At 38.2% G+C, this 70000-nt stretch overlaps 2 protein-coding genes across 3 annotated transcripts in view; one reads left to right on the top strand and one right to left on the bottom strand.

Moving 5' to 3' along the window:
* LOC121390567 (EGF-like domain-containing protein 1) overlaps positions 1-7327 on the top strand; it is a 68517-nt gene extending 61190 nt beyond the window's left edge. For both annotated transcript variants that reach the window (XM_041522410.1, XM_041522412.1), the window contains 3 exons: positions 319-487; positions 5389-5494; positions 6205-7327. In XM_041522410.1, the coding sequence (XP_041378344.1) occupies positions 319-487; positions 5389-5494; positions 6205-6389 (460 nt within the window). In that variant the 3' untranslated portion in view covers positions 6390-7327. The remainder of the gene's footprint in view (positions 1-318; positions 488-5388; positions 5495-6204) is intronic.
* A 12945-nt stretch (positions 7328-20272) lies between these two features.
* On the bottom strand, positions 20273-51044 carry LOC121389817 (proline-rich receptor-like protein kinase PERK2). The gene is made up of 3 exons (XM_041521466.1): positions 50467-51044; positions 24916-25092; positions 20273-20291 (listed from the first exon to the last, which is right to left on the bottom strand). Exons 1-3 carry the CDS (start codon positions 51042-51044, stop codon positions 20273-20275), a joined length of 774 nt encoding a protein of 257 aa, XP_041377400.1.
* Positions 51045-70000: the final 18956 nt, after the last annotated feature.

The raw sequence follows: 70000 nt of genomic DNA, 5'->3' as shown, positions 1-70000 counted from the left end.
TATCAGTGTGCTTTGATAATTCTAAAAAGTTTGTATTGTTTAACGACACCACTAGAACACATTGATTATGATTTATAAATCATCGGCTATTGAATGTCAAACATTTTTTCCATTAGTAGCAAGGGATCGTTTATATACACATCTCAAAGACATTATGTGTGCTTTAATGGTGCCAAAAATAAAACAAACTTGAACTGTGAAAACAGTTGTTAAATCTCTAATGGTATTAGCTCTATTGATGTCGTTTGTTTTGTTTTGTTTGTTTGTTTGTTTTGTTTTTGTCATTTAAAACATTCCTGTCCTTTGTTTTGTGTCCAGCTGTCCGTCGAGTGAGGCGGGAAAACTGATGGAAGAATCTCCAACTAAAGTGACTAACACCACAGTTACATTCAAACTGCACCCATTCAAGTTCAACAAAGTCAACGCAATCACAGTAACCTGCACGGTCAAAGTGTGCCCCACTGGAACTGCCGCGCAGTGTGATGCCGTATGTTCAGTAAAATACATATAAATGATCCCTTGCTACTAATATTTTGCCTCGCAGTGTGAAGCAGTAATTTCAGTAAAAGGAAAATAAAAGATCCCTTGCTGCTAATCTTTGGCTGCGAAGTGTGAAGCAGTAAGTTCAGTAAAGTGCATATAAATAGATGCTAACCTTTAAGATAGCTCATCACGTGCAGCTTTAGTTCAAGGTCCTATACAGCTCTGGTTGTTCTGCTTTTTGTCAAATAATTAATTATGGATAGACATAAAATTTGATTATTATTATTAATTTTTTTAAGTTTATTAACCCCAGAAACAAGTTTGGTACTGTCAAGGTTTGGGGCCATGATACCATTACTTTTCAATCATGTTATAGGCTAGAAATTGTACATAATGTATTTCAAGGATTGGGGCCATGATATCACTGCTTTTCAGTCATGTTATAGGCTAGAAATTGTACACAATGTATTTCAAGGTTTGGGGCCATGATATCACTGCATTTCAGTCATGTTATAGGCTAGAAATTGTACATAATGTATTTCAAGGTTTGGGGCCATGATATCACTGCTTTTCAGTCATGTTATAGGCTAGAAATTGTACATAATGTATTTCAAGGTTTGGGGCCATGATATCATTGCTTTTCAGTCACAGTTTTGGCTAGAACTTGTACATAATGTATTTCAAGGTTTGGGGCCATGATATCACTGCTTTTCAGTCACGTTTTTGGCTAGAAATTGTACATAATGTATAAACTGAAATAATGAATATTCGTAGATGAAAAATAAATGCATGCATTTCTGTGGTAAACAGAAAAGGAAGAAAGATAGATAGAAGGAACGAGATGTTGATTATAAACATTAAATTTCAAAACAGAGAATAGTACACTTTGTATTATGAGAATAATTATATTAAATACTATAATTTAACAATAGAAAAGGGGAATGAATTTGATGGTAAAAAACAGGAAGCTTTACTTTCTAAGAATCCATTTCCAAACAAGCTACTTGTTTCACAATTTTGTCTTTTTGTAATAAAAGTAGAATTGCCATATTTTAATTCAAATAAAAAAAGTCAAGTCCTGGATCCATTGTTTACTGAATGTTTCATAATTACAATTTTTAAAAGAATATATTTGTCAATATTAAATTTAGTTGTTAGCATATTTTTAAAGTTTTTTTAATATTACTTTTGTTGTAAAGATAATATTTGATATTAATATTTAACCAATTTACAAAGCTTTTTGTTATTAGACGTACCAAACCTGATAATATCTTAACTGAAGTACTGTTTTACATAATATCCATAATTTTACTTCTTTCCACAGATTACGAACTTGGTTAGACTTAAAAACTAAATGTTATAGTGTTTCTGGAAAAGTATCACAAAAGCTACAGACGTTAGAATCAATGTAATGGATCATATTAGTCGTCACGATTTTGTACAAAATTCTATACTAAAACCATGCTAAGGATGTATTAAAAAAATTTATAGTATAAAACGTTTTAAAAAAATTATATGTTGTATATGCATGTTTGCAACCACTTTTGTCTTTTAACAAAATGCTTAATTTAAATGGAAAGATAGGATTTTTAATGATGTAAAAATGTCAAATCTCAGGTTGTTTAGGCTATGTAAAAAACAAAAAACCTCTTACCAGTATTTATTAACGAAGCATACTGTAAAAATTATTTTAGCAATCTGATATTTTGTTATCAACTGGGCATATCTTGGTCATAAAAATGACACAAGTTTAAATTATGTATATATATAAATGTGTGTTTTTATCTGTACATACTTTACTATTGTACCAAATATTAATTGATAAAATGCCTTCTACATTTTGTGGGTGTAGCTTTTGTTGTATTTCTACTCAGCTATATAATATATCTCTTCAAAATGCATTTAGTATTTGTTCTAGTTTAAGGGTAATGAAATAGTCACCAGATATAACTAAATCTTTTGTAGATATGCCTGTCATAAATTTAAAAAGATTAGTCCACTTTGGGTTAATCATAAAGATAAGTCGAATCCATGCATTTATATAATTATTACGTTTATGATTATGATTTCGCCATCTTTTTCATTTTGATTTATTAAATTGCGTACTAATTTTTCAATACCACTTTTCCAAATAAATGTTTAAAATAAGTTTTTAAAATGTTTATAAGTGTTTCTCTTGCGTTAGGTACGGCTATTAATAAATGCGATATTTGGTGAATTATTATACGTTTTAGAACAGGTATTCTTTCTAAGTCATTTAGCTTTTTAATAGACCATATTTTCGTAATTGTTTTACATTCATAGTTCTGATCATTAATTCTGTCTAGTTTTACTGCAAAGTTGATACCAAGTAAAACTGTTCTGCACCCCATTCGAACTTCCACCTGATATGATGGTAAACTTTCTTGATTTTTTTTTTCTATCCAAATATCTTTTGATTTAGTATCATTTATTTTGAGGCCAGACACTTGCGCATAATAATATAAAATTAACAGTGTATTGTATACAAATTCTATCGAGACAATAAGAATACAACTTTATCATCTGCATATTGTGAAATTAAGTATTCTTCCCTATCTATAGTGATAGCTTTAATATTAAATTAATTTCTTACTATGATGCCGAAGATTTCAACACATAAATAAAATAAATATATAAGGAGACAGGGATCACCTTGCCTACAACCTCTTTCTAAGTTAAATCATTCAGAGAGTAATCCGTTTTGTATTACACTTGATCGGGAATTAATATATAATGTTTTAATCCAATTTTCAATAGACGTCTTAAAGTTAAAAATGTCTAGTGTTTCTTGTATAAAAGACCAGGATATTATATCAAAAGTTTTGCAAAGTCAACTAATAGTAGCAGACCTGGAATGTTTATTAATTTCAGTGTAAAAAAAAAATGACATCTTATATTATTCTAGTATTTTTCCTTATATATCTACCCTTAAAAAACCCAGTTTGGTATTTTTTTATAATTTTATCAAGAACCTTTTGTTTAATTCTATTTGCAATACAATCAGAAGCTAGTTTAGACGTACATTTTAGAAGGGTTATAGGTCGCCAATTTGTAAAGAATACTTTAGGTTTATTAGGTTTAGGAATACATGTTATAATACCCAACTTTTGTACATTAAATATTTCTTTAATACTATAACTATAATTCATAGAATGAATTACAAACTGTCCAATATCACACCAAATTTATTTGTAAAATTCAGCAGTGAAATCATCTGAGCCGGGACTCATATTTTCAATAACAGTTAAAACTTCTAAATTAGTGATAACATCCTTGTGATTTGGACTTGACGGTGCGGAATACAAACTTTCAAAACTAAATAAAAAGGTTTTTGTTTCTTTCAAAATATCATTTTGATCATTAATTTCTGTTCCATTTTCCAATTATAATTTTGATATAAATTTACTATAATAATGTTGCAAAATTGCAAAAGTACTTTGATAGTTTTTCACCTTCTTCAGTCCATTTAGATCTTATATAGTGACCTTTACGTTTTTCTTTCCTCAATTCTAATAAGTCTATTTTTTTACTTTCAAATGTTTCTAAGTCGGATACATTTTCATCTTGTCCTAATGTTTTAATTTCATCACATAGTCTTTGTTTTAATTCATTATGTTGTTTTACCCCATATTTCCATCAGTAATGTTTCTAAAACAAGTTGATTATTCATTGCAAATTGTAGTTCTTCGTGGTGAACTGTATGTATATTTTTAGAATTATAAACTGGTACTTTATTAATTACATATGTTATTACTTTTACATACTCTTGGTCCGTTAATAATGAATTATTAAACTTCCAAAGTCCTCTGCCTTTCTTTATTGGATTTAAAATTAACAATAAAACTACTCTTGATCTAATCTATAACTGTCTAATATTTGGTTTAATACTGAACTAAAATCTCCACATAGTATACAACTTTCGTTTTCAATTTTTTCAATATATTATATAATATTTTAAAAACAAATAGAATCATCTTCATTTGGTCCAATGAAATATTATTGTTTCATTTTTGTGTAATAGATGTTGGGGGACTAACAATTAATCTACCCTGCCACTCCTCCCCTCTCCATCCCTTTTTTAATTGTTGGAGGGGAATAAGCAAATATTGCCTTAATTTTCCCTATGTATGATGCATTCCATTAAAGTTGCGGCCCCTATTAAACATATTTTATATATATCATTCATAAATTTTTTCTCTGCAAGGCTCAATGGGTAGGTGTAAACCACTTGCACCGACCAGTGATCCATAACTGGTTCAACAAAGGCCATGGTTTGTGCTATCCTGCCTGTGGGAAGCGCAAATAAAAGATCCCATGCTGCTAATCGGAAAGAGTAGCTCATGTAGTGGCGACAGCGGGTTTCCTCTCAAAATCTGTATGGTTCTTAACCATATCTCTGACGCCATATAACCGTAAATAAAATGTGTTGAGTGCGTCGTTAAATAAAAAAATTCTTTCTTTTTTTCCATCATTTTTTTTAATGTGTTTAAAACAGGTCAACAGTTTTGTTCTTTTTCTACCTGTGTGTGTATGCGTGCGTGCGTGTGTCTGTAGGTGCAGTTTGTAATGTTTACACGTAATGGTATCGACTATATGTTGCGGCTATTGTTTGTTTTGTTTAAACCAGATGGTAAAGCTTACAATACTGTAGGCGTAGTTTTGTAATTTGTATACATAATGGTAAAGACTATATGCTGTGGCTATTGTTTGTTATCGTTACACCCCATGGTAAAATTATAATATTGTAGGCGTAGTTTTGTAATTTTTACACATAATGGTAAATACCATTTGTTGTGGCTATTGTTTGTTATTTAAACCTGATGGTAAACATTATAATGTAGGCGTAGTTTGTAATAATACTTTGCTCAAAACGTCTTGTTATAGCTTGACTGCAGTGGCCAGACTCGTCGGAAACGAAGATCGGCAGAAATCTCAGATGTAACCATTAGAAAGACTTTCATCATCCTGGATCCAAATCTCGAGTTGACAAGTGAGTTGTTTCTTCTTCTTTTTTAAATGTCTCGCAAGAAAACAGTAGGTGACATGAGTAGGTTGAAACGTGAGTAGTTTGATTTTCTTTCAGAATGTCTAAATGTTAGGTTTGATTTAGTAACTTGTCTGCGAGTGGCAAACGTCTTTGAGCTTTGCAGGAATGATGTATAGTCCAGTACATAATCTCCTCGGAAGTGGCTCTCATTCCATTATTTTACCCAAATGCCCATTTCAATTTGTCTTGTGTAGGGATATGGTTTCTGTCATGCATAACAGTCTTGTCGTTCAGATCTCTAAAAACAGAGGGAGTCTTGCGTAGGTTGGCAAGTGAGTGGTTTGCTTCTTTAGGAATAGCACGCAAGAAATTAGACGGTGGTAGGTAAATACGATATTCTGATATTTATTGTGTCTATCTTTAAGTAAGCGAGCAGGTGTACATTAGTGTAGCATGTTAATCTTGAAATAAGTGAGAAGATGTATATCAATTTATTTCTTTTGGTAATAAATAAATAAATAAATTAGCAAGTATTTTATATTAAGCAGTTTAAGCATGTTCCGCTAGAAGTAAGTTAGTATTAATATATTTCATCGTCTGTCTCTAGAAATAAGTAAGTACATCGATATTAATATTTCAGCGTATCACTAGAAACAAGTCAGTTGGTTCACATTAATCTATTTTAACACAACTTTTAAATATGTATTTTATAGGAACTCATGACTCTTCGAAGGAATCCTCTGTTTCTGTGGATGACATCACAACCCCGATTGTGGCTGGTGTTGCCATGGTGATCATTCTGCTGCTTGTCATCAGCATTGTGGTCTTGCTGGTTGTCAAGAAGAGAAGGACCAACCGGAAGTCACAGGAAGATGGCGTCAACAAGCAGAAGATTTAATCAACCAATCAGCTAACAGGCGAAACATGTCTGATTGTCGTAGAAGACAGCCGAGAGAACAGCGCTAGTTTAAACATATATAGACTGTATTTAGAGGACTTTCTTAAATATCTATTTGTTTTTCATTCGTTTCACCGTCTTTTGCTATCAAATCCTTGTAAGTCAAACTTAATTTAACGATGATAAAAAATATACTATATATATATGTTAAAAGATTTCAAGTAAGAATCAAATGACGATGCTTGAAAACATCAAAGTAAAAGCAACTACAGATATGAGCTGTTGAACCTTTTTCTGATATTAATATTGAAAATATTGTTTAAAAAAATTACGTTTAAAAACTACGTAAGACCTTTACTTTCATTTCTTTGAACGTTGATGGGTGGGGCATGTACATGGCACCGTTGACAGGGATGGCTACATTGTGTTTGGTTTAACACCACTAGAACACATTGATTTATTAATCATCAGTATTGGATGTTAAACATTTGATGATTCTGGTATTTAGTAATTCTGACATTTAGTCTTCAATGGAATCTTGCTACGTTTTTCAGTTAGCATCAAGGGCATTTTTATACGCACTTTCCCAGTCAGAATAACACTTAACACGGTCTTTGATATTACTTTCGAGGTTTTAATAAATAACTGACAGAAGGAGGTGGAGGGAGAGGTGGCACTGAGATTCCCTCCCAATCTGAAGATAATGCATTGTTCTACCCCATCCCACTTGAAAAATAAAAATAATATATCACTACCCATCACCAACCACAGTTATTGTCATCTTTCGACGCCTATGCCATGGACCTGATCAACTTAATTAATTTTCGATCGACAAAATTTTGACTTACAGGTTTTTCAAATAGCACCAATTTTATTTTATATAATCCAGAATTTATAACACTTTTTGTGTAACTCATTTCAATAAATAGTTCAGCTTTCGAAATTTGTGTTATTCTGTTCACTCTCAGTTATAAGGCACTTCACTTCCATTTAGCTCCGCTGTGACATTCGCCAATGGAGCTTTTCTGGTACCGATTTGTCCGTCGTCCACCCGTCCGTCAACGTTGCCTTTGAAGTCTGTTTTCTCCTAGAGTTTTCATCGCAATGTTCTCAAACTTGGTACAGTGATTCTTTGTGACGGTTTCTATAAACTAATAGAGTGGTATTGCGAAATATTGAATTTTTATTACATAAAAACTTAACATTGAGAATTTGAAGTTCCATCTTCTTCTAGAGTTTTGATTGGATTGTTTCGAATCTTGACACAATGATACCCCGGTAAAGTCTCTACAAACTGGTTTGTCCTGGATTGTCCCGAAACTCCGTACTGTCATTCTAAGATGTAGTCTTCATAAACTAATATACAGCGGGTTTCCTCTCTCAATATCTGTGTGGTCCTTAACCATATGTCTGATGCCATATAACCGTAAATAAAATGTGTTGAGTGCGTCGTTAAATAAAACATGTCTTTCTTTCTTTTATAAACTAACAGAGGGATATTTCATGAACTTTGATATTTTTATTAATTATTGAATTTTGAGAAAAAAGTATTGAAAATTTACAAGTCTACATTCCAGTACAGTTATTATCGCATAGTTATGAAACTTGGTATGAAACTTGGTACTGAGGCTGTCTGAAGAAACTAATAAATATTTTGGAAATTTTGAATTTCTGATTTTTTATTATATTTTTCAAGGACAGTCTTCAAAAACTGACCGTGTGTCACGAACTAAACATTATGAAAAAGATAGATCAACAAAAAGGAAAATATATATTTAATACAAAAAAAAGTTAAAGTTTGTTTTGTTTAACAACACCACTAGAGCGCAGTGATTAATTAACATCGGCTATAGGATGTCAAACATTTGACAATTTGACAGGTAGTCATCAGAGGAAATCCGCTACATTTTTCTTAATGCAGTAAGGGATTTTTACATGCATTTTTCCACAGACAGGAAAGCACACACCACGACCTCTGACCAGTTGTGGTGGACCCTGCGTGTGCTGTAACCTCACAGTGGTGCAGGGGTGTAACATTCTCTTTGAGAATGGCCAATACAGCACAAATTGAAGTTTAGAGTAAAAGTCAGTATCTTATCTGTGATATTTGTATTTGTATTTTTGCACAGTTCTTTACACTGTTTTTATTTATATCTTGAATTTTTCTGTTGATGTTGATCATCACCTTGTTTGTTTCCATTACCATAGTTTGACACCTAATAGCCGATGTATTTTTCGTGCTGGGGTGTCGTTAAATATTCATTCATTCATTCAGTTGTGGTGGACTGGTTTTAACAAGAAAAAAAAATAAGTTGAATGGATCCACCGAGATGGTTCGATTCCATGACGCAAGCACCTCAGGCGAGTGCTCAACCGACTGAGTTAAATCCCGCCCCCTCCACAGGCAATGGGTGGGGGGTTACTTTTTTTTGGTATAATATGCCACCGGCCCCGCTAAGCAACTCGGGCACTTCACCATAAGCTTAAACGGCCCCCACCCCGCAAAATTCTGGCTACGGGCCTGCCTCAAAAGCACGTCATTCAAGCAGATACATAATCGTCAAATTCGAAATATTCAACCTTTCCGGCACTTGTTTTTTTATAAATAAATAAATAATTTTTAATGTAAAATTGAAGATTGATAACCCACCCCGTACGCATTGGTATGGTTCGCTGTATTGCGGCCACTAAAATAGACTCGCCCGATATTTTTAGAATTTGTATGCTCCCAAATAACGTTATAAAAGGCGAAGTGTGATTGGTCAATATTTAAATTATTATTTACAGACGAAATCTTACCTGGACATTGGGGACTACGCAGTGTTGTTAGCAATCCGATTAAAATTAGTTCTACTGGTCTAAATAAGGCATTCATTATTCACATGAAACATATCGTATACCCTCAGGATAATTCGGAATGTTTTCAAATTATTTTTAAATCACTGGCAGGATTCTGCAACACTGCGTAGTCCCCAATGTCCAGGTAAGATTTCGTCTGTAAATAATAATTTAAATATTGACCAATCACACTTCGCCTTTTATAACGTTATTTGGGAGCATACAAATTCTAAAAATATCGGGCGAGTCTATTTTAGTGGCCGCAATACAGCGAACCATACCAATGCGTACGGGGTGGGTTATCAATCTTCAATTTTACATTAAACATTATTTATTTATTTATAAAAAAACAAAAAACTAAATCAGTCTTCAGTTTTACATTACAAATTATTTATTTTATAAAATAAAACATGTTTTAAGGCATTCGTAATTCACACGAAACATGTTTTCAAATTATTTTTAAATCACTGGCAGGATTCTGCAAGTAAGGTTTTGATTGGTGGACATGAGCTCCAACTGGCTGGTGTTAGATCCACATGTAATAGTGGAGCTAATTTTAATTAGATTGGGCACTTTATAACCGTAATTAAAATGTGCTGAGTGCGTCGTTAAATAAAACATTCATTCCTTCCTTTATGGAAATTCTTGTCAGTATTTTGAATTCTTACGATGCACCCACCAATCATCTTTAGCTAACGAACAATTCTCGTCTTGTGTACTGTTGGGCGTAGGATCGAATCCCCCTTTATGAAACCATTCTGTGTTTGTTTTGTTTTCAGACTTTTTAGATAAAAACGTATCTCTGCATAATGAAGAGTGCAATGAGAATTTGGCAATATAGTGGTTGATTCCATGTATCTCAATCTATGCGATAAACCAAAGACGCTACCACACAACACAAAGTTACCGAGATCGGCGTACTGCATGCTTGAAACGAGCTTGGACAATTGATGTTTAGACCGCTGGACATCCTGTGATGTAGGTCAAGATATGCGGGGTATCTGAGATAGTTATGTGTACACTACTGCTTCGGCCAAGTAAAGAAAAAATGTAAAGTTTGTATTACGATAACGCCAATATAGAATTATTAATTCGGTCATCTCGATACCGTACTATTTCACGTAGAGGTTCTAGAATTTGCTACATAGCAGACGGTGGTGGTGGTGGTGGTGGTGGTGGTGGTGGAGGGGGGGGGCGTAGCCCAGTGGTAAAGCAAAAGTAAAGTTTGTTTTATTTAACTATTTAACGACGGCACTAGAGCACATTGATATTTTATCTTATCATCGGCTATTGGACGTCAAACATATGGTCATTCTGACACTGTTTTTAGAGGAAACCTGCTGTCGCCACATAGGCTACTCTTTTACGACAGGCAGCAAGGGATCTTTTATTTGCGCTTCCTACAGGCAGGATAGCACAAACCATGGCCTTTGTTGAACCAGTTATGGATCACTGGTCGGTGCAAGTGGTTTACACCTACCCATTGAGCCTTGCGGAGCACCCACTCGGGGTTTTGAGTCGGTATCTGGATTAAAAATCCCATGCCTCGACTAGGATCCGAACCCAGTACCTACCGATGGCCTAACCACAACGCCACCGAGGCCGGTCAGTGGTAAAACGGTCGCCTGATGAGCGGTCGATCTAGGATCCATCCCCGCCGGTGGGCTCATTATGTTATTTCTCGTTCCAGCCAGTGCACCACGACTGGTATGTCAAAGGCCGTGGTATGTGCTATCCTACCTGTGGGATGGTGCATATAAAAGATCCCTTGCTACTGATAGAAAAATGTAGCGGGTTTTCTCTCTAAGAGGGGGCGGGAATTAGCTCAGTCGGTTGAGTACTCATTTGACATGCTTGCCCTTGGTTAAAGACCGTGGTATGTGCTTTCCTGTCAGTGTGAAAGTGCATATAAAAGATACCTAGCTGCATTAGGAAAAATGTAGCGGGTTTTCTCAGATGACTAGGAGTCACAACTGCCAAATATTTGACATCCAATAGCTGATGATTAATAAATCAATGTGCTCTAATGGTGTCGTTAAACAAAACAAACTTTCTTTACATGGGAGACCGTGGGAGAATCGAGAGGTATTTAGTAGTTCCCCAATGGTCCAACAGGAGATAGCTAAATGTTTCTTCTTCGTCCTTCTGTCCATCTGTCCGTCCGTCTGTCTGTCCGTCCGTCCGTCTGTCGCATTTTGTTTTCGCAATGCCACAATATATTAAAGGCATATTGTCACAGACCACTGACCTATTTAATGGTCTAATAAAGTATTACCTGAACAAAAATAATTTGATTTGTTCCTAAATGTACTTTGTTCAACCATCTTCACAACCACCATACTCTATTTATTAATGACATTACGGCAATGGCCCACAATTCAAAAACTAAAATTGCTGAGATGGTTGACATGGATTTCACTCCATCATGGTTCAGTTAAGGTGAATCGATAGCTAGATTTGGTTTCCAACAATTATTGTAATTTTTATTTATTATCCAGTTTTAGAGAAATAAGGTCCTTAAATCCGTGATAGTATGCCTTTCAGCTAAACTTTTGTATATAGCTTTATCATGTACTATTACAGATCAAATTTTTTTCTTTTTCTTCTCAGTTTTGTTTTATTTTGCTCGTAGTGGCGCAGTGGTTAAGCCATCGGGCTACAGGTTGGTAGGTACAGGGCTCGCAACGCGGTATCGGCTCCAACCCAAAGCGAGTTTTTAAGTGCACAGTGGGTAGGTGTAAGGCCGCCACACCCTCTTCTCTCTCACTAACTACTAACCAACTAACCGACTGTCCTGGACAGATAGCCCAGATAGCTGAGGTGTGTGTGCCCAGGACAGCGTGCTTGAACCTTAATTAGATCGAAAATATGTTGAAATGAAATGAAATGCTACACGTTTGTACCGTTACATAAATTACTTTGGTTTGTAACCAAACTACTATTAGTGTGTGGGTGGTGGGGTATATAATATAATGATCAGTTGGTCGAATTTGAAAGTGGGGTGGGGGAGCATTACCATTTCGATGGTGCAGGGGATGGAAATTTAATGACCGAATAGCCTAAACCTGTTGTGTGTTGGAGGGGGTGGGGGGGGGGTATGCTCTCCAAAGAAACCTTTATTTCCAGGTGTTCAAATACAACATTTTCAGACTACTAAGCACAATAACAAGGAAAGGTGGGTGCGTGGACCCCGCGGCCTCCCTGTTCCGTGGACCCTGAAGCACCCTACCCCTTGATCAGCACCTGGATATGAAGTTTAGTGATTGCGATGATTAGCTATACTCACATCTTTTCGGTGATCGATTCACGTCGGTTATTTCTCGCTCCAGCCAGTGCACCACGACTGGTATATCAAAGACCGTGGTATGTGCTATACTGTCTATGGGATAGTGCATATAAAAGATCCCTTGCTGCTAATCGAAAAGAGTAGCCCATAAAGTGGCGACAGCGGGTTTCCTCCCTCAATATCTGTGTGGTCCTTAACCATATGTCCGACGCCATATAACCATAAATAAAAGGTGTTGAGTGCGTCGTTAAATAAAACATTTCCTTCCTTCCAGTGGTGTTGTTACACAAAACAAATATTTTTCTTTTTCAAAAACGTTCTTGATAGAAATATTCTACAGTGACTGAGTTTCCAACTTGTTCAAGGTATGAACTTAACAATATTCTTTCTTTAAATTATTCGCTCAGGGTTGTGGAAGTAGGGGTGGAGTAAAATGAATTGACCAAGACTTTCTCCGGCTCGTTTTAACGGGTGCGCCACGACTGGTATATCAAAATCATAATCTTATTTTCGTGCTTATATCCAATTACGGTTCAAGCACGCTGTCCTTAGCTTTCTGACTTATCTGTCTAAGAGGTTTGTTTTGTTTAATGACACCACTAGAGCACATTGATTTATTCCATTAGTAGAAAGGGATCTTTTATATGCACCATCTCACAGACAGGATAGCACATATGACGGCCTTTGATATACCAGTCGTGGTGCACTGACTGGAACGAGAAATAACCCAATGGGCCCACCGACAGGGATCGATCCCAAACCACCCGCGCATCAAGCGAGCTATCCGTCTAGGACAGAGGGTTAGTGGTTAAATAATAGAGAAGTCGGTGTAGTGGCCTTGCACTAACCCATTGAGTCGTTAAACTCGCTCTAAGTGGTAACCGGTCCGACGACCTAACCATTAAACCACCGCGGCCGGTTTCAATAAATATGAAAACATCACGAATGACACGAAGTGTACATCACCAGACCTCGCTGATTAAGGGGAGCCGTCACTCTCGCTCTCAATTACTCCCTTAAGTCTCAGCTCAGTGGCGGATCCAGAAAATCATTTGGCGGTAATGACATGAGGCAGGATACCAACGGAACTTTGGGGAAAGTTTGGAGGGGGTCGTCCCCCTTCATTTGGCAAGAACAAAATTATAACTGTCGCAAAATGTAGGGGGGGGGCGGACCCCCCTCACTGATCCGCCTCCGAGTCTAGTACAAGGTGAGTAAGTTTTGGCCCTTTAGCATGTGGAACTGAACTGACGACCGAAATTGAACTGAAAGGATCAAATCGGAATTTTTAATACCAAACTATTGAATTTATATATTGTACTACCCCTGCGCGTGCTGTAACCTCACCGTGGTGCAGGGGTGTAACATTCTCTTTGAGAATGGACAATAAAGCACAAATAAATTTAGAGTAAAAGTCAGTATCTATCTGTGATATTTGTGTTTTTGCACGGTTCTTTACACTGTGTTTGAATTTTTATATTGATGTTGATCATCACTTTATTTGCATTACCATAGTTTGACACCCAATAGCCGATGTATTTTTCGTGCTGGGGTGTCGTTAAACATTCATTCATTCATTCATTACTCAATCTAGTGCCTCGTCTACAGGAAGACAGCCACTCCCGAGTAGATCTTTTATCCCTCCTGAACAGCTCAAAGTTCACAGGACACATTTCACTGAAAGAAATATAGCTGTGATCATGTGATGACGTACTCACGAATCACTGTTATAACAGTGATGATTTGCAGACAGTTTAAACTTTATTATTATTTCTATTATTATATAAATAAAATATGTCACAAACTTACTGACGCGTTAAACAAAACATTTATTTTCTTTCTTTCTATCATGTTATAGATACCCAATAGTCGTACTTCAAAATGTGCTTTCTTTTCAAAAGATACACATGTATCTTCTGGTTTACATTTATCCCTTGCAAATATATTTGAAACACTGGGTCTTCAATAATGCAATAATATATCAATGCAAGTGTGTGTGCAGAAACTTGTATACGGGCAGAGGGTATAGACTGAGTCAAACCATGCAATAGCCGGTATATACCATTTATCTTGCAATTCGTTGGATAAGGTTTGTTCTAAAGATAAATGGTATTCAAGTAGCATTCTCTATGTATTGAATAGTAAAATCAGCAATAAATTCATTTCATTCATTCCATTTCAACTTATTTTCGTGTTTATATCCAATTAATGTTCAAGCACGCTGTCCTGGGCACACACCTCAGCTATCTGTCCACGACAGTGGGTTAGTTGTTAGTGAGAAAGAAGAGGGTGTAGCGATCTTACACCTACCCACTGAGTCGTTAAAACTTGCTCTTGGTGGGAGCCGGTACCGGGTTGCGAACCCAGTATCTACCAACCTTATGGCCAATGGCTTAACAACGACACTACCCAGCCCAGTACCGAGCTGCGAACCCAGTCCCTACCAGCCTGATGCCCGATGGCTTAACCACGACACCACACAGGCCAGTACCGGGCTGCGAACCCAGTCCCTACCAGCCTGATGCCCGATGGTTTAACCACGACACCACCGAGGCCGGTATCAATAAATCCACATTAGGACCTGATATAAATATCGGATCTATAATGACATTACGAAGAAGTAGATTTTAAATTAATAAGATATTGTATATTTGAAATTTCCGCTGACATTAATAATAGAGAGAAGATTTGCAATCATTACTGACATTAATATGTGTCACAAACTTTACTGACATAAAAAGAGTTATATACTGGAAATCTACTGACTAATAAGAGGTTATATATTTGAAATTTGAAACGTTAACTGTATACATGTGTACCTCTTGAATTTTTATATTGATGTTGATCGTCATTTTATTTTTGCAGACAAACAGACATATATTATATTAAAGTCTCACCTTATGTACAGAATAATAAAATGCAATTTAAAAGTATAAAAGTACATACGCCATTCCTTATAGGGACTATGAGAGACTATCAATAAATAAAAATATAAAAATTAACGAACGTACACACACACACACACACACACACACACACACATACATGCATATATATATATATATATATATATAGATAGATAGATAGATAGATAGATAGATAGATAGATATACGTGTATATATATATATATACATGTACATACACCGGCCTCACGCGAGATCAAACTTTAGAGAGGGCGAAGTTTTTACCAGCAGGGAGACTTGAATTTTTAATCTAAAAAATAAAATACACAGAAAGAAGTTATTTTAATACAGGTGCAACTTTTACAGTCTGTATTTTATTTTATTTTAGTTATTCATTTTTTGTTTACCGTCTGTACTGCTAATTGATGGATATGTGCTCTATAGGTGTTTTTTTTAATCACCTTTCCACATGTCGCCTTCTTAGAAATAATGAAATGTAATTGAAAAGCATTAAGTTCCAGCACATTCGCCTGACAATACGCTCCAACAGTCAGTAGCAGGTTTAGGCCAACTATTAGTGCCAGACACGGGTGTACATACGCCATTCCTTACAGGAACTATGAGAGACTATCATTAGATAAAAATATAAAAATGAACGTACACACAAACACACACACACACACACACACACACACACACACACGCGCGCGCGCACACACACACATACATACATATCAGGGGTGGGGAAGACAAATTGCTAATCGGTCCCACCTATAACGTAATTAGTACCCCCCACCCCCATGGTTAAACAAAAAGTTTAAAACTTGTTTATACTTGATGAATATATGATAATAATCACCGATTTTAATGTATCATGATGTTATGATTGACGACTGCACGTACACCCCATCCCTCAACGTACATCAAAACACCTACTTATCTGTACATTAAATGATGTTTCTAACATAATAAGGAAGATATTAATCCATTTCATATTATGCATACATTACACATAATTACATGTAAGTTAACAATATACAGGTATTCGGCGACGTGTTAATATTAAAAATAGGGTTTTGGCAGTGTTAAAAACTACGTTTAATATACATTATAAAACTAAATTTTAGAACATTATTTAAAACCTCATATTATCTGTAAAAAAAAAACCTGCTAAACATGTTAAATTAAAACGTAAGTCAGTGTACACTGCACACTCGATTAAAACATGGACTTGATCTTCAACACTTTTATTATTGCACATAGGGAAGATTCCCTGCTCAGCAGGAAGGTTCTCATAACGTCCCGTTTCAATACATATTTGCATGTACCATGGTTTCACACCCAATAGTCGATGTATTTTTTCGCGCTTGGGTGTCGTTAAACATTCATTCATTCATTCATTCATTGACCCATTTATTCATTAAATATAATAAAGGGTTATAGATAAGAAATCTTCACTGACATTAATAAAAGTCATAATGACATAAAAGGGTTATATATTTGAAATCCTAACTGACATTAATAAGAGGTTATATATTTGAACATTAACTCATAAAAGGATTATATATTTGAAATCTGATGGAGATAGACTTTAATATATGATATCCAATTCAATTCAATTTATTTCCCAATACCAAACAATCTGGTGTCAGAAAACAGAGATAATTTTTAAAAGCATACAACATCAATAACAACAAAAACAAAAACAACAATTAATAACAACAATATGAATGTATTACTGAGACTAGAGCTGAAACTAGTCTTGAGTCTGGAGACTAATTGTACAATGTATGTCATATTACTAGTAATTTATAGAAAACCTCGTCTTGTGGGCAGGCTACGGTACCAACACTTCCCACTGACCTCTGACCTCGCTCTTGAAATTAATAAATCACTGAAGAAATTAATGGCGTTTACTCTAGAGTATATCTTTAAAATATACATTAAGAACCCGTGAATCTCATTTTGGTAGAGCGGAGGACTGTAGAGTTGTACATTGAAATCCTTAGGTCACTGGTTCGAATCCGGTTCGTGGGAATCCTTTTTACACGTTTAACAAAAGAGACAAGCCGCGCGTGCAAAAGGTGTGGAAGAGAGTTTTAAAAGAGACGAACGAGTGATTGTGCGAGTGTGGATAAGCATTAACAATGGCTTATTTAATGTACTTAGTTCCCGTTCCAATGCTGTTATTGTCTTTAAATGTAAATGGGTTGAGGGATGCTGATCAATTAAATTCAGTGTTTGCAACCATTAAACGTAGACATGGTTTTATTATTTGTCTACAGGAACGTTTGGGATGATAATTTTATTGAAATGTATAAACACTTATGGGATGGGAAAATATTTTATAATAACTGTCCTTATAAAAATAGAAGGGGTGTAGCAATATTGATATCGAAAGAATGTCCATATGATTTTACTTTTAATAGTAGTGACACTCAATCTAATTAAAATTAGCTCCACTATTACATGTGGATCTAACAGCAGCCAGTTGTAGCTCATGTCCACCAATCAAAACCTTACTTGCAGAATCATGCCAGTGATTTAAAAATAATTTGAAAACATTCAGAATTATCCTGAGGGTATACGACATGTTTCGTGTGAATTACGAATGCCTTAAAACATGTTTTATTTTATAAAATAAATAATTTGTAATGTAAAACTGAAGACTGATTTAGTTGTTGGGGGGGGTTTTATAAATAAATAAATAATTTTTAATGTAAAATTGAAGACTGATAACCCATCTCGTACGTATTGGTATGGTTCACTGTACTGCGGGTACTAAAATAGACTCGCCCGATATTTTTAGAATTTGTATGCTCCCAAATAACGTTATAAAAGGCGAAGTGTGATTGGTCAATATTTAAATTATTATTAACAGACGAAATGTTACCTGGACATTGGAGACTATGCAGTGTTGTTAGCAATCTGATTAAAATTAGTTCTACTGGTTTATTAGGCATTCGTAATTCACACGAAACATATCGTATACCCTCAGGATAATTCGGAATATTTTCAAATTATTTTCAAATCACTGGCATGATTCTGCAAGTAAGGTTTTGATTGGGGGACATGAGCTCCAACTGGCTGCAGTTAGATCCACATGTAATAGTGGAGCTACTTTTAATTAGATTGTAGTGACACTGAAGGCAGAATTTTAAAAATTAATGTAAACATTGATAATGATATACATGTATATAGTTTTATTAATGTGTATGCGCCAATTAATATTGAAGAAAAAGTAGTTTTTTCAAAGAATTAAGTAATTTTATAGATTCAAAAAATACTACAATGGCTGGAGACTTTAATGACATATTTGATCCTTCTTTAGATCTTGGAATTAATACTACTACTTTTAGTTTGAAAAGTAGTACTGTATTACAGTCTATTCTTTGTGATTTTAACCTTGTAGATATTTGGCGTTATAGAAATCCTGGAAAGAGAGAGTTTAGTAGGACACAAATTGTCGAAAATGTCCTAAAACAGTCTAGGATAGATTTCATTTTACTTTCTAGAAATATTTTACACTTTGTTGTCAATTCATATATATCTTACACCACCTTTAGTGATCATAATTTCGAGTCACTTAAGCTTTATTTTTCTCGTGTGAAGAGGGGTCAAGGTATCTGGATTTTTAATAACGAGTTATTGAATGATGAACTTTTTTGTAATGCGATTTTTGATGTTACAGATAATGCTTGTGGCAGTCCTTTGTTTCACACAGAGCCTCTTATATGGTGGGATAATTTAAAATTTCAAATGAAAAAAGTGCAACATATTTTGCTATAAATAAACGTAAATTAGAAAATGAAAAATATTATTTTATTCTAAAACACGATTTAACATATTTACACATTTTACAAGAGGATTTAAAGTTAATGGAACAATCTAAATGTAATGGTGCTATTTTAAGATATAAAATGCAATGGAATTTTGAGTCTGATAAAAATACAACGTTTTTTCTTAATTTAGAAAAATCAAAACAAAATCAAATTCAATTAAAGAACTTAATACAATTAATGGATTATCTAGGAAAACAGAAGATATACTTGCATGTGCACATGACTTTTATCCTAAATTATATACCAAAGAACATATAGATGTAGTTAAAGAAGAAGAAGTATGGATGGCCTTACTGTTGAGTTTTATCTTAAATTTTGGGAGAAATTAAAATCTTTCTTTCATAAAGTTGTTATGTCAATTCAAAATGAAAAACATTTATCAAGTAGTATGAAAAAAAGGAATTATCAGTCTTATTTATAAGAAAAAAAGGGATAAAACTAATCTTTAAAACTTTAAGCCATTAAGTCTTTTAAATGTTGATTATAAAATTATATCCAAAGTTCTCGCAAATCGTTTAAAATTAGTTACGTCATCTATTATTTCTCCTGAACAAACGTGTTGTGTTCCGGGTAGGGATATAGCTGATATTATGTCAGTCCGAGATGTTATTGAATTTGTAGATATGAATAACCGGGAAGGTTTTTTGATTAAAATAGATCAAGAGAAGACGTTTGATAGAGTATCGCATAGTTTTATAGTAAAAGTTTTGAATAAATTTAATTTTGGTAATAAATTTATTTCTTGGATTAAAGTACTATATAATGATATTAAAAGTAGTGTTAAAATTAATGGTCATTTAACGCCTTTCTTTCCTGTTACTGGAGGTGTTAGACAAGGATGTCCGATTTCGATGACGCTCTATGTAAGTGTTGCTGAACCTTTAAATAGCTTGTGAGAGGGGAGTTCAGTGTGCCAGTTGCTGAACGATCAAAGAAAGAAAAAAATGCATGTATTCGAAATTAAGTTATTCTATTCGAAATCATCTAACTGTTAAAGACAATGTTCTATTTTATCATGGCACGGCTGTAGTCCTGAAATCAAAAATAAGAAAGGTTATTAAGAAAGAGCACACTCGACTGAAAGGCTCTGGCGCTAGACAGATCTATAGCTCTTTAAGGCACAAGATATCTGGTATATCTGAAAGGTATATTCAAAAGATTTTAAACGAAGACTCATCGCACCAACAGTTAAATATACAATTTAAGGACAAAAATATTGCTAAACCCATTTTAGCTAACAGGGTGAATGAAAAACACCAGATAGATCTTATGGATATTGAGAAAAAATGCCACGATCCCTGAGGGGAGGGAGTACAGATACTGTCTAACAATAATTGTTGTTTTCAGTAGGTTTGTTTGGTTAGTACTTCTGCCAACAAAACATAGTTTGGGTGTAGCCAAAAGTTTGGAATGAATATATAATGTATTTGGGTATCCCGAGATCATTCAAAGTGATAATGGGACAGAATTTAAGGGTGCAGTCGAAGCATTTTGCATTAAACACAAAGTAAAGCAAATCAGGTCACGCCCATATCATCCGCAGTCACAGGGTAAAGTTAAAATGTTTCATAGGGCTCTTCGCAGAAAGATGAGATTTGATGAGTTAAAGGCAAAATCACGAGTTAACTGGATTGAAAATCTAGATAAATATCAATCAGCTCTAAATGATTGTCCAAGACGACCATTAGGCAACCAATTACCAAGTGATGTATATTTTGGCAGACATGTACTGAAAAGTGAAAAACGAGTTCGCAAGATCGCAAGGGATGCCACCAAAAATGGTATCAAAACACCATAGAGCGATCCAGTAAGAAAACAAAACGTTATTCTAAGACAGTGGTATGTGCTATCCTGTCTGTGGGATGGTGCATAAAAAAGATCCCTTACTACTAATGGAAACATGTAGCGGGTTTCGTCTCTAAGACTGTATGTCAAAATTACCAAATGTTTGACGTCCAATAGCCGATGATTAATAAATCAATGTGCTCAAGTGGTGTCGTTAAACAAAACAAATTTTAAATTTCTTTTTTTTCTTTTTTTGTTTGTTTAATAGTTGGTTCAATCACTGGTTATCAGATGTGAAGAATTTTTTTATATATATATTATATGTTAAATAAGTACTACGTAAAATTATACAGAACAAAGTCAGAATGGTTACCCTTCTCTATAAGCTTTTGCGTATGTACATGTTTGTTAGGGACCAGTGCAATAATTACGTGGTACTGGTTTCGTAAAAAAAATAACCCCGTGATCCCCATCAACCGAGTACCTGCCATCCATAAAACTAACAGCTTAACCATTACGTCAGCAGTACCAGCCTATATATCGTGCGCATAACCAACTCGGTGGCGCAGAGGTCTAAACCATAAAACTAACAGCTTAACCATTACGTCAGCAGTACCAGCCTATATATCGTGCGCATAACCAACTCAGGGGCGCAGAGGTCTAAACCATAAAACTAACAGCTTAACCATTACGTCAGCAGTACCAGCCTATATATCGTGCGCATAACCAACTCAGTGGCGCAGAGGTCTAAACCATCGGACTTAAAACTACATTCCCTGGAATATTTTTATTATTTAAGCATATAGAACAGAAAATCCAATTACGTTTCGTGCATATATGACGCCGCACTCCGCATTGCTTTCACTACGCTGGCTTATCCAGGTCAAAAACAAAGCCAGTATTTTGAAAGTGGGACATTTTTGACGGGCTCGTACTGATCTCGGTTTTCATTGGCTTATCACAAGTATAGAATTCCCCAACAAGAGATCACGTGAGATTTCGCAATTTTTGAACAAATTTAACTGTCTTAATTGAGGGGTCGTCTCATATCTCCAAAACATATTTATATCCATAGAGGTATGGTACAACGCCTGTCCAGGGGTCGGTGAGTGGGGGATTTGCCTTGACATTTTTACAGTGGCCAGCTGTTGGCATACGCGTTACATGTAAGGCGGTGTTACTAATTACGTGACGCTCTAGGGGTAGAGGAAGAGGGTACTGTGTTCGATTTATGTAACATTCGTCAAGACTATATGTTATTTTTATTCATTACCTAGACCTAAAAAGGTGTTTTTTTTAAATGCGCGGTCAGTCTAGGATCGATCCCCATCGGCGGGTATACAAAAAAACCATGGTATGTGATATCCTGTCTGTGGGGTGGTACATATAAACGATCCCTTGCTAAACAAAAAATGTAGCGGGTTTCCAAGGCGCGTGTGCAGGGATTTCAGCGGGGTTGGGGTTATAGACTGTGTTGAGCGAAGTTTATATGGGGCCATGCTCCCCAAAAGAATACATTTCAAATTTTTTTAAGCTTGGGCAAGTAAGGGTTTCGACCTCCAATACCCTCCCCCTGCACATACACCTGATTCCTCTCTAATATTATATGTCAAAATTACGAAATGTTAGACATCCAACAGCAGATGGAAGGATAGGATATGTTTTATTTAACGACGCACTCAACACATTTTATTTACGGTTGTATGGGGTCGGATGATTATTAAATCAATATGCTTTATTGTTCATGTCGTTAAACAACCCCCCCCCCCCCCCAAAACTTTACCCTTTCTAAACGAAATAATATTTATTTGAATTTGTCGATTTTAACACGTAAAATTAATAAGTGAAAACGTTCATTGTCTACTTTAGTAGATGTAAGGCCACTACACCTACCTGCTACCTTAGTACAGACGCTGATCTAAGAGGGGCACCACGGGCCCGCACCCCCCCCCCCCCCCCCCCTCCCCTAAATTTTGTGACAGTTATAATTTATTATATATTGTTAAAACAAAATTCATTGGAGAATCCAAGGAACAACTAATAAAAAGGTCTGGCCTTATGCATGACCGATGTCACACACCTAGAAGTCCTACCCCTCCATTCAAAGATGCAAATGAAACAATGTTTTTGGTCTCATGACATTGCCCCCCCCCCCCCCCCCCCCCCCCCCCCCCCCCCAAATGGATTTTCTGGATCCGCCACTGTAGTAGCACTCTTACTGAAAAACCTAACACTAACCACTGTGCTGGTATGTTCCCATGATAGCGTGCGTGAACCTTCATTGGATATAAGCACGAAAATAAAGTCGAAATGAATGAGATATCGTGCGTATGTATATTAAATCGGTGAAGGTTTACCATCAACCAAATAAAATAACCGGTGTACGTCAAGTGTCGGTCAAACGTACCTATCGGGTTTCATGTTGTCAGATATGGATTTTATTTCCCAATACCCGTAATCTAACCCAGAATGAGTGCACCACTATGTTTAGTGGTAAGTATATGTAAGCCAACTATCCGGGCTGGTTCTTCATGACTAGTACATGTTTTTCAACTACTGTGGTATAAGCTGTCCTGTATTTCTGGAAGTGTATAATTTATAAAGGTTAACATTGTAATAAAAGTAGCAAAATATCCTAGTAAGCAGAGTCCCATGCTTTAATAGAATGTCATCACTAAAATGCATTATATCCTCATCCGATTCAGATGCGGGAAAATCAGTCAAGGGGTCCAACCTAAACCGTATGACATGTACTTGAACTTCGTATACCATTGCCAAAACGGCGGATAAAGCTCGCTTCGATACACGACGGTGAGTACATTTTGTCTTACGGCTGCTTGCTAAATGCCTTTCTGATTAAAATAATATTGCGATACGGCTCTAGAATGAATACTCTATCCATCTGTTTACGTAATTTTTGATTTTGTTCAACCGAAAAAAAGCTATTGAAGAAAAACCTTGTTGTTTTGACGGTCAAAACAAACATGATCAAAATGTTTGGTGTTATTTTAACGAATCAAATTATATTTATATACTTAGAAAGTGTCATGGTGAGAGCTTGTACACCCTGGGAGCTAAATTAAGCAAATACGTTTTGGAAAGTCATTTTATAATTGTTCATCCAAGACATTTCTTATAGTTTAGGCACATCTTCGTCTGTTCCCCCGGATTTAAGCCAAGATTTCGTTTACTTAAAAAAATTATATTTGAATTTGTACCCCTAAAATATTATATATTTCAACTTAAGGTGTGGTGGGGGTTTTTCAGTAATGGGGAGATACAAAAACAGTCCAGTTAAGTTAGGCATTTACTAATCACGAAAGAGGAAAGTTGTTTCCCGTCTTGACACCTAGGAGATCCAGTTCTGGCAAAAGGCTGTGTAATCGTCGTACCTCAGACTTTGCAAATTGTGATTACTCAGTCCATTTAAGAAAGCATCTTCCATATCAACACCTATAGATGTATATCCTACATCCAACAAGGAATTTCCAACACCACCACAGCAGATATCACAAAAGAAAGGAGAAAAGCGACTTAGGAAGAGGTTGTCATTCACAACTCAGAGTGTAAATGACGGTGATGATAATCATACATTTCAAGTGTTAAATGAACCGTCCCTTGACGCAGACATGTATACTGATGATATAACAGAAACAATGTCACGTTTCAGAAGCAGTGTTCAAAATGGCTTTTCCACACACACACAAAAAAACAAAAACATTTCCTATGTATTATGTAAAGATACTCTAAAACGGCACTGTCACGGTAATTCATCCTGCATGAGGTATTCTGACGACAACAAGGACATATTTTGGACAAGGAACGGTTTTTTGGAGGTCAGTATATCAGATTCATAAGAAGGTTTTCTCACCGGTATATATCCTGGACCACCTCAAGGAGTTCAACCTGCACGTACCCCTTCCCGCCCCGGAGTTGCTCACTGGCTATGTCAGAGGCCAAATCCGGGGAGGGCGTGTCCGAACCTAAGTTGGATAGGGGCACGTCAAAAAGTCCCCGCATCCCGCATCCCGCATCCTGCACGTACCAACTACAAGGTGGATGAAGGAAAGATACTCCCTTCATTATGACTTGGAATCAAGGACAATATGCTCATGTGTTCAGATGTTACATGCAATTAAATTGTCCACATAAACTAAGTTTCAACTATTCAAATGCGTCCTTATTTCTAAATAAAAACCAACCCATGTATTGTTCGAGACCTGTAAATGCTTATATATAATTGCTTATGATTTGATTGCTTGTACATTTATATTCAAAGGCAGCCTGCATAGTCTATTTATCCTATAACTGCTCGTGTTACATCGCTGACACTGTGATACCACTGGCAGCAGTAATGAAACATATGCAATATTTTTAATGTGACGTCACATTTGTAATTCCTAATGTTTCTCTGATCATCTTGAGAAATTAAAAACAAAATTTAGTAGAATGGCAACAGAAATGTAATATAAATCCCCTCATTTATGAAATAAGTTTCTCAATTCGTGAAGTTTGACTATCTTACATTAAACGTTAGTTAATTTTCAAAATGTCACCTAAGACTATAACCCATGTCTTAACTAACGAGAGTGAAATAAATACAATAATCAACCGTCATTCGTTGTGGAACCTTTATGTACACAATACAATGTACGTCACATTGTCATTAAATTTTGTCTAAACACATCGGTAAGAGTCAAGGTCACAGTGACCTGTTCGAGATACACGGCATGTATCCATATACTAGGATTGGTGTTTTAGATGTCCAGTGGGGGGACTAATAACAAACTAACGCTACATTGCATTATAATGTCGATTTATTAAACAATATATAAAAACTAGATCATTCATCCCAATGAATCCGGAAACGCGGTGTCCTTTGAGATGACTTCGAGTTGAAAACACTCGTCCACAGTCAGTGCACTGGTGCCCGCCTGGTCTGTCGTGATGAACAACCACATGTTTGCGGACAGCAGACCTTCCAGAGTATAGTTGGTCGCAGTCTTCACAAACTGTTCTGAAAAAAAGAAATTTGGAACATACGATTAGGTGTCCTAAACCCGGGGGAGCAGACGAAGATATGCCTAAACTATAAGAAAATTCTTGGATGGATAATTATAAAATAACTTTCCAAAACGTATTTGCTTAATTTAGCTTCCAGGGTATACAAACTTTCATCATGACACTTTTTAAGTATATAAATATAACACGTTCCCTTAAAATAACACAAAAAACTTTGATCATGTTTGTTTTGGCCGTCAAAATAATGAGGTTTTTCTTCAATAGCTTTTTTGTGGTTGAACAAAATCAGAAATTAAGTAAACAGATGGATAGAGTATTCATTCTAGAGCCGTATCGCAATATTATTTTAATCAGAAAGGCATTTAGTATGTAGCTGTAAGACAAAATGTACTCACCGTCGTGTGTCGAAGCGAGCTTTATCCGCCATTTTGGTAGTGGTATACGAAGTTCAAGCACGTGTCATACGGTTTAGGTTGGACCCCTTGTCAGCGTTCTTATAAAAATTGTGTTGCTGTTTGAACGCTGTTTTCGTGCTTATGTCCACTTAAGTTTGAGATACGCTAACCTGGGCACATACCTCAGCTGTTAGTGTAGCGATCTTACATTTCCCCGCAGAGCAGTTAAAGCCTGTTACGTAATAGTATTCTAGGTACCTTACATTCCGCAATTATGTGATTATTTACAACACCTGGCGGCTTGGTGCCCCAAAAACACTTGTACAACAAATAGCGGAAAACATAACAGATGACGGTTCGAAGTCTCTTTTACAGCTACTACAGATGTCGAACCCTATAACAGATAGCGCCAGCAACTGCAACGCTAAATGTAATTACTGCAGATGGCGTTGTTAATGCAGATCGCTGTCGCTCAGGCCCGTACGCTTATGACTCGGGTTACCAATAAAGATGCTATATTTTGTTGGGTACCGAGCTACGTTGGCATTATTGTCAACGAAAAGGTATATTCTGCTGCCAAGCCGGTATTGTTGGTGTACAATGATTTTAAATAGATTAACCAATATATCTTTTTAACTAGGCAACAGAGCCGGTTTATTCTAGTATCCAGGGGTTGCAAAATATATATTCTGGGCAGGGGGTCCCGCTGTTATTTGTGCTATAGTCCCAGCGGATCCTTAAACCGGCTCTGCATGGCAAGATGATTTGAACGGCGAGTTCGCATTCTGTCAAGCCAGTCCTGGGAGAGCGGCAGTCCTTCTACAGCCGGTGCAAGATGGATGAAGAAGTATTGTGTTGTGCTCGCATCGGCCATACGTATCTGAATCAGTCATTTATTTTTAAAGAAGGACCCTCCACGTCAATGCGAACATTGCCAGAGTGCAACATTTTGGTGGAGTGTAATCATATGAAGCTAACAAAAAAGTTGGTAAAACTGTGTCCAATTCTTTTGTTGTTTATGCAATAAAATAGGTTTTCAATCAAAACAAAAAAGTTGCATTTGGGAACAGAAATGCGGTAGAATCTTTGAAATTTCAACTAGAATTTTTTTCTTTCTAAAATATTTTGATTTCTATACAAAGCGATTATAACTGTCCAAATGTCAAGTCAGCTTTTGAAAAACACAGTAGCCTTACTCGGGCTAAACTATTAGTCAAAATAGAGATGGACTCAAAATACACTTCAATAGAATTTGGTTTCTTCACAATATACCTCTTTCACATTCCACTGCGCATGTGCGCATAACGGGGCAACTGGTGGACGCTAGTCGTAAACTGACGCGAGATCTCGTAAAAATAGCACTGTCTACAAATTGGGGGGGGGGGGGGGGGCATTGACAATGGGAGGCCACACAATAGGAGCGTGAATTAGCTCTATTATTAATTATTGTATCAATAGGAACCCAAACCTTCTGTAAATATCCAACAAATACTTATTGGAGGCGTTTGTGTATTATTGCTTATCACGAATTTTTTGTTGTTGTTGTTATTAACGCCATCGGTTCTGATTCGTATACAATAAATATCGGATATGGGTTGAAATGATAGTGTGTGTGTGTGTGTGTGTGTGTGTGTGTGTGTGTGTGTGTGTGTGCGTGCGCGCGCGCGCTCGTGTATGTATGTATGCAGATATTTATCGTATTTAACGTGATTTAAATATTTATAAAGCATCATACGAATAATTACATTCTGGATTTTTTTCAAGAATTCGTTTTAGCCAATTACTTAAAAAACATTTCAGTATTTTGAAGAAAAATGAAATGTTACGTATGGAATTTGAGCTACTATAAAATATTAGAATCAGGCCCGTAGGAACGATATTGGGGGTGGGGGGCACAATCTGTAGTGGAGGGACACAGTCGCGTGTGTGTGTGTGTGTGTGTGTGTGTGTGTGTGTGTGTGTGTGTGTGTTAAACCAGATTTATATAAAGTAGTTGGGGTAGTCCCCCGCCCCGGCCTCTCGGTTGCTTCCAACCCGAGAATGGCCAGAAATGTAACTGTATTGCATATACGGATATTTATATTTGAAGCAAGAATATGTAGCCTAAGAAACATATAAGGTTTATTTATAAGATATTAAACTAGCCGACAACTTGATAATATGGCTACAAACTCAGAATGGTTCCTTTATTATATACTCAAGAGGTTTTATTATGCACAGTCAAAAGGTACTTCGTTTGAATGTTAGAAGATAACACTTCTAGTGATGTTCCCATGGGCGTTCGTCATGGGAGCGTTTCAAATACAGAGACCACGTCAAACACTTTACCCATGTAGCAATAAAGCGTTTGTGTTCCATCGTTCAAGGTTTATTAGCTTTGTTTTTCAGATCGTGTCAAACACTTTTCCTATGTAGCAATGATACTATTGTATTCATAAGCGTACGAGAAAGGTGGATGAATCGTTTTATTTCACAACTTTACCGTTTTCCAGAGTAGTACACCCAGGCATCCAGCCTTCGCACCTACAATATCTATACAACAAAACAAAATCACTTATTTTCAAAATAAAAATTGTCTTCAAAACGGTTTTTAAAAACAATCAACTGGTGTCACGGGGATTCTATAATACCCGTAACTGAATAAAACATAATTATCCAAATATCTCTCCTAACTGTATATCTATTAGATCTCTTTGTAACAGGCAGTATATACACTGACTAGTCAAATCATTACCCAACAAAACTCCTATGTTTTCAACAGGCAAGTCCTTCACAACACCCATAATGACTGGTCCCGTCACAAACTTCGAACACAAGAAAACCTTATGTAACCTGACAACCATTTTTTCTCCAGTAACTGAGCTTAAAGCCAAACTACGTCCTGTATCTGAATTTTCAATACCAGCTAAACACTTTTGCGTTATCAGACTCTGACTACACCCGGTATCTCTATAGATTGATATTGCCTTAGGACACAACTCTTGTTTCACATCACAAATAATACCAGTGGACACATACGGGTTTACTTTCTCTGCCATGGGACTAACCATTAACTCTCTCGCTAACGGGGCTGACCTCACTAAACCGACCACGTGCGCATTATCGCGTTTCCTTTTAAAACAGTCCCCGACAAGATGGTTATCCTTTTTACAGTAACTGCAATGTGGACGAAAAGTTCGTGCATTGGCTGATAATGCAGGTTTATCCTTACTTTGCCCACCAGGTGCATTCCTTGCCTGACTAGCTGACCAACTAGAAGACTCTCCCCGATAGTTACTTTCCCGGGAAAACCCTGGCTGAAATGTCTTCTTATCACCCTGTTGTATAGAGCTACCCTGTACTGCCTGAGCTTTGTGTATTAACACGTACTCATCTGCCACTATGCCTGCCTCCTCTATCTTTTTGACTTCACGATCCTCTAAATGAATACGTAAGCTAACTGGTAATCCATTTTTAATGTCCTGTAAGATCAACAACTCCCGTAACTCGGTATATGACTCTACCTGATGAGACACCACCCATTTATCAAACATCCCTGCCTTCTTAGCCACAAACTCACTATAAGACTGACCCTGCGTTTTTCTCAACTCGCTATACCATAAACGATAATCCTCAGGTCGTAATTCATAAGCCCTCAACACTGCAGCCTTAACTAGGTCGTACTGACTTGCTCGCTCATCACTCATTGAATTATAAGCTACACTCGCCTTCCCCTTAAATTTAGACACGGCTAACAATGTCCAGTTTGACTGCGGCCAATTTAGCTGCTTAGCGGCCCGTTCAAAACGTTGGAAGAACATATCTACCTCCTGGTCATCAAATACCGGCACTGATCTATAAGCCTCCGACATGTTAAACCCATTTCCGGCTTCTCGTCTGACTTCTTCAGTATTCAACTTTAACTCATGTTCCACTTTTAATTTTTCTAACTGGAATTCTCTATCCCTATGTCTATCTTCTCTATCCCTCTCTTCTCTTTCTCTCTCTCTCTCTCTCTCTCTCTCTCTCTCTCTCTCTCTCTCTCTCTCTCTCTCTCTCTCTATCCCTCTCTCTATCTTCTCTATCCCTATCTCTATCTTCTCTATCTCTATCTTCTTTCTCTCTATCTCTATCTTCTTTCTCTCTATCCCTCTCTTCTCTTTCTCTCTCTCTCTCTCTATCTAATGCACGTTCTTCTCTGTCGTACTCAAGTTTTTTAAAAGCTAATTGTTGTTCCACACTTAACTCACTTATCTCTATCTCTGGAACAATCTCACTGTCTTCCATAACAGGCCTATCACCAAAAACTTCCTGGATAATAATTGTCTTTATATCACCTAAGGTTTTAGCTGATGTTAAATCAATTTCTCGCTCACCCGCGATTTCAACTAACTCGGCCTTACGTGCTCGCTTAATCTCCACTACACTGAGCGTAGGCCTATCCAGCAAATTCTTATCCATGTTTAGATATGACGCACTTAATATTAATTAATTTTCTAGTGAACAACGTTGCTACTTCTAGTTAATTTGTAAAATTAATTTATAAAGCCCCCATTTACAAACAATACTTTTTTAAATATGCATGTCCCGTTTCAGATCCGGGACGAGCGCCCCAATTTTCTACTCCTGTCACGGGGATTCTATAATACCCGTAACTGAATAAAACACGATTATCCAAATATCTCTCATAACTGTATATCTATTAGATCTCTCTGTAACAGGCAGTATATACCCGCGTTATGGCTCGTCTAGGTATGATCAGAGATACGATCTTATATAAAGTATATATTATTATAGCACGTTTAGTTCACTAGAAAACACAACAAAAACACAATACACTTTGGAATCTGTATTAACCTACGCTGACAAACGTACAGCCGTAGTAGTTAATTAATAACAACAATAATAACAACCCAGACTGATCACTTAATTAGTTAATCTCTAGGTGTCTAGTTTACACAATATGCGAATCACTTCACCGTGACACAACACCCACACGTGTGATAATTGAGAAACGCTTCTAGGGGAACTTAATTAATAAAGGAATTACAACACTATTCCTAACTGGTTAATTTTTAATTAACCCTAACTACTCATTCAGTAACCTTGTAACACAGAATTAATACTGGTACCTATCACAATAAAGACAATAACCTACAGTTTACCTAGGTCTTCTAGGATGACTGGCTAAGCTTTATATTACCAAATACTCGTATAATGTTAGAACAAAAAGTCTACGATTTACTTCGTCAGATGACCGAAGACACTGTCTAAAGAATATTGGTATAATACAGTATTAAAATATTTAAAAGTCACATCAATCACATCAAGGTTATACAACAGAGCAGAAATGATATTTACCAAAGTCCAAAAGGACTAACGTTCCCCCTGGACGCCTTCCTATTTCGTTCTCCCCGATATCTAAAAAAAACTAGCTATTTATTATAAAATTAGAAATCGCCTGGGGGTACAAGGCGGTCCTCCCCCTATCATCTGATATTCCACCTCTCCCAGATTCGGTATATTTCTCTCTGATCGTCAGTCTGGCTGTCGCCAATCACGGTTGTAAAAACCGCACTCGCGGAGGTATTACGTAACTACTGGCCACATGGCTCCGCACCTGGGCTGGGTGTGTATTAGACGACCATCGCGCAGAAGTATTACGTAACAAGTTGCCCACCTAGCTAAGTGCATTTGGAACTGCACACGGCCTTCTAAAACAATTAATATCGCCACAGGCGAAAAGAGATTAAGAGCATGTACCGTCACAACTGGAAATAAAATAGTTGGTAACTTTGAACAATACAACATTTCATTGCCGTCCTAAAAGGCTTTGAGATTAGTGACCGAAAATATAGAATGTGTCTAGTCATCAAATCTTGACAAACCGTATAGCGACTGCGGGACAAAACGATAAAAATAGTCCATGTACCTTTAGTCGTGTTTAGTAAACAATAATATAATTGCAGTGCGTGAACCTTCTTACAGACCTACTGTAGCAAGAATTGGGTCGCGTTATATGTTTGGGCGAAACAGAAATAAGATTTGGACGAAAACATGTTGTTCTCCTCTAATAAAAAATATCGGTGATGTTTATTTAAATATACTATAATTAAAACTCTTGTGAAACTCACCAAGCTACACTCTCACACACACACACACACACACACACACACACACACATGCGCGGTCGGTCTGGCATCGATCCCCGTCAGTGGCCCCATTGGACTATTTCTCTTGTATGTGGCGTTGTGCATGTAAAAGATCCCTGGTTACTAATGGAAAAATATAGCGGGTTTTCTCTATAAGACTTTATGTCAAAATTACCAAATGTTTTATATCCAATAGCCGATTATTAATATATCAATGTGCTCTAGTGATGTCGTTAAAAAAAAAACTTTAATTTTTTAATGTTTTTTACATGGTGTTTTAATGGCGTACGTTTTTAGCAGGGAGGGAAGGAGCAGCAAAAAGGATTAGGCCTGCGCTTTGGACACTTGTAATTTAGGCTAACAGTATTGCAGTGCTTATGGTTTGAAAATCGATGGTGATCAAGAAACTGATCTCCTGAAAATATACACGAGAGCAATTGCTCCCAGTGTAATAATTCACAGTAATTTTGAGTAAATAATTATATTAACGAAATGGGCGTGTGACGAGGCGAGCAGTTTTTCGCCCACGTGGAAATAAGTTTTGCGCGAGCAAATTCAAGAAGGAGAAATTGCTCGCGTCAAATCTTAAATACTGGTATTGGCATATAATTGATTTAATGTGCTTAGGGCCAAGAAATAACGAAAATGAAACACGACAAAACGCCTAAAACAATCCAACGTTTTTACTGTCATACATTTCAATAAGGGATCAGTCGGTTGAGCGCTCACCAGATATTGTCGCGTTGTAGGATCAAACCACCTCAGTGGACCCATTCTCAGATTTTTTTTGTTTTCAAATCGCAGACAGTACCCCGCGACTGGTATATCAAAGGCCGTGGTATATACTATTCTGTCTGTGGGAAAGTGCATATAAATGATTCTTTGCTGCTAATGGAAAAATGTAGCGGGTTTCCTCTGAAGAGTATTTATCAGAATGACCAAGTGTCTGACGTCCAATAGCCGATCATTAATAAAGGAATGTGCTTTAGTTGTGTCGTTAAACAAAACTTCTTTTCTTTTCATTTCAATAAATATTAGTATTGTGTTTAGTTGACTTAGTTTAATACACGGAATAGTATACACATACGTCTGTTCTTACGTTACATTTTCAACAGAAAGTGCAGTTTGTCTTCAACACTCAGAGACCGGCCTCGGTGGCGTCGTGGTTAGGCCATCGGTAGACAGGCTGGTAGGTACTGGGTTCGGATCCCAGTCGAGGCATGGGATTTTTAATCCAGATACCGACTCCAACCCCTGAGTGAGTGCTCTGCAAGGCTCAATGGGTAGGTGTAAATTACTTGCACCGACCAGTGATCCATAACTGGTTCAAAAGAAGCCATGGTTTGTGCTATCCTGCCTGTGGGAAGTGCAAATAAAAGATCCCTTGCTGCGTATGTGGCGACAGCGGGTTTCCTCTAAAAAAAAACAGCGTCAGAATGACCATATGTTTGACGTCCAATAGCCGATGATAAGATAAAAAATCAATGTGCTCTAGTGGCGTCGTTAAATAAAACAAATTTTACTTTGCAACACTCAGTTTCATATACTTTAATAAATCGTGGCCGTTTAAATATATTCAAATATATTTGAATATAGATTCGAGTTAGAATTTATTGAAAGTTTGTCAATCATCGGTTATTGGATGTCACACATTTTGTAATTCTTATATATTTAGTCTTAGAGGAACTGCTCTACATTTTGTAATTTTTATATATTTAGTCTTAGAGGAACTGCTCTACATTTTGTCATTCTTATATATTTAGTCTTAGAGGAACTGCTCTACATTTTGTCATTCTTATATATTTAGTCTTAGAGGAACTGCTCTACATTTTGTCATTCTTATATATTTAGTCTTAGAGGAACTACTCTACATTTTCCCAATTCATTTCAATTCAAGAGAATTAACGTGCACATTCAGAGCAAGCTGTTGTAGCGCACGCCTGTCCAGGACAGGAATTTTTCCAATAGAAGCAAGGGATCTTTTATATGCACTTTCTGACACAGGACAATGCATATCACGGCCTATGATATACTTGTCGTTGGAACGGAAAACGCTTATTAACCAGAGAATCGGTCCACCTATAGGATTCGATCCTACGACTATTAAAGCACCTCAGGAGAACGCTCTACCGACTGAGCTAGATCTCGTCCCGAAAGAGTTAAAAAAAAGTGTGTTTGTTTTTGTTTAACGACGCCGCTTGAGCACATTGATTTATTAATCATCGACTATTGGATGTCAAACATTTGGAAAGTTTAACATAGTCTTAGAGAGGAAACCCACTACATTTTCCCCATTAGTAGCAAGGGATCTTTTGTATGCTCCATCTCACAGACAGGATAACACATACCACGGCCTTTCGTATAACAGTCGTAGGACACTGGTTGGAACGGCAAAAGAATTGATCAAAGAATAGGTCCACCTTTGGGATTCGGTCCTACGACCATTAAGGCACCTCAGGAGAACGCTCTACCGACTGAGCTAGATCTTGTCCCGAATTAGAAAGACAGACAGACAGACATAATAAGACAGATGGGGGCAAATAGAGGGAGAGAGATCTTAAGAGGGGAGAGAGTGAATAGGAGAGAATAAGAGAGAGAGAGAGAGAGAGAGAGAGAGAGAGAGAGAGAGAGAGAGAGAGAGAGAGAGAGAGAGAGGGAGGGAGGAGAGGAGAGAGAGAGAGGGAGAGAGAGAGAGAGAGAGGGAGGGAGGGGGAGGAGAGGAGAGAGGAGGGGGAGGGGAGGGAGAGAGAGAGAGGGGGGAGGGGAGGAGAGAGAGAGAGAGAGAGAGGAGGAGGGAGAGAGGAGAGAGAGAGGGGAGAGAGAGAGAGAGAGAGAGAGAGAGAGAGAGAGAGAGAGAGAGAGAGAGAGAGAGGTGAAGGGGGAGGGAGAGAGAAGGGGGAGGTGCGAGGAAACCCGCTGCCGCCACATATGCTAGTGCTGCCGAAAAGAATTAAGTGATATTTTATATGCACCATCCCACACACACAATAACACATATCACCGGCTTTGATATACCAGTTGTGGTGCAATGGCTGGAACGAGAAATAGCACAATGGGCCGGCACACCGACGGGGATCGATCCTAGACCAATTGCACATCAGACGAGCGCTTTACCACTTAAAGGGACTATTCTGAGTTAACAAAATATATTCGTTTATAATAAGAGCGTCTAGACTGGATGTGTACGAAGACATGTTTTATTTAACTACGCACTCAGCACATTTTATTTACGGTTATATGGCGTCAGGCATATCGTTAAGGACCACACAAATATTTAGAGAGGAAACCCGCTGTCGCCACTTCATGGACTACTCTTTCCGATTAGCAGCAAGGGATCTTTTATATACAACATCCCACAGACAGGGTAGTACATACTACGGTATTTGATATACCAGTCGTGGTGCACTGGCTGGAACGAGAAATAGCGCAATGGGTCCACCGACGGGGATCGATCCCACACCGACAACGCATCGAGCGAACGCTGTACCACTGGGCTACGTCCCGCTTCTGGATGTGTACGATGCACGCGACTGCAAAACACAAGCGGCCAGCCGCGATGAAATAATCGTATTACTAAAACGTAAGTCGCAGATGCAACAGTTGGACCGCACGCACGCGCCGCTGTCATTCAATATGAGCCTTAACAGAATGAATGAATGAATGTTTAACGACACCCCATCGGCTATTGGGTGTCAAACTATGGTAATGCAAACAAATAAAGTGATGATCAACATCAATATAAAAATTCAAGATTTAAATAAAAACAGTGTAAAGAACTGTGCAAAAATACAAATATCACAGATAGATACTGACTTTTACTCAAAATTTCAGTTGTATCCCGAAGAAAACAAGGAGATGTGTGCTGTATTGGCCATTCTCAAAGAGAATGTTACACCCCGGTGAGGTTACAGCACGCGCAGGGGAGCCCTAACAAAGACTTTTTGACGGCTGTAATTACATATTAAATAAATTTATCTACATAAAGTGTCGGTGATTATACATTAAATGTGTCTCTGATCGTCCTAGTGTTTGTACTAGGTTAAAATTCATTTTGTTTCTTAATTAATATTTGTTTTGTACGTACAAAAGTATTTAGAGTCCAAATCCAGTTTAGGCTACTTACAAATATTAAGACGACTAGAAACGCATTGAATATACCGACACTGATATTCTAAACAAGAAAATATATTTTAATTAACTTTAGTTGGAAACATCCTACAATGCAGAAACGCAGGACGGACTATTCATTGCGGAGGGTAAATATTATTTTGTTTTTCATTGAACAATACTCTGTTTATTAAAAGTACAAGTATTATTCTAAAAATCGTGGCTGTACTAACAGTTGTTTTCAAGTTCACCCATTTAATACAATCTAGTTTCAAATTAACTTGTCATGCAGACACAATAAGCATAGCAAATATTAATAAATTCATAAATAAATAATGTCAGTTGGTGCATACCCCCAAAATTAATCTGCGGCATCCAATAATACACGATAACCTAAAAAAAGCACATATATATCAAATAGACATTAGAATCCATTCGCCTCATTTGCATGCGTATATATTGTAAAGAACTGGTAAGACTTCTGTCACATGTTACTATGGCATTATATTGATGTCAGTAAACCTAAGGTCTGTTTGAGCGCTGGAGATCGTTGATCTGTTGTCCCCTCACGCCCGAACGCGTCCTTCTCTTCGACTGTGCTTCAAAATTGCTTTTAATTCTATACCTGTTCCCATTCGTATGGACGTATTCGAACCTGATAGAACGCACTAAGTAGTAAATATTGTTCACTGTTTATTTATGAACTTATCTCAAGGTCGTGATTAGTGTTGTTTGAAAGGGGGCGGGGGAAGGAGGGCGTAGTTTGTCATGGGGTTTAAATGCATTATGTCCACACAAATAAGAAATCTAAATATAACTGTCTGTCTGCCTGTCTGTCTGCCTCTCTCTCTCTCTCTCTCTCTCTCTCTCTCTCTCTCTCTCTCTCTCTCTCTCTCTCTCTCTCTCTCTCTCTCTGTCTATCTGCCTCTGTCTCTGTCTGTCTGTCTGTCTGTCTGTCTGTCTGTCTCTCTCTCTCTCTCTCTCTCTCTCTCTCTCTCTCTCTCTCTCTCTCTCTCTCTCTCTCTCTCTCTCTCTCTCTCTCTCTCTCTCTCTCGTTAAATAAACCATTTCCTTCCTTCATTAATTCATTAGTAGCAAGGGATATTTTATATGCACCATCTCACAGACAGGACAGCACATACCACGGCCTTTGATATCACAGTCGTGGTTCACTGGCTGCGACGAAAAATAGACCAATGGGCCCACTGACGGGGATCGATTCTAGACCGACCGCGGATCTGGCGAGCGCTTTACCGCTGATTAGTGAGAAAGATTAGAAGTCGATAGTGTTCCAGTGATCGATTGTAATCGAAGGTTGATCGGACTGGCTCTTACGATGTGATGATCGATTATGAAAATCAATAATCGATTGTGTGGGGAAATGTTAACTGTAACTGTTCCTCGAATGTAGATGATAGAATTATTGATGTAAATATGCTTGGGTTTAGGTTAGTTGTCATGAGTACATAAAGAACATAGATATTAAATAGTTAATAAAGGTAAATATATTAGTCATTTACAGGTGCATAGGACAATTATAGGTACATGGTCATTATAATTCAAAGCCTTCTTATGGTGATGGTAAACTAACCGATTGTGCAATCGAAAGTTGATCGGTTGGTGCCGACCGATTATAGCCGAAGATCGATGACGAAATCTCCACCGATTCCCATCACTGCTCTTAACACCTCAGCACTGAGCTGTTCACTGTGAAAGTTATCGTTAATCCATGTCCTCGTGACGTACTGAATATATATGTATCAGGGACAGACCCTAGTTGTTAAACACTGCGCATAGTTTTCACTGTTAGAGCCGTTTATGATCACTGCAGTCAAACGTTACTTATGTTTTAGTCTTTAGATGTTTCTGGTCATCCTGGTGTTTGTAGTACCAAAACATTTCATTTTTCATATTTTTCAAAACTCTCTTAAGCAACATTGCATCGCCCTTTTTGCAAATCTTGTTCCATTGCACTTCGATATCGCAAGGTTTCAAAATATAAGTGAATTAGGCATCTACAGAGGCAGATCGGTGGGAGGGGGGAGGGTGGGGGGGGCAGGATCCCGCTCACTGAGCTATCGTTTCAGCCAGTGCACCACGACTGGTATATTAAAGGCTGTAGGATGGTGCATATAAAAGATCCCTTGCTACTAATAAAAAAAATGTAGCGGGTTTCCTTTCTAAGACTAAACGTCAAAATTACCAAATGTTTTACATCCAATAGCCGATGATTAATAACAATGTGCTCTAGTGGTGTCGTTAAACAAAACAAACTTTAACTTTAACTATTCTCTGTCTGGCTGAACTTCACCCATTTCAAAAGATTTCATAAATTTGTGATTGATGCGATTGACACATCAAAGGTCGTAATGTCCGTTAATCTAAGTAATGTTTGTTAATCTAAGTAATGTTTGCTAATCAAAACACTTCTATGTATAGTGACGTGGGTGCATATAAAGTTATGTTCTGTTCACTGTAACCGATGATTAATCAATGTGCTCTAGCGGTGTCGTTAAACTGAACGAACTTTAACGTTTTAATCCACTACAGTTTAAAATCATTGGCCCTAGTGTTTTTCACAGAAAAATGCATTTTAGTTTGAACAATATTTTAAAGTCGCCGCACCTGGTTTCAACCCGTGAAAATGGTTAATCCACAAATCTGTAACACATCTGAATAAAGTTACAATAGATTGAAACAAGAGTTTGTAACGTTGAAACGGGGAAATACTCTTTAAAATAGACTAGATCTCGCGTCTATTACCGTTACTTCTCGGAGGTACGCGCGTTTTTTAAAATTAAATATATGAAAAATGCATTTTGTGGTATTGGAAACACCAGGATGACCAGCAACACTTCGGATGTATGGAAATTAATAATCTAACCAATAAAATCTTAGTAATGTCTGATTTCAATTATCAAAAACGGCTCTAATAGTGAATACGCGGTAGTGTTTAAAAAGTGGAGTCTGTCGCTTTAAATTCCGTCCGTATGCGGTTTGAGTATCAGCTAACAGACTGTGATCTAGTGCAAAAACACCTGGACAACATGAAACATATTTAGACACGGCGGAGCAGAGGAGGTGGGGTGGAGGGGGGGGGGGGGTTGGAAGGCAGAGATGAAATTTACTTATAGAATGCAGGAAATTGCATTTCAGAACATCTAGTTTTCAAACTTTTATGGTGGAGCATACCCCATAACTCCCTAGAAACTTTGCTTTGCACACTCGATCAGTCAGCTCCCACCGCCACCCCACACCCCCATGTCTACTTGCTTCCGCCATGCCTAATATTGCATTTCTATAATTGATAATTGAAGAAAATGTAAATAATGTATACTCAAAAACATTAATTATATAATATTTTCCACATTTTGTTATATATATTTATATATAATGTTTTACAAAATACGTAAAAAAACACACACAAAAAACGCACAATTTTTAGTGCATCACTGTTTACAATTTACTCCAAAAAGCTTTAGAAAAATTAGACATCTGTGATGAAAACTTGGTAATATTATAGACCACTAGCAAAAACAGACTAAAAAGTCTAGTAGTGTTGGTATAAAGTGTTACTAATGGCAGAGGCTAGACCGATCGCGCATCAGGCAAGCGCTCTACCACTGGGCTACGTCTATTTACGCGTTTTTCGTACGCGTGTTCCTCTCTGATAAATCTGTGCCTTGTGAATTACGCATACGTACCCGTATCCGCATACGGATTTCGAACAAATATATTTTGTGCCGAAGTTCAGAGGCTTCAAATCAGTTGGGTAGAGGCATATTTGCGCGAGGGCGTGTACGTGTGTGTGTGTGTGTGTGTGTGTGTGTGTGCGCGCGCGTTCGTTTGCGTGCGTATGTGCGTGCGTGCGTGCGTGCGTGTCTGCCTGTATATCTGTCTGTCTATCGACCATTAACGACAAATCTCTTGCTCTAGAAAATGAAGAACAAAACGACGAACAAAAATCGAATATAAATTTGTTTTTCAAAATGTCAATCACGCGCACACAATAAAACAAAATATTATTGTGAGCCACATGTCAAGGTGAAATAAATTTCGCTTTATTAGTTGTGATTAATTGGATAGGCTTCTTTTTTCTACCCGTGGGTCCAAAGCCATCGTTCAAGTGTATCCAAGGCGCACAATGGTTTATTTTGTGTACGGCACAACCAAGCGGCAATGAGAGCGAGAAAAAAGCTTTATAAGCTGACCGCACTGCTCTATGTATCACCCTTAGTCCGATTACCTTGACCGGCACATCGAGCCAGCTCAGAGAATACGACAGGTATGTGTCTATATATATAGTAGTATATATACATGTATATGTATATGTGTGTATATGTATATGTATCATTATAATTATAAAAAAATGTGCAATTAACAAATATTTAACAAATTAAATATTATGTATGTATGTGTGTGTATATATGTGTGTGTGTGTATATATATATGTGTGTGTGTGTGTGTGTGTGTGTGTGTGTGTGTGTTATAAATAGGTTATAGCATAATATTTTTTAAGGTATTGTTATGCCTTGTCCCTCTCCCTCCTCAAAAAAAGAAAAGATCATTAATAACTTGGAAACCATTTACATTACGATAATAATATTTGACACCCGATATCATATGGATATTGTTCATTTGTGGTAAAAAAAACAATAATAATAAATAAATAAATAAATAATTTAAAAAAAACATTAAGTCGAAAGTCATATAAATAGTGATAGATTCAATATTGAATGTCAAAAGATGTCATGCCCGAGTCTTTATCGAATCACTCAACTGATTTGGGGGTTTTCTCGTTCCAACCAGTGCACCACAACTCATCAAATGCCGTAGTATGTGCTTTCATGTCTCTGAGAAAGTGCATATAAAAGATCCCTTGCTGCATTAGAAAAAAAATGCAGCGGGTTGATGCGTGGTCGGTTTGTGATCGATCCCCGTCGGTGGGCTCATTGGGCTATTTCTCGTTCCAGCCAGTGCACCTCGACTGGTATATCAAAGGCCGTGGTATGTGCTATCCCGTCTGAGGGATGGTGCATATAAAAGATCCCATGTTACTAATGAAAAAATACAGCGGGTTTTCTCTCTGAGACTATATATCAAAATTACCAACTGTATGGCATCCAATAGCCGATGCCTAATAAATCAATGTGCTCTAGTGGTATCGTTAAAGAAAACAAAACAGCGTACGAGAATAGCCACGAGAAATAATCGATTGTATAACAATCGATGAAATCTCAGTGTCTTGTCATTCGGCTGTCCTCGCAGCTATTGTCGTACGAGACACTCGTATCGTGTGCCGTCGCCTTTACGGTGGTGTATGTCTGGTACACAGTAAGTAGGCCTACCTTTGCGTCTCCCCGTGATGACATTTCCGAGTCAGATTACACTGCCACTTATATTTATTGGATAGTCTCTGATACAGTGAGGGGCGAGACGTAACCCAGTGGTAAAGCGCTCTCTTGATGCGCGGTCGGTTTGGGATTGATCCCCATCGGTGGGCCTATTAGGCTATTTCGTGCTCAATCCAGTGCACCACGACTGGTACATCAAAGGCCGTGGCATGTGCTATCCTGTCTATAGGATGGTGCATGTAAAATATCCCTTGCTGCTAATCGAAAAGAGTAGCCCATGAAGTGGCGACAGCGGGTTTCCTCCCTCAATATCTGTGTAGTCCTTAACCATATGTTTGACACCATATAACCGTAAATAAAATGTGTTGAATGCGTCGTTAAATAAAACATTTCCTTCCTTCATCTTAAAGTTCTAATATTGTGAGTAGAATGATGAAATTACATGTTGAAAAGATTATCTGCTCCACAAGACCACATTGATTTATTAATCATCGGCTATTGGATGTCAAACATTCGGTAATTGCGACATACAGTCTTAGAGAGGAAACCCGCTACATGTTTCCATTAGTAGCAAGGGATCTTTTATATGCATTATCCCACAGACAGGATAGCACATACCACGGCCTTTGATATATCAGTAGTGGTGCACTGGCTGGAACGAGAAATAGCCTAATAGGCTCACCGATGGGGATCGATCCCAAACCGACCGTTTCAACCGTGAGAATTAACCCTAAGTTTAGTTAATCTATAAACCTGTAACACATTTGAATAAAGTTAAAGGGACAGATCCTAGTTTCAACCGTGAGAATTAACCCTAAGTTTAGTTAATCTATAAACCTGTAACACATTTAGATAAAGTTAAAGGGACATATCCTAGTTTCAACCCGTGAGACTTAACCCTAAGTTTAGTTAATCTATAAACCTGTAACACATTTAGATAAAGTTAAAGGGACAGATCCTAGTTTCAACCCGTGAGACTTAACCCTAAGTTTAGTTAATCTATAAACCTGTAACACATTTGGATAAAGTTAAAGGGACAGATCCTAGTTTCAACCCGTGAGACTTAACCCTAAGTTTAGTTAATCTATAAACCTGTAACACATTTGGATAAAGTTAAAGGGACAGATCCTAGTTTCAAACCGTGAGAATTAACCCTAAGTTTAGTTAATCTATAAACCTGTAACACATTTGGATAAAGTTACAACTGAGTGAAACATGGGTCTGTGACTTTGAAATGGTAAAATACCCTCTAAAAATAGACTAAAACTCAACTGTTCCTTCTCAGACGCACGTGCATTTTTTTAAATATAAGAAATGCATTTTGTGATATTAAAAAAAAACAGGATCACCAAAAACACTTCGAATGTACGGAAATGGATAATCTAAACAATAAAATCTAAGTATAGTATGATTTCAGTTATCAAAAACGGCTCTAATAGTAAAAATAAAATGCCTTAGTGTTTAAAATCTAGGGTGTCCCTTTAAGCGAGCGCTTTACCATTGTATCTGCTCCAACACTGAGGAGTTGGGGATCGTATCTCTAAAAAAAAGAAGGGGAGCAAAACGAGAACATGTATCTGTCTAGGACCGATCTCCAGGTCGGTGAGCCCATTGGGCTATTTTTCGTTCCAGCCAGTGCACGACGACTGGTATATCAAAGGCCGTGGCATGTGCTATCCTGTCTCAGGGATATAGTGCATATAAAAGATCCCTTGCTACTAATGGAAAAATGTAGAGGGTGGGATTTAGCCCAGTCGGTTGAGTACTCGCTTGAGGTGTTTGCGTCGCAGGATCGAGCCACCTCGGTGGATCCATTCCACTGATTGGCTTTTTCTCATTTCAACCAGTGCACCACAACTGGTCAAAGGCCGTGGTATGTGCTTTCCTGTCTATTGGAAAGTGCATATAAAAGATCCCTTGCTGCTAATGGAAAAATGTAGCGGGTTTCCGTTGATGATTTCGTGTCACAATTGCCAAATCACTGACATCCAATAGCCGATGATTAATTAATCAATGTGCTCTAGTGGTGTCGTTAAACAAATGAAACTCTTTTTCCCCTCCCAGACTTTGTCAAAATTACTAAATGTTCGACATCAATAGATAAATGTGCTCTAGTGGTGTCGTTAAACAAAAAAGACTTCCACTTTATTTATAACGCATTAAATCTATATAGTTGAGCGACAGCGGAATGTAGCCCAGCGGTAAAGCGCTCGCCTGATTTCCAATTTTTTAATTATTATTATTATTATTATTATATTTGTATTTTTTTTTTTTTTGGGGGGGGGGGGGGGGGGGGGTGGCGCCCAATATAAACAAAACCACAAAACTATTAACACAGTTGAAGCGTAGTCCGAAGAGACGTAGAAAAGCGCTATTCGATAACGTTTTAACTATAATCCTTTGTAAAAACAATCAAAACAAAATAAAATAAAATAAAATACATTTACACATATACACCTAAAATAAAATAAAAAGTAAACATTATAAAAATCCAGTTGAGGAAATCACACAAACCAGTTGTGTTTACGCTCCAAGCAAATTTGATTTTTTAATGTATTTTTCTGGGGAGCATGACCCAACCCATTCCTACCTGCTCAACTTCCTGCACACATGTCTGCAAACACATAAACCGTGAAAAACGCGACTGAATAAAGAAGAAAAATAAAATAATAATAGTAATAATAATAACAATAATAATAAAATTACAAACTTAATACAGCAATATTATAATGCAATCAATAGTAATTTGTTTTGTTTCGCTTTGTTTTGTATGGGTTGTTTTTGTGGGTTTTTAAATAATCTACAGTTGTTTTTATTCTCTGTAATTTCAGAATGATGAAGTTTCTCCTATTGGTGGTGATTTGTCTCCCCTTAATGAGCCAAGCTCGTTGGGCGAGTAACAGTAAAATGTTGAGAGAGCTCCTTGAGGAGTTAGAAAAACGACGCGGTTTGTATAATTAGGGTCTCACTACACTATAGTTCCTAATTGTGACACATGTTATGGTTCACATATTCACTTCTAGGAAACGATGAAGAATTAAAACAATATGTATGTTTAATGGTAAGACATCTGGCTGTATTTTGCCCATATTATTTTTTAATATTATGCATTGACCTTTTGGGACATGGGTGTATAGCTCAAGACACAGCCAGAGTGAATCGGTTAAAGAACCACCTTCTCGGACCGGTACTACAACCAGATGCGGTCATATTGCAAAAAAACTGAGACGGAAATGTTCTCAATTTTGGAGTGAAAATAAATGCTTATATTATGTATGTTCGCGATGGTGTATGTTGTTAGTGCCAACGAGAACCCGTTCTGTTGGCAATCTTCATATGAAGTTGGGCAATTTAACATGGGTTTCAATGGCAGATGACATCTGTGTAGTGAGACCTAGGATCTCACTAACTAGTTTCGACGCAGATCATTAAAAAAAAAAAACTTAAGTCAAAACAAACTAACAAACCCTAGACTACCAACACTGCAAAGTATTCCAGTCTAAAACATTGTTCCTTGCTGGAAATAGTTGATTTTTGTTTTGTTTTGTTTTTTATTTATTTTATTGTGGGTTTTTTCACATCGAGTGACATGGAATTCATGTCTTAAGTAATCCGAATTGGACGTAGAAGATCGGTGGATTTTTTAATTGGACCCGCTTTGGGTGTCCATATACCACAAACGTTTCGGGCACGTCTTTCCCAGACCGGTTTTTAGCATGGCCAAGAACCTGACCCGGGACAGAATAATAGAATATATTACCGTAGTGAGGTATAGATAAGGCAATTCCAACTCGAAGGACAATTTTTTTTTTTTTTTTTTTGTGAGGGCCGAGGTTTACATTTTGTCCTTCGGGTTGGAATAGCCTTATCTATACCTCACAACGGTGATAGATTCTGTTATTCTATAATAGACCTCTTTCACATTCCACTGCGCACGTCCGTGTCGCGGAGCAACTCGTGGAAACTAACCGTGAACTCGCTCGAGATCTCGCTAAAATAGCCCCGTGTACATGTTGGGGGGGGGGGGGGGGGCAAAGACAATGGGAGGCCACGCAATAGGAATGTGAATATCTCCATGATTAATTATCCTATCAGTAGGGAACCCGAAAATTCCGTCGATATCCAACAAAGACTTATTGGAGACATTTGTGAATTATTGCTTATCACGAAATAAGAAATATTTTGTTCCCCAAGAAACCATCGGTTCGGATCCAATAAATATCGGATATGGGCTGAAATAATATTAATGTGTGCTCCAATCTAATTAAAATTAGCTCCACTATTACATGTGGATCTAACAGCAGCCCGTTGGAGCTCATGTCCAGTCGACCTTTTATTCGACCAATCAAAACCTTACTTGCAAAATCGTGCCAGTGATTTGAAAAGAATTTGAAAACATTCGGGATTATGCCGAGGGTATACGAAATGATTCGGGTGAATTACGAAGTATGCCGGAAACTAATTGCAATATAAACTTTTATTTGACGAAAAAAAAAACCATGATGGTATAGCCATAAATCTGTTTATACTAGTATATAATCCAGAGTTTATTACTGCACTTTTCCCCCTGTTTTTTCACTGTTGAAATAGACCAACAAGTTCGCCTATTGCATAAATAGTCTCGCCCGATATTTTTGGAATTTGTATGTTCCAGAATAACGCTATAAAAGGCGAAGTGTAATTGGTCGATATTTAAATTGTTATTTATAGATGAAATGTCACCTGGACATGGGAGTCCACGCAATGCTGTTAGATCTACTGGTAAACCCAGTAGAGCTAATTTTAATCATATTGTGTGTGCGCGCGTGTGCGTATTTAACATGATTTTAATATTTATAAAGCATTATACGGATAAATACATTCAGGATTCTTGTCGGAATTTCTTTTCATCCAGTTATTTTAAATTTTGTTCGGTAGGCCTATTTGTAATAAAATGAAATGATACGTATGAAATTTGAGCTAGGTACTATAAAATATCAGAATCAGGCCTGTAGGAACGATATCTAGAGTTGGGGGAGAAGGGGGCACAATCTGTAGTGGAGAGACACAGTCTATTTGGTGGGGGGGGGGGGGGGGGCAAAAGCCATATTTTAAACCGGGTTTATAAAAGTGGGGCTACAGTCCGGCTTCTCGGTTGCTACTGACCTGAAAATGGTAAGAAATGTAATTGTATTGCATATGCAGCTATTTATATCCGAAGCAAGATTATTTAGTCCAAGAAACATGTAAGTTTTATTTATAACATATTATACTAGCCGACAGCTTGATAATATGGCTGCAAACTCAGGATGGTTTCTTTATTATAAACTCATGAGGGTTTATTATGCGCAGTTATAAGGTACTTCGTTTGAATGTTGGAAGCAAACATATTAAGTAATGCCTCGGACGACGGACGATCAACAAAGTAAACAGGCCAAGCCTGAACTTATGCAAAAATAATTAAAACGGTGAATAAAAAAGAAGAAATAGGGTCTAATAAATAAAGAAATATTTCTAAAACTTCGTGAATACGAGATATTGTATATGTAGTTGTATATGACTAATATAAATGATGGTGAAGTGTAAATAAAGAAAGAATGAATTAAACAAAATAAATTGAATAATAAAAAATATATGTAAACAAAAAAAAGTAATTTTAACCTTCTTAAATACCAGATATTTTATGTGATTGATATAAGTGATAGTGAAAAGTAAATAAAAGAAAGAAAGAAGTATAATAAAATAAACACATACAGACATACATATATGCATACATCAATACATACATACATACACAATGGCGCACATACACACACACACACACACACACCACTCTCTCTCACACACACACACACACACACACACACACACACATAGATATAGATATAGATATAGATATAGATATAATAAGATAAATATGTGTTTTAAAACTCCGTAAATATCAGATAGTATGTTAAGTGAAGTTGTTTTCTTATATAAATGATAGTGAAAATAAAATAAAATAAATAAATAAATAAAATGAGATAAATAAATAAATAATAATTTGTTGATAGACATGTAGCATTGATTAGTAGTTGTACGACCGTCTTTTTTTAATGAACCGATAAGGGGAAAATAGAGCTGTGATAAAGGTCTATGTACGGTAGGGGTTTTGTTGTTTTTTTTAGAGGAGAAGGGGAAGCATATTTTATTAAATTTTAAATAATGGTACATGTGGAGAATTACACATCACTGGAAATCCGCGTGAATTTTAACTATAATTCTAATTGTTAAAAGTAGCAAACACATTTCACACACACCAAATTAATTTTATTGTATTAATCTTTTAATTTTGCGTTGTTAAAACCCTTGACAGGCGGTTCCAGAGACTTCGACTAAGTTAAACTAAAAGGGAAGGTGTTCTTTTAGAAGCGCCATTTTTTTTTTTTTAGACTAATAATTATTATATAAAATTTAATATTTATTAGGGCGCATAATTTTGAACGGGTAATTCCAAAAAGAAGCTATTTTTTAAACATTTTTTAGCTTATCTATATTTACATTTTATGCCCTAGAAGGTTCGGATTACGATGGTTGACCTCGACCTCACAGGAAAGATCAGCTAGTTAATTAACTATGAGAGATGCCAATCACATTGTGACCAACCGAACGGGAGGGGGGGGGGGGGGGGAGAGAATGGGAGGGAACCATCCACCTAAACAACCCTACGCTAGAGAATGGGAGGTCCCCAGAACACACACCTCCCCAGTGTCCACCATAAGACAACCTTGTTTTACGTTCGCTCTGTGCGCCCTTAACACCTAAAAGAGCCAATGACGATCCCAACCTGGGCTATTCTCGTTCCAGCCAGTCACCACGACTGGTATAGCAAATGCCGTGGTATGTGTTATTCTGTCTGTTGGATGGTGCATATACAAGATCCCTTGCTGCTAATCGAAAAGAGTAGCCCATGAAGTGGCGACAGCGGGTTTCCTCTCAATATCTATGTGGTCCTTAACCATATGTCCGACGCCATATAATAGTAAATAAAATGTGTTGAGTGCGTCGTTAAATAAGACATTTCCTTCTTCTTCTTCACCCCCACCCCCACTCCCACCCCCACACCCAAGTGAAGTGCAATGCATCCTGTTTGTATCGTGCGGTTTTGTTTGCTTGCTTGTTTTTTTTACATCGGTAGCTAAACGTGGGATTCATGTCAGATTTCATTTCAACTTAGTTTCGTGCTTATATCCAATTAAAGAAAGAAATGTTTTATTTAACGACGCACTCAACACATTTTATATGGCGTCAGACATATGGTTAAGGACCATACAGATTTTGAGAGGAAACCCACTGTCGCCACTACATGGGCCATTCTTTCCGATTAGCAGCAAGGGATCTTTTATTTGCGCTTCCCACAGGCAGGATAGCACAAACCATGGCCTTTGTTGAACCAGTTATGGATCACTGGTCGGTGCAAGTGGTTTACACCTACCCACTGAGCCTTGCGGAGCACTCACTCAGGGTTTGGAGTCGGTATCTGGATTAAAAATCTCATGCCTCGACTGGGATCCGAACCCAGTACCTACCAGCCTGTAGACTGATGGCCTACCACGACGCCACCGAGGCCGGTTATATCCAATTACGGTTCAAGCACGCTGTTCTAGGCACACACCTCGGCAATTTGGGCTGTCTGTCCAGGCCAGTGGGTTAGTTGTTAGTTTGTTAGTGATTAGTGAAAGAGAAGAGGATGTAGTGGCCTTACACCTACCCACTGAGCCTTTAAGAACTCACTGTGGGTTGGAGCCGGTACCGGGCAGCGAACCCTATATCTACCAGCCTGTAGTCCGATGGCTTAACCACTGCGCCACCGAGACCGGTTTCATGTCTGAAGCTGTTTTCACATGCATGTGGCATGCAGTATACGTCCTTTTTTCTTTTTTTTTTTTTTTTTTTTTTTTTTGGAGGGGGGGGGGGGGAGCGGGACGTAGCCCAGTGGTAAAGCGCTCGCTGGAAACTTTGCTTTGCGCCCTCGATCTCAGTCATCCCTCCCCCATGCTGACTTGTATCCGCCGTGCATGCGAATTATATCATACATCTAACTCTACAAACAAAGGGGAGAGCTAGAGGGCGACTCGAGCTAAATCGCAGTCTGATGCCGAAAAGTCAGTCGGCGACTGATCTGTGTACAGCTTTCTTTAGGTCGGAGCCGATGCCGAGATGCGAACCATGGGCGTAGAGTGGGGGACGGGCATGGGATGGAGGGTTCGATGGGTTCGGACTAAAACCTTCTCATCTCTCTCTCTCTCTCTCTCTCTCTCTCTCTCTCTCTCTCTCTCTCTCTCTCTCTCTCTCTCTCTCTCTCTCTCTCTCTCTCTCTCTCTCTCTCTTTTACAATGCAATATAGGCTATTCATAATAATTTATGTGTCCAAGAAAATTTATTCCAGGACCACCCATGAGTGGAGGTGGAGGTGGCGGCAGGGGAGGAAGTGGAGGTAGCGGCATGAGTGGAGGTGGAGGTGGCGGCAGGGGAGGAAGTGGAGGTAGCGGCATGAGTGGAGGTGGAGGTGGAGGTGGACCTGGAACTGGTAGTATGGGTGGAGGTGGAGGTGGCGACATGGGTGGAGGTGGAACTGGCAGCATGGGTGTAAGTGGAGGTGGAGGTGGAACTGGCAGCATGGGTGGAAGTGGAGGTGGGTGGAGGTGGAACTGGCAGCATGGGTGGAGGTGGAGGTGGCGACATGGGTGGAGGTGGAGGTGGAACTGGCAGCATGGGTGTAGGTGGAGGTGGAGGTGGCGACATGGGTGGAGGTGGAGGTGGAACTGGCAGCATGGGTGTAAGTGGAGGTGGAGGTGGCGAATTGGGTGGAGGTGAAGGTGGAACTGGTAGCATGGGTGGAGGTGGAGGTGGAGGTGGTGACATGGGTGGAGGTGGAACTGGCAGCATGGGTGGAGGTGGAGGTGGCGACATGGGTGGAGGTGAAGGTGGAACTGGCAGCATGGGTGGAGGTGGACCTGGAGCTGGCGGCATGACTGGAGGTGGACCAGGTGATACATATTAGAATTCAAGTCTCTTGATAATTTGTTGTAGGACATATAAAGAATATTACATAAGTTGCTGTTAGATACCATTTATCTTACCTGTTTCGAAACAAATCTAACGTGTGAAAGCTAGTTGGGTACGGTTTCAAACAAACAGTTGTAAGATAAATGGTATCTAACGGACTCGAATGTAGTATTCTATTTCTTACATATCCCAAAAAACTTGTGCTTGCGGACAATTTATGTGTAACAGAACAGCCCGTTCAAGATTAAAGTATACGTCATGTGACAATCAGTTTCAATCGTGCTTATTTTATTGAACCATATATGGCTGTGGCGGCCAGGGGCCTTATTCACAAAGGTATCTTAGGCTCTGCTAGACAAAAAGCATCCTCTTTACAAGTCCTTTAGCATTGCAATGCGAGATCGCAAAGTTGCGAGAGTTTGTGAATTAGGCCCCAGGTCAGCACCTAGAAGCAACTAATCGTATGTGCACAAAGTATATGTGTGTTATTGCCGTTTGGAGATCATAAATAAGTCAAGATGTTCATACCGATTGGTGTGTAATAAATTAAAATTGTCTAGTGGCACATTTCACTCTAATAGATCAAACCGGCCTCGGTGGCATCGTGGTTAGGCCATCGGTCTACAGGCTGGTAGGTACTGGGTTCGGATCCCATTCGAGGCATGGGATTTTTAATCCAGATACCGACTCCAAACCCTGAGTGAGTGCTCCGCAAGGCTCAATGGGTATGTGTAAATCACTTGCACCGACCAGTGATCCATAACTGCCATGGTTTGTGTTATCCTGCCTGTGGGAAGCGCAAATAAAAGATCCCTTGCTGCTAATTGGAAAGAGTAGCCCACGTAGTGGCGACAGCGGGTTTCCTCTCAAAATATGTATGATCCTTAACCATATGTCTGACGCCATATAACCGTAAATAAAATGTGTTGAGTGCGTCGTTAAATAAAACATTTCTTTCTTTCTTTCTAATAGATCAACTTAAGTAACTATGGTACCTATGCCTTTAAAGTAGTGATGTTCCAAAGACCGATTATAATCGAAAATTGATCGACTTGGCTCTACCAATGAGATGATCGGTTATAAAAATCCATAATATTAACTGTAATTGTACCCCCAATTTAGATTCTAGAATTGATTTAAGTATTTTGGGGTTAGTGTTTATTTTCATGTCTACATAAATAAAAAGATATATTAAATAGTTATTAAAGGTAAAATAAACCATTTGTAGGGTCCAGGGCCCCGTTCCACGAAGCGATCTTAGCCCTAAGATTACCTTAGGCGCATAGCTACCGTATGCATTTAAGTTGATCTTAGGGCTAAGATCGCCCTGTGAATACGGCAATAGGTACAAGACCCTTATTATTCAAATCCTTCTTATGTTCATATAATTCTAACCGATTGTGTAATTGAAAGTTGATCGGTTGGGGCTAACCGATTATAACCGATGATCGATGATGGAATTCCAATCGATTCCTAAAACTAATTTAAAGTGATCTTAGTGCTACGATCGCTTGTAAACCGGGGCCCTGATATTTTGAATTGTAATGACGTACGGCTAATACATGTATAATCAATTTTAACAATTACCTGTTTTATCTTTCTTTCCAGCACGAAGAGTTTTTGGCGGTAAGTATTATTTATTACAATGAAAAACAGTTTCTTCATAACGATAAGTATTAAACGTTTGAAATCAAATCTATATATTTATTTTAATTGGACCCCTGTGTCAGTTCATGAAATTTTGGTTCTGTATATAATTCTTGCCCACTGGACTGAATTAGCCAGCTTTTGCACGGTGCTAGAAAAATCTGTCTAGCACCCCTTTACTAGATAAATCTGTCTAGCACCCCTTTATTAGATAAATCTGTCTAGCACCCCTTTACTAGATAAATCTGTCTAGCACCCCATTACTAGATAAATCTGTCTAGCACCCCTTTACTAGATAAATCTGTCTAGCACCCCTTTACTAGATAAATCTGTCTAGCACCCCTTTACTAGATAAGTCTGTCTAGCACCCCTTTATTAGATAAGTCTGTCTAGCACCCCTTTACTAGATAAGTCTGTCTAGCACCCCTTTACTAGATAAGTCTGTCTAGCACCCCTTTACTAGATAAATCTGTCTAGCACCCCTTTATTAGAAAAATCTGTCTAGCACCCCGGTTTACCATTTAACGTTGTATCATTGTTTTAAAAATATTTAAACTAATTAATATTTTCAACTTTATATTTATTGCATAATGTGGACTATATTTTTCCGCGTATGATTAAATGAGTTTGTAGGTGAAATGTTTATGAATCGTTCTACAATAAACAAACCGTAGCTTACAAACTTAGTTTTGTTACCGTAATTAAATGGGCAAGAAAAAGAATCTATCACCATTGTGAGGTATAGATACGGCAATTCCAACCTTCGGGACAAAACATTTTGTCCCTCGGGTTAGAATTGCCTTATCTATATCTCACAACGGTAATAGATTCTTTTAATATATAATATTAATATATAAATGTGTATATATACGCGCGTGTGTGTGTGTGTGTGTGTGTGTGTGGTGTGTGTGTGTGTGTGTGTGTGTGTGTGTGTATGTGAGTGTGTGTGTTTGTGTGCGTACTAGTATTCGTGATATTCAGGGAAGTATAACCAGTATGACACACGATAATTAATAAATCTCAGTATGAGACACTGTCACGGGGATCCTATAATACCCGTAACTGGATAAAACACGATTATCCAAATATCTCTTCTAACTGTATATGTATTAGATCTCTCTGTACCAGGCAGTCTAATACCCGAGTGGATCGGCTCTAGGTGTAATCAGAGATAAGATCTTATGTAAATATATATATATATATATATATATATATATATATATATATATATATATATATATATATATATATATATATATATATATATATATATATATAGCACGTTTAGTTCACTAGAAAACTCAACAAAACACAATACACTTTGGTATCTGTATTAACACTATGCTGACAAATGTACTTGCCGCGGTAGTTAATTAACAACAACAAATAATAACAACCCAGAACTAAACACTTAATTAGTTAATCACTAGGTGTCTAGTTTACACAATATTCTAATCACTTCACCGTGATACAACACCCACACGTGTGATAATTGAGAAACGCTGCCAGGGGAACTTAATTAATAAAGGAATTACAACTCTATTCCTAACTGGTTAATTTTTAATTAACCCTAACTACTCATTCAGTAACCTTGTAATACAGAATTAATACTGGTACCTATCACAATAAAGACAATAACCAACAGTTTACCTAGGTCCTCTAGGATGACTGGTTAAGCTTTAATAATTTTAGAACAGTGAAGCCTACAATTTACTTCGTCAGATTACCGGAGACACTGTCTAAATAATATTGGTATAATACAGTATTAAAATATTTAAAGTCACATCAATCACATCAAGGTTATACAACAGAGCAGAAAATATATATTTACCAGTCCAAACGGACTACGTTCCCCGGGAGCCTTCCAATGTTTCTCCCCGATATATCTAAAATCCTATCTATTTATTTAAAAATCTCAGAGACAGCGAATATCGCCTGGGGGCACAACGCGGTACCTCACCTATCATGTGTTATTTCCACAACTCCCAGAGTCGGTATATTTTCTTAGATGGCCAGACTTACTGTCGCCAGTTCGCCAGCAATACCCCGGTCATAAACCGCACTACCGGAGTTATTACGTAACTACTGGCCACATGGCCTCCACAACTGGTCTGGGTGTGTATTAGGGCGCAGCTCTACCACCGTCGCGCGGGGGTATTACGTAGCCAAGCTGCACACGGCCTTCTAAAACAATTAACATCGCCACAGGCGAAAAAGATAAGAGCATGTTCCGTCACACACCTCCACCTCAAAAAGGATATTTCCTCTACTCTAGGAATAGGGAATTATACTACATTTAAACAAAACAAGAGTGCGTTAACCGACGCATTCGGGCATTATAACACATAGTAATAAGGTGACTACCAGTAATCACACTGAGTCTCTGAGTCCCTGGTATACAATAGTATATATAAAAACAAAAACAGAAATCAAGAACGCCAACACATTATCACAACCTTCAACTTCGGGACAGGGCATCAGCGAGTACATTGGATGTGCCCTTGATATGTTCAATGGTAATTGGGAATCCCAGAAGAAGACTCCATCTCAAAACTCTCTGGTTGGTGGCTTTCATTCTGTGAATGAAAGTAAGCGGATTATGATCAGTAAAGACAACCACTTGATGCAATGCCGATTTCACGTAAATCTGAAAATGCTTCAGAGTTTGTACCATGGCCAAAGCTTCCTTCTCTATAGTGGAATAGTTCACCTGGTGTTTGTCAAACTTTTTGGAGAAGAAACTTACAGGATGGTCCAGTCCTTTGTCGTCTTCCTGGAACAGCACAGCTCCAGCTCCCACGTCACTGGCATCCACAGCCAGCTTGAAAGGCAGTCGGTAGTCTGGTGCTGCCATCACGGGAGACGAGGGGAGCATCTGCTTAAGACGGTTGAATGACTTCTCGCATTCATCTGACCACTGGAACTTCGTTTCCTTCTTTAACACTGATGTGATGGGGGCAGCTACAGTCGCAAATTTAGCACAGAAACGACGATAATAACCGGCCATACCAAGAAACCGGCGAACTTCACGACGGTTGGTCGGTGCAGGATACTGGCTGATGCTTAGTGTCTTGGACTGCAGTGGCGCGACGCAATCATGTCCGACAGTATGACCTAAGTAGGTCACTGAAGCTTTCACAAACTCACATTTGCCCAGGTTCACAGTCAAGTTAGCTTTCTGTAGGCGACTGAATATGTGTTGTAAAGCGGTTAAATGTTCATCCCAAGTGTCGGTGGCTAACACCACATCGTCCAGATACACACTGACGTTTTCTAAGTCTGATAACACATGGTTCATCATCCTTTGAAAGGCAGGAGGGGCAGTCTTCAAACTAAACGGCATCACTCGAAATTGGAATAGGCCGTCAGGTGTGGTGATCGCCAGAATGTCCTTAGCTTTCTCCGTTAACGGAATGGCATAAAAACCCTTCAATAGGTCCAATTTGGTGATGTATTGAGCGTGTCCAACTCTGTCGATGCAATCGTCAAGGCGGGGTAGAGGGTAGGCATCTGCCTTGATGAGTTGATTCACGCGATATAGGTCAGCACACACACCCGGAAACTGTTATCTCCCTTTTGAATTAGTATAACAGGTGATGCCCACTGACTGTTTGATGGTTCCAGAATGTCGTGTTCCAACATGTAATCTATCTCCTTTTTTAGTGCCGCACGTTTTATAGGGTTTATCCGATAGGCATGCTGTCGAATCGGTGTAGCGTTGGGTTCCAAGCGTACATTCTGGATTAAGGTATTGGTAACCGTTGGAAAGTCCTGACAAATGGAAACATTGTCTTGTATCAACGTAGTCAGCTTTGCTCGCTGGGGGCTGTCAAGGTGCTGTAAATAAGAACTCAAGTCTGCTAGAATCTGGCTGTTAGTTAATTTGATCTCTGCAGTCTTGACGTCATCACAGGAAATTGAGTGACTCTCAATTTGGACAGGTAACACTGGAACTATCGGCAGTCTTTCAAAATAACCTTTTAGCAAATTGATGTGACAATACCTACTTTTCTTAACCCTATCAGGAGTGTTTATCACATACCCTGTCTCATTATCCCGTTTGTGCACAACATATGGCCCGAAATACCGGTTCCGTAATGAACCCCGTTTAATGGGAAGGTACAACAGCACTTTATCCCCTGGTTTAAATTCCTGACTCCTAGCCTTCCTATCAAACACTGATTTTATTTTGCTTTGAGCATAGCTCTAACTCTCCCTACATAAATCAGCAGGTTTTCGGCATTATCCTTGTCTAACCAACTATCTTTTACCAATTTGAGAGGGCCTCGGGCTGAATGCCCATAGACCAACTCAAATGGGGTGAATCCTAAGGATTCTTGCTTCGCATCCCGTGCTGCGAACAACACGAAAGGAATTGACTGGTCCCCGTCAGTACCATTGTCGAAATAATGGCAGCGGAGCATACTTTTCATGCTCTGGTGGAAACGTTCTATTGTGCCCTGACTCTCAGGGTGGAATGCAGCAGAACGAATCTGTCGTATATCTAACATAGACAGTACTTGCTGGATCAACCTGCTCATGAAGTTCGTACCCCGGTCGCTTTGAATTTCCCCTGGTAAACCCGTATACGTGAAGTATTTAAGCAGCGCACTAGCTACAACAGATGCAGTAACCTTCCTTAAGGGAATCGCCTCTGGAAAACGCGTAGTTAAGCACATAATTGTTAATAAGAATTGGTTGCCTGAACGCGTTTTTGGTAATGGCCCCACGACATCTATCAATACTTTTGAAAAGGCTTCCCCAACTATGGGAACCTTCTGCAGGGGGTAGGGAGGAATTAGCTGATTTGGTTTCCCCACAACCTGACACACATGACATGACATACAATGCTTACTGACATCTGCAAACATTCCCTTCCAATAAAACTCTGAGGCAAGTTTACTATGAGTCTTATTCCGCTCTAAGTGGCCAGCAAACACGTCCTCATGTGCTAACAATAACATTGACGGACGGTACTTAGAGGGCACCACAATTCTACATCTTGTCACACATTCCTCTCTATCAGGCACAACCTTCTCCACACTCTTATTCATTAATACTCCCTTGTCCATATAATAACCTGACATCTGATCCTCCATCTCACCCTCAGTTAACAATGTAGTGCGAGCTGCCAACAAATTTGGATCAGCCCCTTGCTCTAGGATTAACTCTTGTCTATTGCAAGGTAAGTCCCCTCTATCAAACACAACTGGTTCATTTCCTCTCTGCGGGAGGTCAACAGGTCCCACCACATTTAGTTCCTCAGTTGACTTATCTACCATTTTACTGATAACCTCATCCACTCCAATTTCATGGCTCACACACGTATCAAACAAATAACAATTTTCCTCTGGGTCTCGTGCTACCCTTCTGGCCATAGCCCTAGTCATTACACACGCAGGATATCTAATCTCATCAACCTCACACTCTTCTATGGGTAAAGGGCTGTCTTCAATTAACAATTTGTCACCTTGCGGCTGGCAACACTGGCTAGTCAAATCGTTACCCAACAAAACTCCTATGTTTTCAAAAGGCAAGTCCTTCACAACACCCATAACAACTGGTCCCATCACAAACTTCGAACACAAGAAAACGTTATGTAACCGGACAACCATATTTTCTCCAGTAACTGAGGTTAAGGCCAAACTACGTCCTGTATCTGAATTTTCAATACCAGCTAAACAATCTGACGTTATAAGAGACTGGCTACACCCCGTATCTCGATAGATTGATATTGCCTTAGGACTCAACTCTTGTTTCACATCACAAACCATACCAGTGGACACATACGAGTTTACTTCCTCTGCCATGGGACTAACCATTAACTCTCTCGCTAACGGAGCTGACCTCACTAAATCGACCACTTCCGCATTATCGCGTTTCCTTTTAAAACAGTCCCCGACAAGATGGTTATCCTTTTTACAGTAACTGCAATGTGGACGAAAAGTTCGTGCATTGGCTGATAATGCAGGCTTATCCTTACTTTGCCCACCAGGTGCATTCCTTGCCTGACTAGCTGACCAACTAGATTACTTTCCCCGATAGTTACTTTGCCCGGGGAAAACCTGGCTGAAATTTCTTCTTATCACCTTGTTGTATAGAGCTACCCTGTACTGCCTGACCTTTGGGACTTAACACGTAATCATCTGCCACTATGCCTGCCTCCTCTATTTTTTTGATATCACGATCCTCTAAATAAATACGTAAGCTAACTGGTAATCCATTTTTAATGTCCTGTAAGATCACCAATTCCCATAACTCGGTATATGACCCTACCTGATGAGAAATCCGGCCCGTTCAAAAAGTTGTAAGAACATATCTACCTCCTGGTCGTCAAATACAGGCACTGATCTATAAGCCTCCGACATGTTAAACCCACATCCTTCTTCTCGTCTAACTTCTTCAGTATTCAACTTTAACTCATGTTCCACTTTTAATTTTGCTAACTGGAATTCTCTATCCCTATCTCTCTCTTCTCTACCCCTCTCTTCTCCTTACCCCCCCCCTCTCTCCCCCCCCCTCTCTCTCTATACCCCTCTCTCTCTCTCTTCTCTCCCTCTCTCTCTCTCTCTCTCTCCTCTCTCTCTCTCTCTCTCTCTCTCTCTCTCTTCTCTCTCTCTCTCTCTCTCTCTCTCTCTCTCGCTCTCTTCTATCTCTTCTCTCTCTCTCTCTCTCTCTCTCTCTCTCTCTCTCTCTCTCTCTCTCTCTCTCTCTCTCTCTCTCCCTCTCTCTATCTCTCTCTATCTTCTCTATATCTATCTTTTTTTCTCTATCCCTCTCTTCTCTTTCTCTACCTCTATCTTCTTTTTCTCTATCCCTCTCTCTATCTATCTCTCTCTCTCTCTCTCTTCTCTTCCTAATGCACGTTCTTCTCTTTCGTACTCAAGTTTTTTAAAAGCTAACTGTTGTTCCACACTTAACTCATTTATCTCTATCTCTGGAACAATCTCACTGTCTTCCATAACAGGCCTATCACCAAAAACTTCCTTGTATAATAATTGTCTTTATATCACCTAATGTTTTAGCTGATGTTAAATCAATTTCTCGCTCACTCGCGATTTCAACTAATTCGGCCTTACGCGCTCACTTAATCTCCACTACACTGAGCGTAGGCCTATCCAGCAAATTCTTATCCATGTTTAGGTATGACGCACTTACTTTATTATTTTTTTTTCTAGTGAACAACGTTGCTACTTCTTAGTTTAATTTGTAAAAAATAGTTTTATAAAAGCCCCCATTTACAAACAAATACTTTTTAAATATGCATGTCCCGTTTCAGATCCGGGACGAGCACCCCAATTTTTTCTTACTCTGTTTTTTTTTTTTTTTTTTTTTTTTTTTTTTTTTTTTGATATATAATACCCGGTAACTGGATAAAAACACGATTATCCAAATAATATCTCTTTCTAACTGTAGATCTATTAGATCTCTCTGTATCGGGCAAGTCTAATACCCGAGTGGGATTCGGCTCTAGGTGTAATCAGAGATAAGATACTTATGTATAATATATTATATATATATATATATATATATATATATCTATATATATATATATAGCACGTTTAGTTCACTAGAAAACACAAACAAAAACACAATACACTTTGGAATCTGTAGTAACACTATGCTGACAAAATGTACTTGCCGCAGTAGTTAATTAACAACAACAAATAATAACAACCCAGAACTAAACACTTAATTAGTTAATCACTAGGTGTGTCTAGTTTACACAATATTCTACATCACTTCACCGTGATACAACACACCACACGGTTTGTGATAATTGAGAAAAAACGCTGCCAGGGGAAATTAAATAATATAAAGGAATTACAACTCTATTCCTAACTGGTTAATTTTTAATTAACCTAACTACTCATTAGTAACCTTGTAATACAGAATTAATACTGGTACCTATCACAATAAAGACAATAACCAACAGTTTACCTAGGTCCTCTAGGATGACTGGTTAAGCTTTAATAATTTTAGAACAGTGAAGCCTACAATTTACTTCGTCAGATTACCGGAGACACTGTCTAAATAATATTGGTATAATACAGTATTAAAATATTTAAAGTCACATCAATTACATCAAGGTTATACAACAGAGCAGAAAAATATATTTACCAGTCTAAACGGACTACGTTCCCCGGGAGCCTTCCAGTGTTTCTCCCCGGTATATCTAAAATCCTATCTATTTATTCAAAAATCTCAGAGACAGCGAATATCGCCTGGGGGCACAACGCGGTACCTCACCTATCATGTGATATTTCCACAACTCCCAGAGTCGGTATATTTTCTTAGATGGCCAGACTTACTGTCGCCAGTTCGCCAGCAATACCCCGGTCATAAACCGCACTACCGGAGTTATTACGTAACTACTGGCCACATGGCCTCCACAACTGGTCTGGGTGTGTATTAGGGCGCAGCTCTACCACCGTCGCGCGGGGGTATTACGTAACCAAGCTGCACACGGCCCTCTAAAACAATTAACATCGCCACAGGCGAAAAAGATAAGAACACGTTCCGTCACAGACACGATGGTTAATAAATCTAAAATAAATACATATATACATGCATACATACATACATACATTCATACATACATACATACATACATACATACATACATATATATTTATGTTTGCTTTCTTTTAATTCTAGACCACCCTCCTCACCCGCAAGATGAAAGTAAGTCAATATTTTTTATACCTATTATCGATATATTTGTCTCTATCAGCTTTGCATATTGATTGTTTATCTAATAATTATTGTGTATTTCGATATTGTTTTACACACGGGGCGGGAGGTAGCCCAGTGGTAAAGCATTCGCTTGATGTACGGTCGGTTTGGGATCGATCCCAGTTTGTGGGCCCATTGGGTTATTTCTCATTCCAGCCAGTGCCCCACGACTGGTGTATCAAATGCAGTGGTATGTGCTATCCTGTCTGTGGAATAGTGCATATAAAAGATCCCTTGCTACTAATGGACAAATGTAGTGGGTTTTCTTTCTAAGACTATAAGTCAAAATTACCAAATGTTTCACATCCAATAGCCGTTGATTAATAAATGAATGTGCTCTAGTGGTGTCGTCAAACAAACCAAATTTTAACTTTGTTTTACACACGCACACGCACGCACACACACACACACACACACATATCAGCGGATATATGTATTTTTGGGGAGAAGGCCACCACAAACCGAGCTAAAGTTTCCTGTGCTTATCACGAGTTACATCCAGTATAATAGGGGCGGAACGTAGCCCAGTGACGACTCGGGGGGGGGGGGGGGGGGGGGGGGGGGGGGGGCGGGGGGGGGGGGGGGGGGGGGGGGGGGGGGGGGGGGGGGGGGGGGGGGGGGGGAGGGGGGGTGGCGGGACGTAGCCCAGTGATAAAGCGCTCGCTTGATGCGCAGTCGGTTTGAGATCGATCCCCGTCAGTGGGCCCATTGAGCTATTTCTCGCTCCAGCCAGTGCACCACGACTGGTACATCAAAGGCCGTGGTATGTGCTATCCTGTCCTGTTCCACTCTAAGACTATATACTTTGTATCCCGGTGGCAAAGCGCTTGCCTGGTGTGCGGTCAGTCTAGGATTAATCCCCGTTAGTTTGTTTTGTTTAACGACACCACAAGAGAACATTGATTCATTAATCATCGGTAATTTTTACATACAGTCTTAGAGAGGAAACCCGCTACATTTTTTTTCATTAGTAGCAAGGGATCTTTTATATGCACCATCCTATAGACAGGGATAACACATACCACGGCATTTGATATACCAGTGGTGGTGCACTGGCTAAAACGAAAAATAGCCCAAATGGGCCCACCGACGGGGATCGATCCCAGACCGACCGCGCATCAAGCGAGCGCTTTTCCACTGGGCAGTGGGCTACAAAATACACACACAGACACATACACACACACACACACACATACATATATATATATATACCGTTACACCTTTTGTTACAACTTAAAGTTTCACGCTATGAGCGATCATCAGGTAACGTGTAACTGCCCTGTCGTTACGTCATGAAGCAGTGACGTCACAACAGGTGCAGTGGGTACGGGCTACTCCTTTTCGGTTTAGGTGGCTGTGTTAATCCATGTAGTTGGGTGTCGGCATTTGGATATAAGTTCATTTCTTTTGTTTAGCGAGTTGGTCCCTATAGCTTTCAGTAGGCCCTACTTCCAGTTTTTTCCTCAAGGACATAGAGTTATATTATTATATATATATATATATATATATATATAGCGGCTATATATTATTACCAGAGTGTATATATAGATCGGTATATATATAGACTATATGGTATTACCAGAGTGTTCTTCGGTATAGTCAATAAAAATTAGTATAAAAAATTGTATATGCCTCCTCTGGCGAGCATAATACATTATTTTTATTCCTAATATAATATATTGACGATACCGAAATACACGAGGGTAATAATCTCTTTATCATATAAGCTCAAGCTTAATACAACGTGTTTTTGTAAACTGTACACGCAACTTTAATTCCAGTCCGCCATTACTAGATATTTAAATGTCGTAAAAATATGTGGCGCGGCGTATTTTTTAATGGAAATGACGTCAAACTCGAATGACGTCATTTTGGATGTACTTACATCAAAATAAAGTTATGCCTAACGTTTTTTGTTTTCTGAACGCTGGACAGCTTTCAGTGTCAAATTGCCATTGAAATGTTTTTATTTGATGACTATGAATGCATACGTCAATCATGGAGTGTCACCCAAGTACGTTTGCTTAAATGTCAATAAACCTAGTCCCGAGACCTCGACTAATTTACATCTAATTTGCAATGTTATCAAATTCTTAAAGTATGTGATCTGAAAAATATCACATACTTTGATTGCACTGAAAATGTAAGATATTATATGATAAACATATATACGTATATATAATTATATTTTCTTTGCGTCTATACAATTTACGGCAATCTGATTGGTCCAGAAGTGCTTACTTTTTTTCGTTCATATCTCGATGAACCGAAAAAAATTAAGCCACGCCTACTACCCCACCCCCAACCCCGACTCGCACTACTTTTGTGCAACAAGCCGGATTATTCTGGCAAACATATTTAGATATTTTGAAGAAAACACACGTGAAAGCTACAAAAAATATATGCGATAAATTATTGGAAAATGCTATAGCAGAGTAGACATGTAGATAGATACGCATTAATTTAACCCCCCCCCCCCCCCCCCCCCCCCAAAAAAAAAACCCAAAAAAAAACCCCACCAATATCTTACATTTTCAGTGCAATCAATGTATGTGATATTTTTCAGATCACATACTTTAAGAATTTGATAACTTTGCAAATTAGATGTAAATTAGTCGAGGTCTTGGCACTAGGTTTATTGACATTTAAGCAAACGTACTTGGGTGACACTCCATGATTGACGTATGCATCCATAGTCATCAAATAAAAACATTTCAATGGCAATTTGACACTGAAAGCTGTCCAGCGTTCTGAAAACTCAAAACGTTAGGCATAACTTTATTTTGATGTAAGGACATCCAAAATGATGTCATTCGAGTTTGACGTCATTTCCATTCAAAAACACGCCGCGCCACATATTCTTACGTCATTTGAATATCTAGTAATGGCGGACTGGAATTAAAGTTGATGTACAGTTTACAAAAACACGTTGTATTAAGCTTGAGCTTATATGATAAAGAGATTATTACCGTCGTGTATTTCGGTATCGTCAATATCATATATTAGGAATACAAATAACCCCACCAAAAGTTTCCTATGCTCAGCACGAGTCACATCTAGTATAATAACAAAACTAATTTCACCATGTTTTTCTTGCAGGTGAACGAAAGGAGCTTATTTTCCGTATCGGGGCTGTGTGTGGTTTGAGGGCGTTTATCAAGGGTGTAGAGGAAAAGGGAATTCCGGAGTTGATACAGCTGAACGCACAGGTATCGCAACAGGGGCAAGAACCGGTGCCTGCTGCAGGGACAAAGAGGGGTGTCGAGATGGTGGAGCCAGAGAAAGGAGAATTTCCCATTAAGAAGGTTTTCGAACGCCTTGACTGGATATGCCACGCGATCGCAGAGCACTCGGGACAAGTGAAAGCAACTATGGAAATGATGAAAGAGATAGGGGAGAAAAAAGGTGAGTGGAAGTTTTCATTGGCGAACCCAAAGGGGGGGGGGGGGCAGGTCAAAGGGTCCTGTTACACCCTTCCCTGTCCGTTTGATCTGACCTTTTTAATGACTTTTTCTGTTGTTGTTTTTTTGTTTGTTTTACTTCTTCCTTTTTTTTTCTTTTTTTTTTTTTTTTTTTTTTTTTTTTTTTTCACTTCTTTCTTTTTTCAAAGGGTCTTATTGCCGATCATCAGGTCTTTAAATACATTTTTTCTAAGTAAACTATCAGTTACTATATGCGTTCTAGTAGTGTCGTTAAACAAAACAAACTTTAACCCCTACATTATTGATTTTCACCCAAAATATGAAGTGTATTAAAGGAATAGCCTTGTCTTTTAAAAGAAATCTGCCAGTTTAAATTGAATATGTATTGTAATTTGTACTCAAGTAGCGCACGATTCATTTGTTTTAAAAGTTGTTATATTGGTCGTGTGGCCTGAATGACTGAATAAATATCTTGTCTTGTCTTGTCTTGTCTGGTCTTGTCTTTTAACCCCTACACCCCGTTCCATAATGCACTAGTATGCTTGTAATGGCATTATACGCATATTCTATTTAAACCATTCATGTATAACTGATAGTGCAAAGTCTCTGGTATGCACTGTCCTGTCTGTAAAAGTACGAGAGAGATAGACAGAGACAGACAGACAGAGAGACAGAGATAGAGACAGACACAGAGAGAGACAGATAGACAGAGACAGATATAGAGACAGACCCACAGAGAGGGACAGAGAGAGAGAGAGAGAGAGGAGAGAGAGAGAGAGAGAGAGAGAGAGAGAGAGAGAGAGAGAGGAGTGATACGAAGGGGGAGAGTGTGATGGAGAAACAGACAGACAGACAAGACAGAGAGAGACAGAGAGAGAGAGAGACAGACAGACAATGAGAGAGAGAGAGCAAGAGAGAGGAGAGAGAAGAGAGAGAGAGAGAGGAGAGGGAGAGAGAGGAGAGAGAGAGAGAGAGGAGAGAGAGAGAGAGTGAGGTGGGTTTAAAGGGGTAAAGTACATGTATTGATATATAATTATATATATTTAATTTTTTGTTTTTTTGTTTTTTGTTCCAGCTGAACAGATCGTGTCAGGTGGAGAGAGTGACCCGAGTGCCCCAATTATTGTGTAGAAAGAGAAACACTTTGTTATTAAAATTAGATACCGATTCCATTTTATTTAAATCGCACAAATTTTGTAGGCACTTTTATTTAGTGAAGACAGTGTAAATGAACTCTTGTCATTTTATCTACTGCACATTTTCAATATCCACAGTTGTTTTCGGCAATTAATGATTTGCTTTCAATGATAACCTTATAGTGTAGGTATATCAAACACCTTAAAGGCACAATTACATATTTTGACCTACTAAAGATATAATCTCATGTAGATGTGGAAACTTTTTGGCGTGCCCCTATCCAACTGAGGTTCAGGCACGCCCGCCCCGGATTTGGCCTCTGACTTCGCCAGTGAGCAACCCCGGGGCGGGACCTAATCTCATGGAAGACATGTCATTAAAAACACAGAGCAAATTAAATTAACAGGCCTCTGCGAATTCGAAATTTGGTAAAACAATTTATGGGTTACACAAAACCAAACTGAGCTAATCCATTTCGTGACCATGTATATGATGTTCCAAATTTCATGTGCGAACAAAAAATGGCTTGCGCGACTGAAACGCGAACGAAATTATTGTTCTTGCAATTTTCGGAGGCACATGCTGTCTAGAGGGCATATGGATCAACACGTCACAAAAAAACAAACAAAAACATTTTAAAAAAAGAGTCGCTTGAATATTTTTAGGAAAGATTTGCCTCTGGTTGTCATGGCAATAACGGCAACTAAAAGTGTCAAAATGTAAATAAGAAACCCTACTATTTATTGCTAAGAATGCATATTGTTTTGTTTTGTTTTGTTTTGTTGTTTCTAAATTCTTGTTTTTAAAACCTAATATTATAACAGATTACAGTTTATGCACTTTTGAAGAATAAAATATATTTTACAAAATACTATATGGGTTTTTTTTATTATCTCAACTTGTAATGCTTCTAAATGGGTTGGTTAAGAAGAAGATTTTCTTCTAAATGAGTCGGTTAAGAAGAAGATTTTCTTCATTTGCTTAAACAGAAATACACAGACGTCGGGAGAGAGAGAGAGAGAGAGAGAGAGAGAGAGAGAGAGAGAGAGAGAGAGAGAGAGAGAGAGAGAGAGAGAGAGAGAGAGAGGAAGCTAAGTAAGGGAGGTGTGACGGAACATGCTCTTAATTTTGTTTTCGCCTGTGGCGATATTAATTGTTTTAGAGGGCCGTGTGCAGTTCCAATATGCACTTAAGCCCAGATGGGCACCTTGTTACGTAATACCTCCGCGCGACCGTGGTCGAGCTGTGCCTATTACACACCCAGCTCAGGTGCGGAGGCCATGTGGCCAGTAGTTACGTAATACCTGCGCGAGTGCGGTTTTTACGACCGTGATTTTGGCGACTAGGCGTCGGCAAGTCTGGCCATCTAAGGAAAATTGTCGTCTTGGTCGCTGTGGAAATATCACTTGTAGGTATTCGGTGCCGCGATGTACCCCAGGCGATACTGGAATTTTATAATAAATAGCTAGGGTTTTAGATATATCAGAGAGAAACATATTGGAAGGCTTCCAGGGAACGCGTCCATTTGGACTTGGTAAATATTATTTCTGCTCTGTTGTATAACCTTGATGTGATTGATGTGACTTTAAATATTTTAATACCAATGTACTGTATAATACCAATATATTTAGACGGTGCTGCCGGTAATCTGACGCAGTAAACTGTAGGCTCACTGTTCTGATATATATTAAAGCTTAACCAGTCATTCCTAGAGGACCTAGGTAAACTGTAGGTTATTGTCTTGTATTGTGATAGGTTACCAGTATTAATTCTGTATTACAAGTTTACTGAATGAGTAGTTAAGGGTTAATTAAAAATTAACCAGTTAGGAATAGAGTTGTAATTCCTTTATTAATTAAGTTCCCCTGGAAGCGTTTCTCATTATCACACGTGTGTGTGTGTTGTAATCACGGTGAAGTGATTAGAATATTTGTGTAAACTAGGACCACCTAGAGATTAACTAATTAAGTGGATCAGTTTCTGGGTTGTATTATTTGTTGTTGTTAATTAACTACTGCTGCAGAGGAAGGAGACTTTCTTAAATTTGAATCCTTTACCCAAAAAATATAACATAAATACTACCTTTTTACATTATGCATCGCCTAACAAACGCTGTAAAACCTTTTTTACAAACACAAGATAGCTTAACTGTAACAGAGTTTAGCAAAAAAAATTCCCGTTTAACCTGATTTTTCTGTTGAACAAGAATACAACAAGTAAGGTTATGTACAATATTTTGAATAATAAATCACCCACTCCAAAGTCACAAACAAAGTATGCAAGCAAGGGTTAATATTTGACCATCTTGTCATGGACAAAATATTATGTTTACCTTTAAATGTTTTAAAAGACACTACATTAATATGTTTTCCAATATCGACTGCTGCACAGATTTCTTGCCACAAATATATTTTCATATATATGATAAACTATTCTGAATCAAATAAAAGATCATTGCTGCATGCAACAAACTACCTGAAACTTTACAACATTTGTTCGAACAACGATTGTGACAAGGTACGAGAGCTTTGGAAAATTTTAGAAACTTGGATATTCATGAAAACGGGATTTTCGCATTTCACTAACAAAACATTTAGTGATTTTTGGGATGATTGATGGAAAAATGGCCCAAAATATAACCTGGTTAATAAATTAATTAATAATAATGCGTCATAAACCTAAACATTGGATAAGAATTTGCTGGATAGGTCCTACGCTCAGTGTAGTGGAGATTAAAGCGAGCACGTAAGGCCGAGTTAGTTTTTGAAATCGCAAGTGAGCGGGAAATTGATTTAACATCAGCTAAAACCTTAGGTGAATATAAGACAATTATTTATTCAGGAAGTTTTTGGTGATAGGCCCTGTTATGGAAGACAGTGAGGTTGTTTCCGAGATAGAGATAAATGAGTTAAGTGTGGAACAACAATGAGCTTTTAAAAAACTTGAGTACGAAAGAGAAGAACGGTGCATTAGAATAGAGAGAAGAGAGGAGCGAGAGAGAGAGAGAGAGAGAAGAGAGAGAGAGAGAGAGAGAGAGAGAGAGAGAGAGAGAGAAGGGATAGAGAAAAAGAATATAGAGACGAAGAAAAAGGAAGAATAGAGATAGAGAAGAGAGGAAGGGAGATAGAGATAGGGATAGAGAAGAGAGAGATAGGAGAAGATAGAGAGAGGATATAGATAGATAGAGAAAGAGAAGAGAGCGGGATAGAGAATTCCAGTTAGCAAAATTAAAAGTGGAAAGAGAGTTAAAATTGAATACTGAATTAGTATAGACGAAGAAAGCAGGAAATGGAGTTTAACATGTCGGATGCTTATAGATTACAGTGCCTGTATTTGAAGGATCAGGAGGTAACAGTTATGTTCTTCCCAACTTTTTGAACGGGCCGCTAAGCGCAGCGAAATTAGCCGCAGTCTAAGTGGACACTGTTAGCCGTGTCTAAGTTTTAGGGGGAAGGGTCGTTGTAGCTTATAATTCAATGAGTGATGAGCGAGCAAGTCAGTACGACGTAGTTAAGTCTGCGGTGTTGAGGGCTTATGAATTACGACCTGAGGATTATCGTTTACGGTATAGCGAGTTGAGAAAAAGCTGGGTCAGTCACTTATAGTAAGTTTGTGGCTAAGAAGGCAGGGAATGTTTGATAAATGGGTGGTGTCTCGTCAGGTAGAGTCATATACCGAGTTACGGGAGTTGGTGATCTTACAGGACATTAAAAATTGATTACCATTTTAGCTTACATATTCATTTGGAGGATCGTGATGTTCAACAAGGATAGGGAGGCAGGCATAGTAAGCAGATGATAAGTGGTAATACACAAAGCTAGGCAGGATAGGGTAGATCTTTTACAATAGGGTGTAAGGAGGAGGAATTTCAGCCAGGTTTTTACCGGGAAAGTAAACTATCGGGGAGAGGTCTTTCGTTGGTCAGTATCAGGCAAGGAATGTACCTGGTGGGCAAAGTAAGGATAAACCTGCATTATC

Source organism: Gigantopelta aegis, chromosome 15 (genome assembly GCF_016097555.1).
Source record: "Gigantopelta aegis isolate Gae_Host chromosome 15, Gae_host_genome, whole genome shotgun sequence".
In the NCBI taxonomy this organism is placed as follows: Eukaryota; Metazoa; Mollusca; class Gastropoda; order Neomphalida; family Peltospiridae; genus Gigantopelta; species Gigantopelta aegis.
Note: the sequence above shows the minus strand (reverse complement) of the source record. Positions and strands in the feature narration are given on the sequence as shown.

Bases quoted from the DNA above. Each gene is read 5' to 3' on its own strand.
- LOC121389817 (XM_041521466.1), bottom strand. From the start codon at position 51,044: ATGCCGCCAGCTCCAGGTCCACCTCCACCCATGCTGCCAGTTCCACCT. The intron at 25,093-50,466 runs GTGGTCCTGGAA...TCCACCTTGTAG, and splicing joins ACCTCCACCTCCACTCATGG to TTGGTACGTGCAGGATGCGG.